The 72089-nt window shown below is 39.1% G+C and overlaps 2 protein-coding genes across 2 annotated transcripts in view; both read right to left on the bottom strand.

Moving 5' to 3' along the window:
• The window catches only part of pcloa (piccolo presynaptic cytomatrix protein a), a 60940-nt gene extending 54693 nt beyond the window's left edge, over positions 1 to 6247 (bottom strand). The window contains exons 1-3 of the mRNA XM_053688375.1: positions 5905 to 6247; positions 1946 to 2642; positions 1 to 310 (exon numbers count right to left, since the gene is read on the bottom strand). The exon at positions 1 to 310 is cut by the window's left edge and continues 746 nt beyond it. Coding sequence (XP_053544350.1) covers positions 1 to 310; positions 1946 to 2642; positions 5905 to 6041 — 1144 coding nt within the window. The 5' untranslated portion in view covers positions 6042 to 6247. The remainder of the gene's footprint in view (positions 311 to 1945; positions 2643 to 5904) is intronic.
• An 18540-nt stretch (positions 6248 to 24787) lies between these two features.
• Positions 24788 to 67919, bottom strand: sema3aa (sema domain, immunoglobulin domain (Ig), short basic domain, secreted, (semaphorin) 3Aa). The gene is made up of 17 exons (XM_017494724.3): positions 67382 to 67919; positions 52151 to 52311; positions 47961 to 48023; positions 41259 to 41378; positions 39708 to 39801; positions 39482 to 39601; positions 37914 to 38056; positions 37308 to 37422; positions 37140 to 37209; positions 36141 to 36285; positions 35445 to 35664; positions 34605 to 34696; positions 34462 to 34503; positions 34206 to 34363; positions 30511 to 30578; positions 30204 to 30349; positions 24788 to 27408 (listed from the first exon to the last, which is right to left on the bottom strand). Exons 1-17 carry the CDS (start codon positions 67491 to 67493, stop codon positions 26716 to 26718), a joined length of 2562 nt encoding a protein of 853 aa, XP_017350213.1. The 5' UTR covers positions 67494 to 67919; the 3' UTR covers positions 24788 to 26715.
• Positions 67920 to 72089: the final 4170 nt, after the last annotated feature.

The raw sequence follows: 72089 nt of genomic DNA, 5'->3' as shown, positions 1-72089 counted from the left end.
GTCCAGGTTGAGCTTCCTCCAGCCCTTTAGGGGTTTTCTGCTGTGCCGCTGGACCAGGAGTTGTCTGTTTGGGAGTCGGCGGAGGAGTGGCTCCTTTTCCTTTATCTGACATGCTTTGCTGCTTGGTCAGCATTGGAGGCTTCTTCCGGGGTTCATCCTTTGAGGGCAACCCAGCTGGTTGTTCCTTCCTTTGTGGGGATGGAGGGGCCGAGCCTTGCTTGGGAGGCTGCTTCATCATTGGAGGGCCAGGAGGTTCCATGCCCCCCATTGCCCGTTGCATTTGGCAGTTTAGACATAGCCACTCTTTCCCCTTGAGGAAAAAAAAAACAGAAACAGTAACAGATAAGGAAAACTGAAAACATACAAGAAATAAAACACATACACTACAACCATAAGCAATTTTATGAACAGAGCCTGTTTAAATTTCCCCTCATTAAAATATAATGCACAGAAGATTGCATTTCCAATTGGTGGATTGGAGCTCATAAGTCCAGGGGTCAGGTATTCATAGAGCTAATAGTGTGTCATTCTAGATGAGGTGCAATATAACAGTGTAAACGTATTAACATTATCAAGATCCTACTTGTATGGATTCAAAATGTCACGGTATACATGACGTGTTATAATATCTGCTTAAAATAACATCATGCATACTAAAGTTCTAATACACAAGGCCTGGTTTAGTATCTGTGCTTCATGTTACGAGGCATCCTGTCATATATGTTTGGTTTCTCAAATGGAATTTCCTTCACATTTAAAAGATGTCTAAATTCTTACATCATTTAAACATGAAATGACCTGACACAGTGCTTTATTATGTGTTATATGCACTAGTAAACACTGGAGTACAAATTGATGCCTTATGATGCATTACAAGCTGCAGTATAGACTCTACTAGAGTCACAAAAATTGGTGACTACAGTGTTCCTTTGAACAGATATTATAATATATGATGTAACCTAAGGTTATGATGTGCTACGGTAATCCATTATTAAGTGTCGTGCACCTGAGTTTTCTTAATATTAATGCTTTATCTTGGAGTTTATGGTTGGCATAATGGAAATAATAATAATAATAATAATAATAATAATAATAATAATAACAATAATAATCATAATAATAATAAATTCTTAAGAAGTCACTTAGTCATTCACTCTTTCAGAAATCACTTCATACTTTATACACTTTATACTGGGAACATCCTGAATCAGACACTGGTTCATGGTATGGTTTATAGAAAGTGATTCAGGCTATTACTCAGTCTTTGAAATATTGAAGTAATATTCATATACATATTCATATATTTATCCAGTCTACAGATGATATACTGTAGACAATGGAATACATCTGTTAATATATATATATATATTGACAATGTTATTTCAGATCACTTGATACAGAATAGATTTCTACCAGTATAAATACAAAACAAATTATTGGAAAATAAATGCTTTAGAATAATTGTCTTAATTGCATACTACATTTCCTGTAAGGATGATGTGAATCACCTCAATAATCTTCCCCCATAGACCGTATGGTCACTTTCACCTGAGGCTAATTGAGAATGATACAGGTTGCAGCTTCACCAAGCCTGGTGAGCATCCTTCATAATCAAACCTACGCTTTAAATATAATAACAGCCAGAGATATATTTGGACATTTGGTTTTTAGTAGAAAACATTTTCCTTTTTATTTAATCATAGTAATGCTCTGCAAATCCATTATCACAAGAGGTAGACATTTACATTATGCCAACCATAAGATAAAGCATTAATATTAAGAAAACTCATGTTTTTATTAGAATAAAGTTCTCAGTGAACATCTTAATATTCTTCCTATTCTTAAAAAAGTCATTATCTAATTATCTCTGCAGTATATTATACTATTAATAATCTCCACCTTGGTGTCTTGATGTATTTATGTGAGTGGTATGGTGAAATCTTACCTCTGAGTCAGGAGGACTAAATCCGCAAAGACTGCACACCTGTTGTTTGCATTGTGTGCAGGTGCTGTAGTTGGGTGGCTGGTTCTTGGCCTGCAAGTTCAGCTCAGTGGATTTACATAGAGGACACAGCAGTCCACCAGGCTTTGCAGTCCCACCAGGCTGAGGTACGGCTTTGGCTGGGCCTTGCTGTGGCCCACTAGGTTTGCCTGATCCTCCTGTATCTGTTTTAGCAGGACCTTGTTGCTGAGGCCCAGAGTCTTTAGGTTTAGGTCCTTGCTGTTGAGGCCCAGGTCCAGGACTAGGCCCAGCAGGCTTTCCTCCAGGCCCTTGTGGTACACCTCCTTGTCTCTGCCCTGGCTGTCCTTGTCCTTTGGATGGACCCTGCTGTGGGCCAGGGGGTTTTGGTCCTTGTTTGGCTGTGTCCTCCTCATCATCACCAAAAAGGCTGAATTTGGGGATGCTGGCAGAGGAGACAGCTGAAGAAACCCCACTTAGAAAGGACGAGGAAAACATGCCGGTGCGAGGCTGCTCAGGGTCTTTGGGTTCTTGCCGAAAGCGGGACTCAAGAAGGCTGAGGGAGGAAGGACTGCGGCCTGGCTTTGGCTTGGGAGGTGGACCTTCTCCGAATGCGTCTACTGTTCGACTCTTACTGAGGCCCCCAGAACCTCTTCCTCCAGATGGCTGTTGGTCTGAATACCTGTAAAGTAAAAAATGAATGGGTGAATTGATCTTCATTAATAAGAATTGAGACTGATGGCAGACCATATGAGCCAATATCTGAATTCAGACACTGCAGGAGAAAGCAAAGTGACATCCACTGAATATAAAAGCTTTGCTTGGTGAAAATATTCAACATTATCAAACCAAACAAACAAAGGCTTAAATCCACATCTAGCAATTACTTAAATTTAACCAACTTCAGAGAAACCCAAGGCTCTCATAACACATCCAGGCACTATCATACTGCAAGTTGTTGTTAGAGTGTACAGTAATTCTGGGCATTATCGTTTCTACAGTAACAACTTACATAGGTACATGTATGGTGAAACAGAACTGCCATAGAAAAAGGAAATAACTTGTTTTGCAGACAATGCACAACATCAAATGTAATCATAAATGGATAACAAGTCATCCATCCATCCATTTTCTGTACCGCTTATCCTGCACAGGGTCACGGAGCCTATTCCAGGGAACTCTGGGCACAAGGCAGGAGGACACCCTGGATTTCTCAGGGCACAATTGCACACACATTAACACACTACGGATAATTTGGACCGTGCCCCCAATAACAATCAACAGCACCTCTGCTGTGCAACATTCCATCATTCCATCATTATTTTCCTATAACAGCACACCCCATAATGGTTTATTCCTTATCTATCATCGGCCCCAATGTATAGCACCATACACTGTAATAAAAACCTTAGCAGGAAGGTTGTATAAAACTACTTAAACATGTGCCTGGTGATTAGATCAGCAGTTGGATAGTCTTAACTGTCACGTCTAATCAATACATACTTTATTCTGATCAATACTTTATTCGAGCACAGTCAGATGCACTCTTAATGCACTTATATGCATCATTTCACCCACCAAGAATGATAGTGTGATCTGAATATACATTGATCTTTGAAAAATATGCTGCATGGCACTGTCTACTGTATGATATCGATGCTTTCTCACTTTGCCAGAAAACCACTCATGGAGATGATTCTGTACCAAAAGTACCTGCAAACAAAATATTGCATTACACCTTGCAATCTACAAATAGATGCTGCAAACACAAACGATACTAAGTCAAACTTATATGCACCTTAAATGTCTAAATGTCCAATGGAATTCAGAGTACGGATGCTAAGAGTGGCTTGGAATGATGGGCTGCTGTTGGAATTGGTGAGATACTTTTAAAGTCAATCTATTGACATATTTATCCTGTAAATGCGTTATGTTGACATGAGACAAATCATGCATATGAACACAAGACAGCACATTTGATAAAACGTGCCACCATCAGAAGCTTAAGAATGTCAGTAACATCCACTTCGCACTGCTTTAGTGGCCATCTTTCAACTGGGAAAGCGTATGTATTATATATTTAATTGCCTTTTAGAGAAAAGCTTTAAAGATGATTCTTGAGCTCCAATTATGTACCTTAATTTTTAATTATTTTTAAAAGGTATAAAAATACACTATATGGCCCAAAGTATGTTGACACCTGACCCTCACACCCATATGTTGGTCTTCCCCAAACTTCCACAAAAATTTGAAAGCACATAAAGGTTTAGAATGTCTTTGAATTCTGTAGCTTACCTTCACTAATTTCTCTTCACTGGAACTAAGAGGCCCAAACCTGTTCCAACATGACAATGTTACTGTGCACAAAACAAGCTCCATAAAAACATTGTTTGCCAAGGTTGGAGTGGAACAACTCGAGTGGCCTGCACACAGCCCCGACCTCAATCCCACTTAACATTTTTGAGATGAACTGGAATGCCGACTTTGCCCCAGGCCTTCTCGCCAAACACCAGTGCCTGACCTCAATAATGCTCTTGTGTCCAAATGGGCACAAATTTGCCCACACAGCCCCAGTCCAAAATCTAGTGAAAAGCCAGAAGATTGGAGACAAGGAAAAGTAGCCTATAGTTTGGAGCAAATGGAAGCGTTTCATTGGCACATTCCTGATTTAAAGGACACTAAAAACAAAATTCTGGAAAAAAAGAATAACAGTAAGATATCACATTGTAAGACCTCACACTGATTATTTGTATTTTATTATTTATTTGTATTGGTCTCTTTTTTATTATTATTTTGAGACCTAACATTGACACAAATTGAATTCCATACGCGTTTTTCTATTTCTCCACACACACACATCATAGGAGAGATTTTCAGCACCATGGAGAGCGGAGAGCGAGTTTACAGCCATCACAGGCTCCTCACGGTGATCATTGCTTCCTTATAACCTTCGATCCTCTCCGCCCTCAGCTGTAACATTACACTATACATCCTCTTTAAGAGAAAGGTAGAGAGACAGAAAGAAAGAGAGAGAGAGAAAGAGAGAGCCATGGCGCGTCATGGCATTCCTGCTCGCGTTGCTATATATAGTGTCCTAACATTTATATCACCTCCCCCTTTTACCCCGCAGATTAAAAACAGTTCTCCAGAAAAGGATCATATTCGTACCAAGCTTCCTATTAAACCACTGGCTTTTGGCGGCATGACGGTTTAAATATTTTCATTATGCATTAGATCTGAATTTGACGCGTTCTCGTTTTGCGTCTTATTCCAAGCCAGTGGTTTCCACAGCAGCGTATGACATCACCCACCCAGCCCGTAAAGAAGGGGGTGTGTGTAACACGGAGAAAGCGAAGGCCAATCACTTATAGACCGGCAAATAATACGAGGGGAAAATTATAAGGACCTTTATTAAAGAGCAGAGAGGAGCCAGACATTTTTACCAGAAACTGCGCCTTTGTGCGATATCAAATGTTTTCACTGCTATTTGATCAGTTCTTGGAAAATGAAGCGTTGTTGTCCAGACAGTTATAGAAATATATTAATCTGTGAAAGGTGTGTTTTTCTTCCTAGGTAGGAAGCAGTGGCACTCCTTCATTGCTATGCTTTCTGTTTGTAGGCAAGATGGTTGGGATCTAATGGCGTAAATTATCCATCAACAGATAATCAGATACATCCGTCGCGTCTGAACAGGTTGGACTCTTGGTGCAGTAGGCTATTAGCTGATTGGGATTATGCATCTTAAGTGGGTGTGTTTTGCTCTGTCGTGAGGTGCCAACCTGCACCAAGACCTTTCAAACCACAACGCAGAAATCACTCTCTCTCTCTCTCTCTCTCTCTCTCTCTCTCTCTCTCACACACACACACACACAAGCTCGCGCGTAGTAGAGCTGCGCATCCCTCCAACACCTAAAATGCGCTCCCACCCGGAACAAACAACTCGCCTGGCCTGCGCCTCTGCCATGGTGCTGATGAGCGTCTTCCGCTCCTCCTCGCTCAGGCGACTGAGCTCCGCCTCTGGTCCTGTGAGCTCCCCGGCAAGCGCGCCGTCACCACCCTCCATGCTCGCCTCGTTCCCCATGATCGAGCCCTCTTTCCCCTTCCTGTAGCTGCCTTCCCCTTCAGAGATACCGATTCACAGGTCGGGAGAAGGCGGTAATGTTGGCGTCCGTCTCCACGGCATGTTACACCGTCTTCACATCCGTATTCGCGCGATTCGCTGTCCGAGATCTCGGGTCAGTAACGCAAATCTCTGTTTTACCGAGAACAGCGTCGATACGCTCTACTCCGCTGGTCCTCACCTCCTTGTGACTGCAGTGCGCATGCGCCGACCGTGACAGGCGATTGCGAGTCAACGCGAAGGAGAAGAAAAATTAAAGGAGACCAACTGCGTTATAACCAGCACCCCCCCCCCCCAAAGCCCACCCCATCCACCCAAACAAGTCGCATACTGTAATCTTCTAAAATACTGTGTCCAGACTGAATAACTAATGTCTTAATTAGCTACTTCCCACCTGGTGTTTTTCTTCATTATAGGGTGTCATCAGTTTAAATCTGGAGACGTGCCTTATTAATTTGCCACTGCTACACCTTATTCAAATAAAAGAATAAACCTGGACAGGATAGGATGTATACTGAACAGACTGAAGAATAAAACCGTGACTGATCTATTTTATTTGTAAATACATCACTAGAGCTATTTGTTTTTCACTTCTAAAGTTTATATTTCGCATTTATGGTGTTGAAAAAAAAATTACTTTAAAAAAAACAATTTTGGTTTAGCTTGCTTTCTTAATTTATTAAATAAAAATGTGAATTTTTAAAGTATTTTTTATTAAAATTTTTTTTTTTTTTTTTATTTGTGGGTTGTGGATGCACTTACATCAATACAGTATCTTATATTTACATAAACAAAATAAAATATTATTTAAACTGAAGCTGTGCTTAAAAAAATTATACCAAGCACTTGAGTTAAAAACATTTTAAGGTGGTTTAATACAGCAAAACAAAATCTTAAAAAGGGGTTAATGCATTGCCTAACTTTGTAAGCCATTTGATTATGTCATGGTCATAAAAATTCCAACATGTTACAAAATATTCCCATTTCAGAATAAACAGAAGATCGTTTCCTTAGAACTATTGGCGTGCATTCTCAAAGCATCAGGATTGAGCTTAGATGTAGCCAGTAAGAAAGTGGGTCATGCAGCAAGACAATGACCCTTAGTACACAAGCCGTTCTGGTTAAAGAAGAATAAAGTTAAAGATTTGGAATGGCCAAGTCTTCATTTGGAGAAAAGCGTCTGCTAAATGAATAAATGTAAATGTAAATGCAAGTCAGAGTCCTGACCTTAATCCAAGAGAAATGTTGTGGAAGGACCTGAAGTAAGCAGTTCATGTGAGGAAACCCACTAACATCCCAGAGCTGAAGCTGTTCTGTACTGAGGAACGGGCTAAAATTCCTCCAAGCTGATGTGCAGGACTGATAAACTGTTACAGCAAATGTTTAGTTACAGTAATTGCTGCACAAGAGGGTCACACCAGATACTGATAGCAAAGGTTCACATACTTTTGCCACTCACAGATATGTAATATTGAATCATTTTCCTCAATAAATAAATGACCAAATATAATATATTTGTTTCATTTAACTGGGTTCTCTTTATCTACTTTTAGGATTTGTGTGAAAATCTGGTGATGTTTTACACCATGTTTATGCAGATATTTAGAAAATTCTGAAGGGTTCAAAAGCTTTCAAGCACCACTGTATATCCTTGATAAAAATGTCAGTCAAATGGGCAAATGTACATTTAGCTGAATGCATCTTAATTAAAGATGCATTCCACACATTGCACACACATTTAGTCATCAGTCATAAGGTTTGGAGACTGAGTCACTTCTCAACAGGTTAAATCATCCTTCAGCCACAGAGATCATATGCTCGTGACTACACCTACACCCAGGCACACAAATCCCACTCAGCATGCTCATCCAGTCCTTGAATCCCATATGGCCACATCCACAAAAGACTGGAGGACATAAAAGAGGATAGACACCAATGATTGTGGTAAATACAACAAAGAGATAATATTGATGGATACTGTGGCGTCTGAATCTGTTTCCTCACCATTTTCTAAGTTTGTATTGTTGTCTTAATTTTTCTTGTCAAAATTGTTTTGTATTTGTATTACCTATAGTCTACTCTGAATCCAGTGGACACTACATGCAGACGTGCTACAATTCACAGCAATTTCATTTAGTTAGAAATTTATATGGGGACATCTGAGCAACCAGCCTCCTATATAAATGCAGGAAAAAAAAAAAGGTTTAATCACAACTAAACCTAACAGTGATTGTTAATGCAAGTGATACATATAAATCGAATATTTAATGCATAAAAGTACATTTAGAACTTCTATATTTAAAATGGTGTCAGTGTGTACGTTTGAAAAAATTGCTTATCTGTCTTACTAAGACATGTGCTAGGTTGCATCCTGATTGTTTAGACCATAGGCAGATCACACTGATGAATTTTCATCCTAATTTAGTCCAGTGTCTCTCTTACAGCTGCCCTGCACTCTTAGAAAAAAGGTTCTTCAAGGTTTCCTCAAGGGTTTATTGGATAATTAAGGACACTTTACATTGTATTTCTGATAGGGAGCCACTCTGCTTTAGAATGCAAAACATTTTCCCTGAGAGGGGCAGCAAAAGATTAGTGTACTGTATATAGTGCTCTATAAAGAACAGTTTACAGCCTGGAACGGAAAGTATTGGAACAGCCAGGCAAAATTTTTTGTTTTTGCTATACACTGGAGACATTTGGGTTTGAGATCAAAAATGAATATGAGACGATAGATCTGAATTACAGCTTTCATTTCCTGAAATGTACATCTAGGTATGTTAAACTACTTAGAACATGGCACCTTTAGTTTGAACACACACATTCTTCAAGCGATCAAAAATATTGGAACATGTGACTGACAGGTGTTTCTTGTTGCCCAAGTGTGCCCTCTTAGATCGATGGTTCAAACAATTAATAGCTCTGAATGTCTACTTTTGGTTTGAGCCCTGGGTTTTAGCGGTGAAGGAAGTGTTTGTATTAAAAAGGATAAACCAAAATGAAGACCAGAGAGCTGTCTATGTGAAAAAGGAAAGATATTTTTAAGCCGAGAAAAGAGTGATAATTGATCTGAGCCATTGCACAGATATTGGGCATAGCCAATACAACAGTTTGTAATGTCCTGAAAAAGAAAGAAACCAAAAATGATGAAAGAAATTATCTGCTCATGATCCAAAACATACAAGCTCATCAGTGAAGCATGGTGGGCTTGGATATCTGCTTCTGGGTCAGGATCAGTAATCTTTATTGATGATGTAACTCATGATAGTAGCAACAGAATGTATCCAGAAGTTTAGAGAAGTCTTCTGTCTACTAATTTACACACAAATGCATCCAATTTAATTGTGAGCAACTTCATCATGCAGCAAGACAATGACCCAAAACATGCTGGCACCACAACAAAAGACTTAATCGGGGGGAACGTGGTAGGTTTTAGATGGTCCAAGTCAATCACCAGACTTTAACCCTGAGCATGCATTTGACATCCCGAAGAGGAGACTGATGGGAGAAACCCCCTACAAAAAACAACTGAAACCACTGTACAAGTCTGGAGAAGCATCTCAAAAGAAGAATGCTTGGTGAGGTCAGTGGGTTGCTGGCTTGATTGAGTTACTGAAAGCAAGGGATATGCAATTAAATATTTTGCTATTACACTTACTTTTAGTCTATCTGTTCCAATACTTTTAAATATTTAGCATTATTTACTTTGTCTATCTGTTCCAATACTTTTGCTAACCTAAAATTGGGTGGTCTGCCACAAAAGATGTCATGTTCTAGATGTCACATCTATATATATATATATATATATATATATATATATATATATATATATATATATATACACACACACACACACACACACACACACACACATATATATATATATATATATATATATATATATATATATATATATATATATATATATATATATATATATATATATATATATATATATATATAGGAAATGAAAGCTCATTTAACAGTCAGTCCGCCTAATGATGATAAGTCGTGACATTCACTGTATGTGGAAATCACACTAGAATCTTTAAACGCAGCCATCTCCTTTTTGATTTTTGGCAGTGTACAGAATTTAAAATGCTAGAAATGTACTAGTAGTTGGGATACATACAAAAGAGAAACATATTTCAGTTCAGGAACCTGTGTAGTAATAGAAGTAGAAAATGTCAATATTTCACCATGTAAAGGGTTTTTCCCAGGATGCCACACATACTATCCTAAATAATAAAGGAGTGCGTGAGTTTATGATTTCAGACAGAGCTTGGACTTGATGCTGGATGCTGGAACTGAATATAAATCTATCAAATCTATCAAAAAAAAACTATATAAATACACATGCTGGTAAGCAGCTACACCCTGGAAAATATCCACTAACATGACTGACTTTCTCAAGGTCTGAAGAATCTTTAGGTATAACGATGTAAAGTCTCAGCTGCTCATTGATCTCCACTGCAGAACAGATTGTGTCTATGGAGGAGCCAAAGAGTCTACACAACCCCAGTGAACTTACCTCTCAATGACCATAGAACTGCAGTCTACTATAATGGCTGTGGGATATTTTCTAACCAAGTGCTATCAGTACATACAGGCACTCTATTGTTGTATACTGCATCGAAACTGTGTGCCTATGTATCAAGTACTGTAATAAAACCTCAGACAAGCCTGAGCGAATTTAAAATGATGATGGAAGTCAACTCCCACTTGAAGTAAGAAGTTCTATTATCCTCCACTGTATGTACATAGAGAAAAAGATGGGTTGTGCTTTACTTAACGGCAGTGTTCATAGAGCTACATAACAGTGTCAGCTACAGATCAGTGGTGGATAGGCACAATCTATTACCACCTCAAAGTTGTTTATTTTCTAATAACAGCACATCACAATGTGTTTTAATCCTCTTACACTACCGTACAGCAATTTTCCAATGTTTTTTTTTTTTTTTTTAAATAATAAAGAATGACATCATAGGTTTTTATCCATTTATAGTTATGTTTAATGGTAAGGAACGTCTGCAAAACAGGTTAGTTCCTGTTATAACTTATACATTCTAGCAGCTATAATGTATAACACTAAGACTGGAGACTCCTTACAAAAATGTGAAATGTCACCTCACATGAAAGGTCACCATACCAACAATTACACACATTATTTTAATGTTTATGTAGAGCATCAACTACACAAGTTGCTGTGTAAGATGTTACTATAGAAACAACAACATATCAAAACAAGCACTTAATATAAACCTGGGATTTGCATAGCAGCTGGGACTACTGTCTGAGCTGCTCCTATATAAAATAAATTTAATCAACAAATTTTGACCAATCAAAATCAAGAATTCAATGGTTGTTGTATAAACTGTATTATTTATTAAATTATAATGAACGCTCATGTCAGTGAGAGTGTGCCGTTGATTCTCTTTAGAGTTTGATTTTGATGTTTGACCAGAAGTCCACTGATCCTCAAAGTTGCTATAACAGTCTAACACAGGTCAGGCAGGAAAATTTCATGAAGCAGCCTTGTCTCAACAGAAGAGCCATATCCCTTGATGATCTATGCAGTCTTTATGACAGCTGACATCTACTGGAATAATCTTTTATCAGTATTTATGAAGGTATTTCAGTTGTCATGAAGAAAAGGCGTGTGTAGGTGTCATATAGGTGACATAGGTGCCCTGATTAGTTAAACATTATCCTTATGTAACGTTATAACATGTTATAATGTTTTCGCATCTGCAAAAAGTTCATGACCACAGCAGCTTTATTTGAGAACCCATAACTAGACAACATATCTCTAGGAAGAATATATTTTTCTCTAAAAGGATTTCATTTCCTCATGACGCATCATCGTTGGTGATATGCAGACTCATTCAGTGTCATCTGCACATTCGAGCATGAACACACACCTTACAAACCTACTGAAAACACCAGATGCATTTCAATCACATAAAAGTAGCCCTCCTTTGACACTATTTATCACCAAAAGTGAATCTAACTCACGTATCAGATGGATAATTGAGGACATTTTTCAAAGCTCAACAGTTAACTTGTTCTTTCTGTGTCCAGGTTGAGAACATCCCACTGGCCCTTATCGGTGTTAGAGAGCAAGAATGACCTTAGCCCATCAGTTAAAGAGGTCTAACCGTATTAACGTCAGGCTAAGCTGCCCATTTAGCATTATCTGCTGTTAACACAAGAAATACTATCACAGAAACCACTCCATGGTGTTCTTTCTCTCCAGCTCTCTGTCTGTCTCTTGTCTCTCTCTCGCACTCTCTATCATTCTCTCTCTCTCTTACAATGGTGACTGACAGACTGACAGCTATTCCCAATGATGGCTGAGCAGCGGTACAATCCTATAATGCTTCCAGTGTTCTCAAGTGGAAACATGAACACGAACACTGCACTTCCGTATTCCCTGATAAAAAGGCAACCACATTTACCACAGATATGTGTCTCTGACATATTTGCAGTATATCGTGAGTGCATACAGCTGCACTTCATAAGAAGTGTGTAACCAAAGCCTGACACCTGATCCCACACACCATGACCTTCATTAAAATTTGAATATGCACCTCTATAGCCTGAATATTGTGTGAGGCGGACAATGAAACAGAAATAGTACAATATGGATAAGTGTCAAGTCAATTGTAGAACTCGGACACAAACACAATAACATTAAATATTCTGGTGAATTATACAGTATCTCTGATCATGTTTCAGTGTGTCAGCATAAATACTTACAGTGCATACAAACTGAACATACACCAACACAACGACTCACATATATATCTACAAAAACTATTTATACAGAATATGTTATAAGAAAAAGTACAGAGAGAGAGAAGATAAAGTTCAATACTGTCTGATCACATACCTTCACACTGTTTTATGTCTCTTCCATATAGACATAATTGTGTGTGGACAAGTTTCCATCAGCTTAGTCTTCCTGATCTGGTGTATCATTTGTGGTGTATTAGTCTCTCTGATCCCCGCACACCCCTCTCAACAGTTCCTTGCTCTTGAGTCCACTCTTAACGTCCCGCTCTGCTGTTGATGACAACTGAAAATTGCCTGACTAAACTAATCTCTTAAAGGGACAGCGAGGTGCGTGTCTCTTCTTTCCTGTTGCAGTTCACCTTAGCGATAGGACACACCCCATTTAATTCACCCAGGCCTAATCTGCTTTCTTAAGATCTATCAGCCAATGAGAGAGTTCGAGGGAAGACAGTCATGCTCAGTCTCATGCTCAGTCTCACGCACATGCACACACACGCACACATACACACACACACACACACACACACACACACACACACACATACATGGTGGCCTATGGTTATAGTGAAAATACATACATGTTCTGAGCACACAGTTGATAAACTGGCTGGACAACAAGAGATTTAATCTAACAGGTAAAGAGGAAATGTTAAAAACACTTGATAATTTCTGATGTTCAACAGGTGAAAAATAACATCCCATCCCCACATCATTATATAATACTGCTGTAGTGTTTGTAGGTGGAGTGTTTTTTTTTAACCTGACCGTAGTTCAAGACACACACACACACACGTGCTGTAGATTAATCTGATCTCTCACTTAATCAGGCCAAATATGTTAATGCAAGACAGAGGGGATCACTGTGGCTTTGTGGTTTGCCTCACACCTAGGGGGTTGGGGGTTCGAATCCTGCCTCTGCCTTGTGTGCATGGAGCTGGCATGTTCTCCCCATGCTTCAGGGGTTTCCGCTGGGTACTCTGGTTTCCTTGCCCAGTCCAAAGACATGAGTTGTAGGCTGATTGGCATTTCCAAATTGTCTTCAGTATCTGAATGGGTGTGTGCTTGTGCCCTGTGCACCGAGTTCTCTGAGATAGACTCCGGGCTCCCCCGTGACCTTGTGTAGAATAAGCATGGTATGGAAAATGGATGGGTGAAGAACGCTATGAGTAAGAATTTCCATTTTCTTTGTACTAAGCCTTCTGCATTCTTGGATGAATTAGGCACAAAGCAGCTAAAATGCCCAGCCAACACAATGACACACAATGACACCTTGAAAACATCCCCTGAATCATCTCAAATGATATAACACTATTTTATAGATTCCAGTAAATGCTTCATATAATGTTACTCACATACTGCTGCAGTGGATGGTCCCTTTGAGACAGGTTCCTCACTGTAGGTTTGCTCATTAGGGTTCTAAATCGAAACCCAGATTTCTGTACAGCTGATTTGAGGCAATATCTGTTGTCAAAAAATGCTATGTAAATAAAACTGAATTGAATTAAATGTCCTTTCTGACCTCCTTAGAATATTCCATGAACATTTTGCTATTCTAGACAGGCTTACATTAGATAAGATCAACACAGGACCAAATAAACATGATGTTGAATGTTGTATCATCAATTACATTTGCAACATTATCTGCAAACATATACAGGACTTGTCTGTAACATTCATAAAGTTACCAGAACATCTTTATGTAATGATATCCAGCAGGGTAAAATTGGATGCTCTATGACAAATTGAATAATTCAGTAGCAGAGATTTGTGAGACAGTTCAGGTAACATGGCTTATGCAGGACATAGATGAAGTTGAGTAACTCTGTGCCACCTGTTTTTCCTTGAGTTACATTTCTTTCAGCTGTCTTAATAGCCACATTCTTTGAAGGTACAGAATGTCTTACCATCATTTTAATGGAAAAAGGAACCTTGGCAAACATTGCATTTGGGACACCCTTCAGAGTACATCCAGTGAACTAAAGCTACATATTAGCTAGGTACAGTGCTGTATCTTATGTTTTTGTGTATATCTCATACTAAATAGTTTTAGATCTTCAAATGAAATACAACATAAAACAAAGGCAACTTGAGTAAACACACAATACAGTTTTTATTGAAGCAAAAAAAAAAAAAAAAGTTATCCAACACTTATCACACATGTTAAAAGACTAATTTCCCCATTAAACTTAAAATCTGGTAGTGCCACCTTAGTAGCAATAACTGCAACCAAATGCTTCCAATAACTGAAGATCAGTCTTTCACTTACTTCTACGACTTGGATTTACTCCTATGCTTTGGATCACTGTATTCCTGCATAATCCAGTTGCACTTGAGTTTCAACTGGACGTTGGAGACCGGACATTCTCCTTTAGGATTTTCTGGTAGAGAGCAGAATTCATGTTTCCCTAATTTCTTGCAAGTTGTCCAGGCCCTGAAGCAGCAAAGCATCCCCACACCGTCACACTTCCACCACCATGCTTAACAGTAGATTTTTCTTTTTTGGTGGAATTCTGTGTTTGGTTTAAGCCAGATGTAACGGTTTTAGGATCATCAAGGTGTGTTTCGGCAAAATTTCAGACGAGCGTTAATGTTCTTCTGGGTTAGCAGTGGTTTTCACCTCGTCACTCTTCCATGGATGCAATTTTTGCCCAGTGTCTTTCTGATATTGGAGTCATAAACAGTGACCTTTATTGATGCAAGAGAGGCCTCTAGTTCCTTTGATGTTGTCCTTGGTTCTTTTGTGACTTCCTGGATGAGTCGTTGCTGGGATTAATTTTTGGACGGTCAGCCACTTCTGGGAAGGTTCACTACTGAGTTTTTCCATTTGGAGATTACGGCTTTCTCTGTGATTCTTTCCCACAGCCTTTGAAATAGCTTTATACCCCTTCCTAGACTGATTGTATGTTACTGTATGTTACTGATTGATTTCTGGAATTTCTTTCAACTTTGGCATAGTGTGTTACTGGATAAGACCTTTTAACCAACTTCAACCAATAGATTTGGGGAATTAGTAACCAGAGGGGTCAAATACATTTTCACATAGTCCCAGTTGGTATTGGATAACATTTTTGCTTCAATAAATAACATTATCTTTTAAAAACTGTATTTTGTGTTTACTCAGGTTGCCTTTGCTTTGTCTTAGATTGTATTTTAATTTCTGAAACAATTTAGTATGAGATATACACAAACAGAAGAAATCAGTCAATCAGGCAAATACTTTTTCACAGCATTGTATGTCAGCTGAGAGGTTGTTTGCCTACACTGAGAAAGATACATGCAATGCATTTTGTGAGCAACTTACTTCAGATTGGAACAATCCTTATTTCAGGACTGTGAATATTTGGGCTAAATATGCAGCCTCCCTAGGAAGCTATCTAGCAGTTAGAACACACTGCATCTGATTACAGTTTTTAAAATTACTGAAAAAAAAGTGCATCTTTAAATCGATTCTGTCAAATAGTCATAGTCAAATAGTTGACTATAACAATAAGGAGACAATTAGGCACTACAGGCTACCAACCTCCTACTACTCTCAATACTCTACCTAAAAATAGAATAGAGCTGTTTGTAATATGTGTAAGAAATGTGAGGACAGAGAAATAAGGCAAATAAAACGGGATGTGGGCTTGGACAGAGGAAGGGAGATAATTGTGTTGTGGATTGGGGGTAATATCCATCAATGTATAACACACACACACACACACACACACACACACACACACACACACACACACACACACCCCAGAATTTGAGAAAAAATGTGCTCACAGTGAATTTGACTGTGGTATGGTTGTGCCAGATATCTGAATATTTCATAAACTGCTGATCTCCTGGGATTTTCACACAGAAGCTTATCTAGAGTTTATACAGAAAAGTGAGAAAAAACATCCAGTGAGTGGGGGTCTGCGGCTAGAAATGCCTTATTGATGACAGAGGTCAGAGGAGAATAGCCAGACTGGCTCAAGCTGACAGAAAAGCCTGCGGCAACTCAAATAGCCAAGTGTGGTGTACAGAAAAGGATCTCAGAATGCAGATACTGAACCTTGAGCTGGATGGGCTATAACAGCAGAAGACTGCATTGAGTTCCCCTCACAGCCAAGAACAATCTGAGGCTACAGTGGGTACAGGTTCACCAAAACTGGACAGTTTAATATTGGAAAAAAACCCAGTGCCTGGTCTTCAGTCAGTCCATTTGGCCCGAACAAACATGCCACAGTTACATTTAATGTAAAAATTAACTAAAGCTCTTGACCAGTATTGGCATGATTTTATGCACTGCCCTGCTGCCACATGATTAACTGCACGAATGGACACATGTACAGATGTTCCCATTAAACTGAGTGTATGTAGTTGTGAAAATTCATCTACGAAACTCATTTGCCTGTTTAATCTTCGCTAACTGCTTTATCCTGAGTATCATAGTGATCCACAGTTTATCCCAGGAACATTGGGTGTGAAGCTGGAATACACCCTGCCGCTTGCCAGTTCATCATACACTCACATTCACACATCACTATCTACCGGCATGTTTTTGGGTGGTTAGAGGAAATCCGAAATCCTGGAATAAACCCACAGTTATCGGGGAAAAACGTGAAACGCCACGTTGATTGACTCGAGCTTAGGAAAGAACCCAGGATTTTAGGGCTGTGAAGTGGCCAGCACTCTGCCCCAGTTATGTAGCTGCTTTCCTGAATCCATCCATCAGGCCATCATACTATAACACAGCTCAGTGTTACTATGGTTACTTGGCATTTCCAGCCACCTGGGCTCTGTAATTATGACGTGTTTGACAAGACGTTTTGTGCAATCAGTTGAATGAGTGCGTGAATGTGAGTGTGTGAGGACGCGTGCATGTTTTCAAGTTAGACCAGTCTGTTATTTGGTCAGTGAACACTGTTAAAATAATTGTATGTCAGCAAAAAACATCATCTGGCCTGGTCAGCAATCCATTTGTACTTACTTTAGCTGGAAGCAGAGAGAGAAAGATTGAGAGAGAGAGAGAGAGAGAGAGAGAGAGAGAGAGAGAGAGAGAGAGAGAGAGAGAGAGAGAGAGAGAGGGGCTTGTTTTTCTTCAAGCTGACCTGAATCTACTTGTTTGCCTAGTTTATCCCTGCACTCAGAATCTTCTGGGCTGCAGTCTGAGTCAGAGAGTCTGATGTGTCCTTTGATTCGTGAGTCGACATATTCATATCCACATGTACAACAACACAGGCATGTACTCATGATAGAACCTACATACACATCACACATGACAAATGCACACTTCACACATAAAGAGACTTCACATTAAGAGATATGGACTGGGTTACGGTGGTTTACTGTCTCTGTCATACGCAAGAGCTGTAACTTTTGAGCAAAATCACACATACGTTGCAAACATAACACGCCTCACAGCATTTTAAAACCATGATGTAAACTTGTGATGCATTCCTGTGTGTCACAATATTTGACCAATGTTGTTTTTGCCCTGTAAATTCCACAATATATCAAACCATCGACAGGAAACCTGAAAATGTGAAGTACAATATATTCATCATAGATAAAGAATATAGGGATTTCCTATAGCTATGGTCAGTAGTGCTATATAATAGCACTAATGTAGTGCTACAACCTGGAATTAGAATAAAAAAAAATAAAAAAAATAAAATTATATATATATATATATATATATATATATATATATATATATATATATATATATATATATATATATATATATATATATATATATATACCATTTACCATATCTAACATTTAAATGTTTATTGTGACAAAAGGGTTCATTAAACAAAAAAGCAAACATTTGCTAGTTGCATAAGTATTGACCCCCCTTGAGTCAATACATGGCAGAAATTACAGCTGGGATATCAGTTTTACACATCTGGATTTTGATATTTTTTTTTACCCATTTTTCTTGACAAAATTGTTTAAGCTCTGTCAGATTGGATGTACAGTTGAGCCCTAAACTTTGCATACCCCTTGTAGAATCTGCTAAATCTTAATAATAAAATAATAAAAGCCCATGTTGTTTTTTTATTTAGTACTATCCTGAATAAGCTATTTCACATAACAGATGTGTACATATAGTCCACAAGACAAGATAATTGTTGAATTTATAAAAATTACCTCATTCAAAAGTTGACCTACCCTTGATTCTTAATACTGTGTCTCGTTACCTGGATGATCAGTGACTGTTTTTATGTTTTGTGATTGTTGTTCAAGAGTCCCTTGTTTGTCTTGAGCAGTTAAACTTCCCACTGTTCTTCAGAAAAATCCTCCGGGAACTGCACATTCTTTACTTTTCCAGCATGTTCTGCATATTTGGCCCCTTTCCAACAGCGGCTATATGATGTTGAGATCCATCTTTTCACACTGAGGACAACTGAGGGACTCTACTACATAAGGTTCAAACATTCACTGATTAAGAGCCAAGGGGATGTAAACTTTTGACCAGGATGATCAGTGTAAATTGTTATTATTTTCTTTAAAGATCTTTTTTTTTTCATTTAGTGCTGCCCTTTAGATAGGAAACAAGATAGCAGATTCTGTAAGGGGTATACAGACTTTTGGGCACAACTGTAGACCATTGATAAACAGCAATTTTCAAGTCTTGCCACAGATTCCTTGGGCTTTGACTGTGTTATTCTAACATATTCAGGTTCTTGGTTTTGAATCACTCCAGTGTATGCGATTTCTGATAGGAACTGAACTAATTTAGAATTTTCACAGTAACAGGAGCGCTCAGAAATGCCATCACAACTTTTACATGATTTATTCGTAAAGAATTTTGCAACAAATCGCCCCACTCGAATCTTGAATATTATGGCCAGTTTTGTACAGATTCATGACACATTATCCCTATTAAGTACATTTCAGGAACAGGTTGTAACACTACACAGTGTGGAAATGTACCAGAGAGGTGAATACTTAGGCAAAGCACTATCCCATATTCCAAGTCATTGCCTACCACCTAGTGGTGAAGTCGAGTTACTGCATCAAAACCGAAGAGACATCTTTCTTTTTTCTGTTCTTTAATTAATTATTTATTTATTTTTTTTAAGTAGACCGAATTCAAGCCAGAGTATTGGCCATGTCGCCATGTTTCTGCACTGCACTGGACTGATTTTATTATTATTATTATTATTATTATTTTAAATCAGGAAATATATCAAGTAAATCGAAAAACAGGAAACGAATTTCACGCAGTTCATCTGAGTAGATTCAGCATTCATTACTGGAGCTGATGGAGATTTTACCTTGGAGTCGCTGCAGAGATTTACCTGTACACGCAAAACAGTACTAAAACACTAAATCTGTTGAAGGTCAGATAAACGAGGGGTAAAGTGTTAAAACGTCGCTCTGGGTATAATAACTCCTCCTGAAATTTTAATAATAACCACTAGATGGAAGTATATCTTTATTTACTTTTAATATGAATGTCCCAGTAAGGCTTAGTGGTCAGCAGGTTTACCTCACACCTCCGGGTCGGGGGTTCGATTCCTGCCGCTGCCCTATGTGTGCAGAGTTTGCATGTTCCACCCGTGCTGCGGGGTTTCCTCTGGGTACTCTGGTTTCCTCATGCAGGGTAGGCTGAGTGGCATGTCCAAAGTGTCCGTGGTGTATGAATGGGTGTGTGAATGTGTGTATGAGTGTGCCCTGTGATGGATTGGCACCCTGTCCAGGGTGTACCCCACATTGTGCCCCATGCTCCCTGGGATAAGCTCCAGGTCCTCACGTTCCCTGAAGAATAAACGGTATAGAAGATTGATGGATGGATGAATATCCCAGTTTAGCTCAGTGGCTGTTGCTTGTTACTCAAGTTATTGAAAGATAATGGCTTTGAGGCAAGTTTATTTCTTTTTACTGGTTCCAGAAGCTATGACTAAATCTCAAAAGGTTCTCTCTAAATGTGGCTTGAAATTGCTTTTACAACCATTATAGTGCATGGAGACCCTATAAAGGGTGCAAATGCCATTTCGGACCAACTGTATGTTTGTATGAAGACATTTTATTTACTTTATATATACTTATTATTACTGTACTTATACTTAAGCAATATCGCATGAGCAAGTTTGCAGTTGTACTGAATATCGGCAGGGCTGTGATTCGGCCGTAAGCGCAAAGCCAAAGGCTGAGTGCCGTAAGAAATCATAGCTGTACTGATATTAAGTTTGAACACATGATTGTGAATGTGGTATTGCTTTTACACAACAATTCTGTAAACTAGAAGTTAATATTGGGCAATTGACATTTCGGACACAATATGCAAATGTTTTGCATATTGTGCAATATGCAATATCTCCCCTAACAGAAATAGATCCCGAAGATGCTACACTCACTTTATAGTCCATCGACTAGCTGGCTAACTAGCGCACATTGATTTGTACATTCCCATTAAAAGTGTTTCTGGGGAAATTGGCTTCCCTTCTTCATTTTCATCTTCATCTCACATGCTTCCTTTTTGTTATTATTTTGTCTTCTGGGAAACATGTCAGAAAATATCTTATGTAGCATCTGAAAGGCAGTACTAAATGAAAAACAACAAACAACAATTTACACCGATCATCCTGTTCAAAAGTTTACACCCCCTGGCTCTTAATCAGTGAATGTTTCCACCTTATGTAATAGTTGCATTTGAGTCCCCCAATTGTACTCAGTGTAAAAAGATGGATCTCAACATCATATAGCCGCTGTTGGAAAGGGTTCAAATATGCAGAAGATGCTGGAAAAGTAAAGAACGTGTAGGACCTGGAGGATTTTTCTGAAGAACAGTGGACAGTTTAACTGCTGCGGACAAACAATGGACTCATGAACAGCTATCACAAAACATTAACACAGTCACTGATCATCCAGGTAAAGACACACAGTATTAAGAATTGAGCGTATGTAAACTTTTGAACTGGTTCATTTGTGTAAATTCTGTTATTATTGTGTCTTGTGGACTACACATAAACATCTGTTATGTGAAATAGTTTATTCAGGGCAGTACTATACAAAAAACATCTTATTTAAATTAAACTACTAAATATAAGCAGTCTTGAAACGCTGCTTGACCTATCAAATTAGTGGGCTGGAACTAACTGTTGTATAATATGATATATTTTAGAGATTCCTTGATGATTTATTTTTTCTGAAGCCACAGCTTGTGGGACAGAAGCCCTATTCAATTGGACGAGATGCCTCAAGAAGCAACTTATTTTGTACCTATAGTGTCTTAAATATAGTCTACAATTGTGACTTGCTGATAGGAATTTATTGTGCTTATTTCATTGCTGTGCACAAATAACAAAGTTACCTCATGACTGTGACCTTGTGCTCCCTGCTACATCGTGTTTGTCTTTTTCACCATCATCTTGCCAGGAATTGAGAAAGTGAATTCAATGACAGGAAAATACTAGCTCTCTAATAATTTGTGTATGTTACTGATTGTGTTACTGTTAAATTTGCACCATTGGATGAGTGTTTGGGGTAGCCGAACAGCCGCCTCACATTTGCGAACACTGATCTTATCTCAGTGACTCTGAACTTGATTAATGAGCTCACCCTGGTGGAGAGTGTTGATAGCCCATTGTTAGAACATTGTGGCAGCCAGAATGTAATCCACCAGTTTCATTAAACACCTCTTGTGCATGTCTAAAAGTGCATTAAATTTATGACCCAATAAAATGACAGACATGCTAGAGGCATTAGTAAATGTGGTAGAGACACTGATGGCCTCACTGGTTGTCTAGGCTGATAAAACTCTGCACATAAACCCATGCTGCCTACAGCCTGAACATAAGAGAGCTGATATGGTTCATTCATCTGATCCTCTAACAAATGTGCATTGTATCCTTAACAGAGTGTCACAGTAGCTCCTGACTTCTAATGAAATAATGCCCATAATGGTAGTCACAATATGTACAGACATCCTACAGGGTCTTACAGTCTTCTGAGCAATGAACGCTATAGCCATGGATTGTGGTATGTTAACACAGAGGAGAAGGCAAGAATGGCTGAGGTCTCGTCACAATCAGTAAAAGGGCCTCAGAAAAAGAGTTGTTGATGCTCATAGGCTGGAAAAGTTTACAAAGCCATCTTTAAAGAGTTTGGACTCTACCAATCCAGAGTCAGATTGATTGTGTACAAATTGAGGAAATTTAAGACCACTATTACCCTCCACAGGAGTGCCGACTAACAATGATCGCTCCAAGAACAAGATGTGTAATAGTCTGAGAGGTCACAAAAGAACCCAGGGTGACTTCTAAGGAACTAAAGGCCTCTTTCACATTGTCTAATGTTAATTTTCTTGAGTACACCATCAGGAGAACACTGAACAACACTCAACACTGGTGTGCATGGTGGAGTTGCAAGGAGAAAGCCACTGCTCTCCAAAAAGAACGTTGCTGTCTGTCTGCAGTTTACTAAAAATCACGTGGACAAGTCAGAAGACTACCGGAACAGTATTTTGTGGATTGATGAGACCAAAATAAAATTTTTGGTTTAAATCAGAAGGGATATACTTGGAGAAAAGAAAACACTGCATTCCAGCATAAGAACCTTATCCCATCTGTGAAACATGGTGGTGGTAGTATCGTGGTTTGGGCCTGTTTTGCTGCACCTGGGCCAGGACGGCTTGCCATCATTGATGGAACAATGAATCTCAAGAGAACGTGGGGCATGCAGGAAGATTAAAACCCTAAACACACAAGTTATTCTACCAAAGAATGGTTAAAGAAGAATAAACTTAATGTTTTGGAATGGCCAAGTCAAAGTCCTGACATTAATCCAAAAGAAATGCTGAAGGACCTGAAGCAAGCAGTTCATGTGAGGAAACCCACCAACATCCCAGAGTTGAAGCTGTTCTGTACTGAGGAACGGGCTAAAATTCCTCCAAGCCGGTGTGCAGGACTGATCAACACTTACTGGAAAGCAGTAGTTACTAGTTACTAGTTGCAGTAATTGCTGCACAAGAGGGTCACACCAGATACTGAAAGCAAAGGTTCACATACTTTTGCCACTCACAGATATGTAATATTGGCTCATTTTCCTCAATAAATAAATGACCAAATATAATATTTTTATCTCGTTTGTTAACTGGGTTCTCTTTATCTACTTCTAGGACTTGTGTGAAAATCTGATGATGTTTTTGGGCATATTTATGCAGACATATAAACAATTCTAAAGGGGTCACAAACTTTCAAGCACCACTGTAACCAGTGTTGATGATAGCCCCACTCTGGCTGAACTTGCCACTGTTCCATCGGTTATTGATGGGCCCTCCATGCTCTCAATCCAACAATTTGGATCTGGCTCCTGGAAGTGACCCCAGCTTACTGGTACAATTCGAACACACTCTTATTGGTGGTGGTCATATTCTACATATGCATTGATTTTATGCAAGCATGTAAAAAGTTTTCTCACCACAGTGCATATGTGACAGCAGGGTCTGCACAGTGGGGATGGACAGCAGGCTTATAACTATTCTCTTTGACCTCCATGCAAAACAATGATCCTACAGTAGGCTCTAGACTATGCAGTGCTATGCAGATTGTGCAGGTTTCCATTTGAATCAAGATAGCCTTTTTTTTTTTGCCGGCCACCATTATAGCTACATGAGTCAGTGCATGCAGTATCTGTGTCCAAACCCAGCATTCATTTAAAAGGTACTGTTACCACAGCATATTATTAAACCTTCAGGCTATCTGCTGTTGCAGAAGAGAAAGTGCTCAGGTCAGTCCTGTGTCCAGTATGGGCTATCAAGCTTTATATGGAAGTGACTCCCAGCTGATGGGTCACTGACCAGCTATTTGTGTATTACACTATAGTTTGTCTGACAGACAGACAGTCAGATGTGTGTCTTTCCTAACCACAGACAGGCCTTCGGGATCAAAGGCAAGAAACCTGGGAACATAGAAACATTAAAGACCAACATATAACGATAGACGAAATATTTATTTAGACAACCGAAAACATGCCAGAAACACCCAGTGACAGATGTAAGAGCTCCTGTCTCCCTTAGATTCCCCACCTCCACCAGACAAAACATGTCTGGAGCAAGAAACACTGGGAGTGCTCTGTACTGCATTGAAACATCATACAGTTCTGGGAGGAGTGGAGGGGAGGGGGGATGGTATTTATACAAAAGATTACAGCTTTATAATGCACAAAAGGGGGTGGGTATTTTTATTGTCTTATTAAAATGGAAAAAAAAAATTCACATCTTTTATATTCATGGAAAGGAAGTTATCACACACAAAACACTGACAGTAAAGGAGATACACTAGGGTTCGAATGCACATGCGGTTCGTACTCAGTGGCTGTCAGTCAAATGTTAAGCCTACACATTTTTACAGGAGTCTCACATCTAAAGGCATTCTTACAAATTTGTTCATAGCTCCATACTATTTTGCAATTTCATGAATGAGTCATTCATACAAATACAGAAATATAGACAGATTCATTTGGGGGCATTACAGAGAAAATGTGAAGAGTAAAGAGAGACAGAGGGAAAAAAAGCTATTTAAAAATGAAACACAATTTTTGCATGTTTCTGGGTTCTGGGTAATGTGTTAACAATATGATCAACTTAAAAAAAAAAAAAAAAAAGGCAAAGATTATTGGTCCATCCATGTGCTTTGTCATATTTCAGTCACTTTTGTTTACATATGAGCTCAAAACATTACAATATCAAAAATAACTGTAACCCTTTAAAAATCAGCAATAAATAGTCATGTGGTGTCTGACTGTATATATTTACACTTTCAGCCTAAGCTACAACATAGACTGCAAGAGCACATTTGTATGAGGCATAAAAATAACTTAAAAAATAAAAAACTTTTTTCTGATGATGTGGCAATAACCAAACATAGCACCTTCGATGCAACGGTTGGCACAAGACATTTCTTTATTTTATTTTCAATGAAATCAAAAAGTCAAATTCTTAAGACCCCCTGTAATTTAAAACTCCGTGTTGAATAGTTTCGCTATGCAACTTAATTTAAAAAAAAAAAAAAAAAAGATTTCTTATTCAATTAAACATCATGCACAACATATTTGAATTCTGTACTTTAGGGCAAATAGTTTTACTTCTTAGTCCATTTGGGTGAGTCGTTTATTATGAATATACAACAAATAATTAGACTAACATTTAAGTCAAAGGGTTACAAGGGTCAGACGGGCTGGTAGCAACACATGCCTACGTTTTGGCCAACCACGTCTTGTATGCATGGATACTCAGTTATTTTCCTATACAGTGTCCACTATAGTTACTCCTATAACACTGTCATTATGAATCGGAGCGTCGAGGCTCCAGTTCTGTAGTACTTTTTTATTTTTATTTTTATAATGATCTTTTAGGCTGGAAGGCAGTCCACATCGTCTGATCCAGAACCATAGTAACTGGTACAATCCTCCAGGAAGAATTTGAGTAAATAGTCAACATTCTGGTTTAATTCCTGAATAAATCATCTTAGTTTCCATGGAAGCTATTCGACCACTTTGCAACAGATGTTTCAGCAGAGGAAGCAGTCTTAGAAAAGGCAATTCCCCCTCTCTCGATCCAGGAGTAAAGAGTCTTAGAGGACTCGCATACTCTAGAAACATTTCTATGTACAGGAAGGTGTATCAGTCCACAACTATACACATTACTGATAAATGTTTTCGCCGTTATGCCACTGTAATTGTGCTTCCTCTGGTAAAGCAGAGACAAATTTCTCCAACTAGTACAACTAGTATTTTTGTGCTTTTTAAAAAAAAATGTTTGCAACATACACATGTATGAGGGCTGCTAAATCGATGTCTGCATGTGTGAATGGATGTGTCTGATGTATACGTGTGTATGCGTATGTGTGTATCCCTTGTCTCACACACTGCGAGGTGGTCTCTGTTGCTCATGGGTACGCCGGTTGCGCCCCCTCTTATTCTCCTGGAGCTGTTTCCACTTGGCTGTGCTGGCTGGTGTTCTTCGGGCTGGTGAGTTCCCCCTCTTTCCCTGACTCTGGTTCTGGTTTGCCTGAGCATTTGGGAATTTCGAAGTGGTGCTTGGACTCGGCTTGGGGCTCTGGCTGTCCATGCTGGTGGTCCCCTGTGGGACTTGGCTTCTCTGTATTTTGGGCAGATTTGGAACATTTGTTGCTTTTGGGCCATCATTCTGAATCTGGGCTGAAGTCTGTAAATTCTGGCTGCTCTTTTGTGCTTGAGCCTGAGCGAGCCCAAGCCCTGCTTTTGGAGCTTTCTTGCCACGTTGCTTGCGTTCCTTTTTCCAGACGTGCTCACAGAACTCATCCACACTGTTGAGATCCGGGTGCTCCAACAGACTAAGGAAGTCTCGGTACCAAATCTTTTGTTTGGCAGGCGAGTCTTGATCGGCAGCACTGGTCCGCAGGAGCAGCTCCCCCACACGTTGAGATGGGATGACCTGCAGAGTGATGCGCAGGAGTGGCTGGATGAAGCCGTGCTCCACAGCATGGCAGTGATATACTCCAGTGTCAGCTTGTGTCAGGCTGCGGATCAACAAGCCACGCTCGGTGTGACTGAGCCTCTCATCCAACTTAATCTGAAACAGACAGTTGAAACATAAAGAGGGTCTGAAGTTCATAAAAGAAAAAAATATGAAACACTGCTGCTTACAGTGTCGTCTTTACATTGATCTATAAGTGTTGTATACAAATCTTTATTTCGAGTCCTGTTGTATTATCGTTAATAATTATTGTAAGCTAATTACTGTAAATAGAACTGCTTCTGCCTGCTAGGTAGAGGGGTTTAGGGTCATTCATAGAGGAAAGGGTGTTTGAAAGTTTAGTGAGAAGGGTTTCTTCCACAGTGGGAGGGATGTAAATGGAGAGTTATTATTATCATCATTGCTATTTCAGGGTGAGGGGTCACTTCAGCACTGTTTAAGATTACTATCTGGAAGAGCAATACAGCTGTGTGTGTGTGTGTGTGTGTGTGTGTGTGTGTGTGTGTGTGTGTGTGTGGGTAGATCCTTATATCAGCCATATTAAAATCTTCACTAAGACAAGAACTGCACCGCTCTCTAGTTATGGAGTGAATTACAAAGCTATAGCATCTACTAAGAGCAATACAGTCTTCTTCTTCCTAGCATTATGCTCGCACTATGGCAGGGTCTGCTTAGATTTGATTTGGTACAGGTTTTATGCCAGATGCCCTTCCTGACACAACCCTCCAAATTTATCCAGGCTTGGGACCGGCACTGAGTACAGCCCCCAGTACAACCGGGGCCGCGGCAGTAAGAGCGTGCGATCCTTAGCCACTGGACCACCAGAGAACATACTAAGAGCAAAACTTGACAGGGAGCCAAAACTAGGAGAGATGTGATCACCTGTCCTGGTCCTGGTCAAGATTCTAGTGGCAGAGTTTTGCACATACTGCAACTTAATCAATTCAGGAGAATACAAAAGTATCGATCAGTTTTTCAGCCACAAAGATAACATGGGGCGCAGTCTTACAATGTTTCTGAGATGAAAGAATGTTTTAACTAAATTCTTGGCATGAGGATCAAATGTTAAATTTGTATCAAAGATCACTAATAAATTCTTCAATTTAAGTTTGAAATTCCAGAGCAGAGCCATCCATATTCAAGATTAATGGACGTGCTTTACACTGCTGGTCAGGTGAACCAATGATCATGTTTGTCTCAGTTTTGTCACTGTTAAGACAAAGAACATTTAGAGACATCCATTCCTTTATCTCAGTAATACACTGTGCAAGAAAGACAACAGCCACACAATCACCAGGTTTTGAATGGATATAAATCTGGGTATCATCTGCGTAATAATGATAATTAAGCCCAAGAGATCTTAAGAGCTGACATGTAGAAACATAGAAACATGTAAATGCTAAAAAATAAAGGGCCCAAAATCGATCCTTGAGGAACACTACATTTAAACATACCAACGTTGGACCTATATCCACCCAAGGAAACAAACTGCTGACGATCAGAGAGATAGGACTTGAACCAGTTTAACACAGTATCATTAACACCAAATGCCATTTCAAGACGAGTGAATAGGAGAGAATTATCTACAGTGTCAAAAGTGGCACTGAGATCAAGAACAATCAGATTTGAAAGTCTGAGGCCATTAACAAGTCATTTGTGACTTTAACTAATGCCGTTTCAGTGCTATGGAGTTTGCGAAAAACAGATTCAAAGGGCTCAAAAAGATTGTTTACAGTGAGGTGAGTGTATAGTTGAGAGGGCCACACTAAGTTCCAGAATTTTTGCAAGGAAGGGAATATTAAAAATGGGACGAAAGGTAAGATTGTCCAATTTATCTTCATAGGTACAGGGTTTATAGCAGCAGTTTTAAACGCTGCTGGCACAACACCAGTACACAGGTAGTCATTTATTATACTCAGGACAACAGGACACAATGAAGCAAAACATGACTTGAACAAACAGATTGGGATAGGATCAACTATGCAAGTGGCAGCTTTCATTTGTGAGTATTAAGAACAGATTTACGAGCGTTGCCAACCTTTGCGCTGAAGAAATCAAGAAATCTGTTACAAAGGTGAGCGGAAGCAGGTGCGGTAGTAGAACTGTTACATTTAAGCAATTTGTTCATGGTATGAATAATTCTTTGATTATTGACAATGATCTGAGAGAAAAAAACAGAACTAATTTCAGCCTAGAGCTGAACTAGAGATGATCTCACTCCGAGCTGTTTTTGTAATCCAAAACTCAGTCTAACAGGACAAATCTTTTTCAGTCTAATAGCTAACCATAGCACTTTTGGCTGTTCATATGAGTATGCTTTCACTCTCTGGTCCCGCTCTAATTATATCACGTTTATTTTTATTTTCATACTTTTACTGTAACTGTAAGAATGTGATGGAGGATCTGATGATAGTGACATTTGATGATCCATGGACTAGTGTGTCATGTTTTAGCCTTTATATGCCAAGCTTATATGTCAAATCAGTAAGTTCCATTTGAAAGCAAATACACCACTAATATACACTCAACATAACATCTGCAGAGCTGCTTATTCCTGCAGCCAATCATGTGGCAGTAGCACAAGCAATAAAATTGTGTAGTTACTGTCCTGAGATGCTTTTCTACTCACCACAGTTGTAAAGAGTGGTTATTTAATATACTGTAGCCTTCCTGCCAGCTCTAGGCATTCGGGCCATTCTCCTCTGACTTCCATTACAGCGTTCTGTGTGAACTAAAAACTGTTGTACTTGAAAATCTCAGGAGATCAGTAGTTTCTGAGTTACTCAAACCAGTTTGTCTAGCACCAATAACAAAATTCTGGATATAGTGAACCTTTAAAAAGATTTAATGCACATAATTGGTCCAACTGCAAATGTGTGTGCATGTGTTACCTCAAGCTTTCGCTCATCATTGGGCTTCTCTAGCTGCCAGTAGATGAGAGCTCTCTGAGATTTAGAGCTGCACTCCAGGAACATACTGCTGTTCTCCACCCCATACACATTCCTCTCTTCTACACTGCTGTAGCCCTCCAGATCATCTACAACAGACAGACCAGTCACACATCTGCATTCAGTCACCTATAGTACATTTTCTTTTGATTTTTTTTTTTCGTGTGAGCACTTCATGTTGTGTGTGTGTGTGTGTGTGTGTGTGTGTGTGTGTGTGTGTGTGTGTGTGTGTGTGTGTGTGAATGATTACCATTGTGTTGCAGATCGGAGCACTGGGACAGAGGATCTCCATTTCTGATGTCTTGACGCCTTGTTCTCCTGCAGAAGAAAATTATTTATGAAATTTACATTAAAAGCTTGCTCTCTACATATCTTTTCTATTAGTTTAACTGTAACTACTGAGTAATTTATAGTAGTTACTAAATAACCAAATAACCAAACTCTTAGACTACAGAAAATTGCCAAAGGCAATACCTTATTTTTAATTTATTACGGAATAATTCACCGCACCTTTTATACATTTATATTCACAATTATTGGGGAATTTCCACAAAACAAGTTTGCTCCTGTCATCCCTTATGTTATAGCAGCTATAAGCAGTCATTCCCTCATCAACCTCTATTTTTTTTCTTAATAAGGATAATAAGTCTTTATTGGTCACGTATACATTACAGCACAGTGAATTTCTTTTCTTCACATACCCCAGCATGCCAGGAAGTTGGGGTCAGAGTTTAGTGTCAGCCATGATACAGCACCCCTGGAGCAGAGAGGGTTAAGGGCCTTGCTCAAGGGTGGCAGCTTGGCAGCGCCGGGGCTTGAACCCCCAACCTTCTGATCAGTAACCCAGAGCATTAACAGCTAAGCCACCAATGCCCCAATTAATAGTTAACAAGTTAATAAGGCAAACAAAAAGCAAAACAAACAAGCACAGCTTTTAATGTAACTGAGAAACCATAACCTGCTTTCCAATGTTGGAAAACGTAAAGTTACAGTTTTACCTTTGAAGGTTACAAAGCACTGACACTGGAGACTACTTCCAAAACTGCTAAATAAACATCTCCACAAAGAAAACTTCGCCGTGCAGTGTCTGCCATACAAGTCTATGACAAGTATATTAATGCAGCCGGAATTTCTTTCAGAGCTGCTCTTATAGAAAACAAAACAATACCTTCTGACCAACCAGAACAGAGAATTCAGCAGCGCTGTGGTTAATGCACAGGAATCCAGTTCACAGATCACATTTTCCAGTTTGGATAAATAGACCACACAACACCACTAGAGTGCACTGTTGCTCTAATATTAAAAAAATCAACTTTAGCAACATAAATTACTTCTCAGCCAGGGAAAGAAAAGACACTGGCGCACACACACTGAATGCTGGGAGGCCAGTTGGTGCACACAGCAAAATGACTCATGGCTGGGAGACTTTCCATTGATTCATTATGGGCCTCCATACTGCAGTCCCTTCTGATGTCCAGTTAAAATGGGAGTCTGCAATCCTGGAAGCCTTTTTCAGTCTTGTGCCTGGTCCAGGCTGAAGTTATGCTGCCTTTTATTGCAGCTTTGTGCTATCTTTGTGCTGCCACATGTTGGGGAACAAGTCTCATATCCCTTCATATTTTACAAATGCTTAAAAATAATTATGAGGATCTCCTGCACTAAATTAAAAAACTGGAGAGTTGCTGGAGCCCAGGCTTTATTGTGTGTGACAGATAATAAAGAATGCAAGGGAGAGTCATGTCACGGTTCTTAAACAGGAGTTTAGGGGAAAATCCAGAGCTTAGACCAGTGGCATAACCAGGAATTAATTATAGGGGGATGAGGATATAGGCTAAATAAAATCACATCATGATCTGTAGAATTAAATTGAAAAGTGTCACAGGCACATGCAGTTTGGTGATGATATTCATTATTTCTAATTTTAATTATTTAAGGCAACAGTTCTCAGAGTGGGGTCCGTGAAGCATGGCCAGGAGGTATGGGATTCCCCCCCCCCTCCCTTTTTTTTTACAATATTGTTACAGTAGTGGAAATCACAACCCACCATTATCAAAGTTGTATTAATTATTAAGTTCTTATAGTTATTAGCCTGTTTGACTGATGACTTGAATTAAACAGGCTTAATTCAGTCCTCAATAACACAATGACAAGTGAATGAGATTAATATTTGAATAGTTCATGAATCTCTGATGAGAGGTCTTGTGGATTTCTTAGAGCTACAGGGGCCCCTGGTTGCAATAATAATAATAATAATAATAATAATAATAATAATAATAATATACCATTAACCAAGGTTACCATATATGTTAACATATGTAGGAACTCTTTATGATAGTTCCACTGAAACAGGTTCAAATAACAAGCTAGTAAGAGGGGAACAGTGACATCTAATGAAGAACCAGATCTTCCAATGTTTCACTCGTCCTTCAGTAAACCTCCAGCACTTCATTATCTGTAACCTTCTTATACCCAAACACAGAGTGTAGCTAATTGATGCGTATCTTTCAAACATAAATGGGAAAATTGATGGATTCTGATTGGTTAATCCTGTTTCTCACCATTGCCAATCAAATGTTATTAAACAAACTAAGGGACATGTTCATGTGGTTCCTAATGATGACTTTGTTGACCATTTATGATTATATTCAGCACATCCATCCATCCATCTTCTATACCGCTTATCGTACAGGGTCACAGGGAACCTGGAGCCTATCCCAGCGAGCACTGGCACACGGTGGGGTACACGCTGGACAGGGTGCCAATCCATCACAAGGCACAATCACATACACATTCACACACCCATTCATACACTATGGACAAGCCAATCAGCCTACCATGCATGTCTTTGGACTGGGGGAGGAAACCGGAGTACCCAGAGGAAACCCCCGCAGCACGGGGAGAACATGCAAGCTCCGCATACACAGGGCAGTGGCGGGAATCGCACCCCCAACCGTGGAGGTGTGAGGTGAACGTGCTAACCACTAAGCCACCGTGCACCCTATTCAGCACATTTACTGTGCAAAACATGTGTTTGTGTGTTATGTTAACCACACACTGAGCATTTGGAACTATCAAAATTTTTTCAAGATGGTTCAAACCTGAAATCCCACCAGCTACACCTCTAGATCAGACTCACTTTGCAAGTAAATATATAGGTAATACCTTTAAAATGGTCCGTTTTTGTCATTTTCCCTCTTTTTCGGAATTTCTTGCTTCCCTGATCGGAATATATCACTTTTTAAATCTCTCATCCTCTTACACTCCTTCTCACTCTGTCTTGATGTGTCACACCCTGTAATTCCATCCATCCATCCAACACACACACACACCCTTGTCCTAGGTGATCAGGGGATGACTGTGAAGAGTGAGAAGTCTGTAATTCATTGCTGGACTGGTGGAATGAAATATTTCTTCAGTATTTGATGAGGAGGGCGTCGCCATGCCCACATTTGCCAAAGAGGAAATGCCTTAATATCATGGCTGCATATGGTATCCCCAGTACAGGATGGAAAGAGGTGTATACTTTACAGCAGAGAAGATATGTGCTTGTGGTAAAGAGCTGAGAGAGCTCTGTGTGTGTCTTTTATATGTGTGGAACTCCCATCCTGTGGTGTAAGCAACGTAGGTGGTAGATTATATTTATATTTACAGAAATGGACTCTATGGGGCATAAATATGTATATTTAGGGGTAGAGTTTGTACTGCTTGGCTTATGAGTACTTGTGGAATGATATGTGGCGGTCAGAGTCGGGAAGTCTGAATTAATGCTTTAAAGGTTGATATATTTGCAAACGGGCTGATTGGCTGGATGGTACAAAGGAGTGCACAAGGGTTTTGGATGATATAATGAAAATCTTCTTGTTACAAAGCATTTTTGCCTTATTTATTTTACCCTATGCAGTGCTTTACACTGAACTGTAAATAGGTCTGAATGCAAGTCCTGACCTCTTAGCAGTAGGGAAGTATCTGGAGCACTCAGTGCCGTCCCAGGCGCAATATGGATCTCTGGCCAAACAGCATTCAGCACACGCTTTGCCGTACACTTCACAACGATGCAGTGGCATCTGCGATATTCCCATTGCTGAACCCAGGTACAGCTGTTGCTGTTGGAAGCAAACACAAAAAAGTGAGTTTGGACCAACATTAAATTTTATGAGCCACACACTGAGTCCTAACCTCCAGCTATCATTTGTAGACTTACTTGTTTAGTGGAGAGTTCCATAGCAGTGATCGGGGTGGGTTCCTACAGAGGAAAAACATCTCTGAGTTATTGATATTATTCACTTGCTGTTTTGATTATTGAGGATTATGGAAATATAACTGTGCTGTTGTTGAGGAGCATACCATAAAGACGGTCATCTCTTCCAGCACCACCTCTTCCAAGTCGTGCCAACTCTCTCTGGGGATGGTCACCACTTTAAGCACTGTCCCCATATCTGTACATATATATACATATATACATGCACAAAGTAAACTCCTTGGCCATTTTAATGGAATGTGGCAACCTTCAACCACCACTGACCTAATGTTATTTAGTGGTGACTTATCAGAACAGCTGAGAATACCATCCACTCAGTAAAGCATGGTGTTGGTAGCATTCTGTGGAGGCCTCTCGGTTGCTTGGCCTCCTGGTTGCTTCTCTAATCCCCTCTTCACCTGAGTTTTAGTGTTTCTTTTTTTATAACTAAACCCTGATTGATACATTTCCAGAGACTTTGTAACAGATTTATTTACAAAGCTCCTTGGTCTTTATGATGCCCTTTTGTATAAGTATGTTCTCAAATAAAATCTGCAGTCTTCAAGGAACAGGATCATTTAACACTAAAATCGTGCAACTCTTTAATTGCATACAGGTGGACTCCATTCTATTAATGGTTGTACCAGAACTAATTGGGGATTTAGAGGAATAGGGTCATGATTTATAATTCCAACTAAGTATAATTTATTTTCAGATTGTAACAATACAAAAATGTAGAAAAGTTCAAGAAGCGTGAACACTTATGTAAGCCATTGTAGTACTGTCTTAATGTCTGAAACACCTGAACAAGCACCTTGCCACTATCATGTTGGTGTTGCTATGCTTAGAAATGTCCATCAACTCCATCAATGCCCATAATAATATCTGGTCAGTGGTGGTCATAAACCATGTCTTATTCTTCAGTGTCATGATGAATAGCTACTAGCCTGTGCCGATGAACATGACATCATACTGCCCGTCCTCAGCCTCCACACGGTCCACCACCAGCTGGGTGAACTGGTACTCTGCATCTGTGCGCACCACTATGGGTCGTCCACCAACCGGTTGCACTGGGTTATACATGGCAGGGTGCAAACGGGCAAATGTAATAACATCATCTGGGAGGTCTTTGGTGGTGTCAAAACCACCAAAGGTTTTACTGGGGCACTGTGGAAGGTGGAGAAGAAGACAAGATTACTTTAGCTGGGGATGCTCTGGTCTAGCCTTTGTGTGACAATGAAATAAAACACATCATGATGTAGTGCTCTTTCCCTCAGCTTTTTTTCTCACTCTTGAAGTTAAAAAGACAAAAAGAATGCAGCTTGTCATGTTACTGAGAAACCGGAAAGTGCAAAGTCTTCTGTAATGACTTTTCAATGCGAGAAAACCTAAAGCTACAGCTTTTCTTCAGAAAACTTGACCATATCAATGATTACACAATTTTTAAAATCTATTTGTGGATCATCTGCCGTACAAGTCCCTGTTCGGACAAATGTCCGAACACCTCCTGACCAATCAGAATGGAGCATTCAACAGCACTATGGTAGAAGTTCATATAACCAACGTAATTGCACAGTGGGTTTTTATACTGTTTTATACTAAAGTGCAAATTTAGTAAAGCACATTCTGAGGCAGGAACTCACTGTGCCAGGGCGGGGGTATGGGACCCTGCCTTGAAAGGGTACCCACTGGTAATTTGGACCATCTCTATGGGCATAGGGGCCCAGAAACACCCTCCTGATGTCAGCCATGCTGTACATGCAGATCGCTGACCCACGAAAGATGTTACTGTGCAGAAGAACAGGAAGAAAATTCAGTTCATTTGAAAGAATAAAAAAAGTAATAAAAGACATGTCTGTCTGCATGTGATGGGAGTAATCAGAAATTGAAGGACGTTGAATGCATTTGTAAAATGTTAATTAGTGAAAATCAATTTGGCACAGGGGAAATGATCGCACTGATTCTTTTCTACGCGGTCAAGGTCGTAGACGCATATACACACATAACGCCCAGACACACTCAGATAAAACATTGATCCAGTGCTGTAGCCTCGGCGGTTCATTAAATGGTAATATTAAATGCCAGTCCCCAGAATGCACTTCTATTCATCTCTAGAACAGAGCACTTAGAAAGCCAATTAAAGCGGTCTAATTCCTCAAAGCTGGTAATTGAATTTTTGAGGGCTGTGTTCTTTGCATACATTAGATATGCAGCGAGGCAGGAGTGCTGAGTTCGCTCTGGCCAACCGCACTGCTTTTCTCGCTGCTTGACAGTAATTAATCATGATGTGCTTGCTCTCTTCCTCATATCTCGCTTGCATAAACACGCACCCAGGCAATATGTGTGAAAGCACTGCATGCTCATCCATTATCCTCAAAGTCTGGCTCTCTCATGTAACTAGTTTGTCTGCTTTTGTTCCACTTGGCTTCCCGTTTTAATCGCATTTCCTCCAGACTGGGCTGAGATGCTGCTGATCAGGCAGCAGGTACAGTAAATAGGAGCTTGAATGTGGGATAAAGGGGGCTTTCCCTAGGTCTGATGGATTACAGGTTGGAGGGATGTCTGAAGAGCTGAGCACATCTAACATGCATGTACTTAGTGAGGTAAACGAAGAAGAGAGAAAGAAGAGTGATTGCTTTTACCTGGAGGTAGTGAAGACCGCATAGATCACTGGGTTCTTTGGGTCTTTGGCACTCATTAAAAACACGTCCTCTGAAAGGGCAGAACATTGCAAAATTCATTCCTCTTGGACATCGAATAGTTTTTATATAGTGTAGCTGTTTTGAATGTAAAAATGAACACCCACTTACGGAGCTCATCGAAGTGCGTGTCGATGCCGTTGAGCCCTGGGACGGAACAGGTCAGTTTAGCTTTTAGGAACGTAGTCCATTTGTTCACCAGACTCCTGTGTCCTCCCTCATCATTCTAGTTAACAAACACAGACACATCATATACAGATACAGTTCATAGTTTTTCCATTTTTTCCCCAATTTGGTCTTAACAATTCCCACCCATTAGCTATTATCATGCAACAACTACTAACTGGGGAGGGTGAAGGCATACATATGCTTCCTCCAAACCAACATTCACATCACAGGGTGAAGGTTGCATCACAGGGCACTTAACACACTTAGAGGAACGTGCTATCTGCCCTCTTCCGCATACATGAACTTACCCACAATTGGATAGTGTTGCTGTGATTAACGGGAGAGATTATGCCATTCCTCCCACCCACCCAGAGAGCACTGGAGCATTGTGCTCTTTATCCCCAGCCATGGATGGCAATGACATTGTTGGGATTCAAACTCATGATCTCCCGACGATACAGTGAACGTTTTGCTGTTGAGCCAAAAGTTAGCATAGATTTGTCAAGAGGTTCTACTTGTGTCAAGGTGTGGAGGTATGTGTATTGTTACCTTACACAGTTGTGCTATTCTGGAGATGGTGGCTTTGCCTGTGTGTTCTCCATCCATGGCGTTCTCTTTGAAGAACAGGAAGATTTTGTCGTCCTCTGGGTTATCGCTCTCAGGGATGAGGTGAATGCCAACAAACTTGGGATCTGGCAAGCATATACCAAGAAATATTGGATATAATTGAAGATTTCTATTACTTCAATTAAATTCAGTTCAATTTTATTTGTATAGCGCATTTTACAATGGTCATTGTCTCAAAGCAGCATTACAGACACATATAAACACAGGATACAGATTTTAAATGTGTGAATTTATCCCTGTTGAGCAAGCCAGTGGAGACGGTGGCGAGGAAAAACTCCCTAAGATGTTAAGAGGAAGAAACCTTGAGAGGTACCAGACTCAGAAGGGAAACCATCCTCATCTGGGTAACACCGGATAGAGTGAAAGTAAAGGAACATTCATTATGGTTTTATATGAAGTCTGTTTGTTGATCTAGTCCACTGTTCAAAGGAGACCCGAGTGCAAAAATGCATGTTGTAATTGCAGTCCCAGGGCCATAGTAGCAACCGCATTACTAAATTTCAACTCACTGAGTCTTCAGAGATGCTTGGACCACACAATGACAACACATTTAAACTGAAATGTAATGTACTGAAATGGAATGGAATGAAATGTAAGTGACCCTTGTCCATGATGGAAGTCATGCACATGGACAAGTGATGCTATTTAACATCACACACTCATTCAAATGATGTGAAATGGACACCTCATATGCATATTATCATACAATATGTGTTTGTCTGGATGTGTATCTGTAAATGTATGAAAAGGGAAGGTAGATCGACCCAGCCTTTCCAACCTCATTAGAATCCAATTCTTCTTCTAAAATTGATTATTAACGTACAACATAGAAATGTATTACAAATGTATTAAAACAGTGTAGAAATGTGAATCCTGAACGCACAGTCAAGAGTTTATTGTTAAAAAAACAAACAAAAAAAAAATAGACAAAAAGCTTCTTTGATGCACAAAGTTAATAGCTCCTGAATGCAGTGCATTAGTTTTGTGAAAAGACCATGTGTCTGTTGATAAGGGCTTGACAGAATGGCCATTGGACTGATCCTGTGAATGGCACTGGTTCTTTTGTGATGTCGAGACAGCATTCAGAGAGGCACAATGAAGGTGAGATCTGACGTATCCGTAGCAACAGATGATGGGAATTAAGGTGCGAAGAATACCTTCACAAAAGCATCTTTTCTAATGACAATATGGCAGTGTTTATGGTAGTGATGCTGACCCAGGGTCTGGGTGTTTGATGGCTGAAATAAGAACCGATAACAGGGCCAGATGAGAGGGGGATTAGCATCCTGGGAAAATACGATGCCGCCTCTTAAAGATGAAATTGACCTTTTGTGTCTTGTAAATCCCTACTAATTCAGACAACTCTGTCAGAGGAAACATTCAGCAGCAGTTAATCTCCTCTGCAGACATTCTTGCATAGACACACACTCACCTACTTGCTTTTCTCCTCTCAATCATCAGCTGTCTTTTAAACACATGGTCTGCCTTACCGTTCAGCCATCTGGAATCGTGCTGCTCTGTCCGGACTGGGTGATGAGCTCCAAGGGTTCGGAAAATGGCAAAGTCTCGTCCCATGAAGTCTGCCGAAGTTCCAGAATATAATTCCCCATCTATCAATTAGGAAATTAAAGAGTGTTGGTTGTCCTACAAATTCATTTAGAGCAAAGACAATCTATCAGTCATCAAGAATATTAAAAGCATTATGCAGAAACCCACCAATTAGCAGAGAGGATGACAGCATCTTTGGGTCATAGGGGCTTTTCCCACGGCCATTCTCAAAGTAGGATGTGTCCAGCCTGAAAATACTGTCCTGTGAAAGAGGATATATACATTTAGGAATAAAATATACAGTTGCACTGTGTATTTATTTATTTATTTGCCATTTATACATTTGTAACATATACAAAATTGTAACATCGATCTTATTATCTGTGGTTCTCATTTCTAAATTATACTAGGCTATTCTATGAGTAATATTCAAAACTACTTGTTATCCAAGAAAGAAAAACATATAATCATTGATCTGGTGGAGATTTCATTTAGGAGATGTTTATTTAACATCCTTTGGAAGGAGTCTCCATTGTCAGCGCTTTGTAACAGTCAGTAATTTCTACGGAACAGGAGAGTCTTCAGGACGGAGGAGAATGTGGTTTTGACTTAATAATACAAAAAGTTGCAATTTCTTTTGTTTTATAAACTTCATGAGAGAGAGAAAAAAATGACTGGTGAGGGAAGGACTGTTTATAGCGTGTTATAAAGCAAGTGATAACAGCAACAAACTTGTTTTGCGGGTGTTGAACAGCATTAAATGGTTAAAAAGGATGACATTTTGTGTGTTGGTAAATGAAAATAATTGTTGCTGTTGTGTAAGAGGAATAAAACACTTCGGGATGTGCCGCTAGCTTTGGGGTGGTAGCAGTCACTCGGCTTCGTGTCGGATCACATTGTACCACCTAATCGCAGATTATTTTTCTATAACAGCATACCACATTGTGTTTTATTCCTTAATTCTGATTTTTTTTCCATGGATAGAATAAACATTGATTATTTGGTTTAAGACTTGACACATAGTTATAAACTAACTTAAACTAAATCTAAATCTTATTGAATTCTTCTGTTTATAGTAAATTGCTAATGCTTTTTAATCTCTTGGTTAGTGATTCCAATCTGGCAATGTATGTTGTATTCATGCTAAATTTAATACTAATAATGTTCATACTAATTCTATAAATAAATGTTAAGAGAAACTAAAATGTTGCCAAATGAAATTCATTTACGAAATAAACTGCAAGTTTCTGTATATGCTTTATTTCCAGCAATCCAAATATCCAGTTGTATAATACTGTATATTGACCATAATCTCGAGCAAAATGACTCCAACCCCTAAAAGTCAAGCAGAAATACCAAATATCAGGCAGAAGCACAGCAATTTCCCATTGGAGAAAGTCCAGCTTACTCTCCACATATGAATCACCCTTTCTCAACAAATGTGCTTCTCTCTCCCGCTCTCATTTTGCACTTCTCTGCTGAAATCATTCACGAGGCGTCAGCGGAAGTCTTAGTCTGAGATTATATCCTCTAAATAATTAATCTCGCTATGCTTATAGAGGCAGCGTGTAAATGTGTCTGGGAGATGTGTTACATGAGAGGCAGCGAGGATAAAATATCTTATTAAATTGATAAGTGATAAAATATCGCAGCTCTGCAGTATATGTGTGTGTGTGTGTGTGTGTGTGTGTGTGTGTGTGTGTGTGTGTGTATATATACCTCTGCTCTTTTGCCTATTTCCAGGTAGGCACATATAGGGTGAAACGCTCCTGTCCCACACACATATAGGTGTGTTTGGTTGTAGGATTGCAGCACCCGCACAAAGTTGGAGCACTCTTTCTGAAAAAGACATACGACACAGATTGTGAACATTCTGTGAATGATTTAACATCATTTCACGTTATGATTTCACGTTATTTCACATGATTTTATATCATGTTTTGTATTGTTGTCTGTTTGCAGGACACACACACACACACACACACACACACACACTACATTTCATTTTATTTGCAGATATATTAATGTAGATCAGTGGTCACAAATCCTGTTCCTGAAGATCTACCTTCCTGAACCATAATTGTGCCCCCCCCGACCATCTAATCGTTGCCTTAAGAAGTTCTTGATGAACTAAAACAGGTGTGTTAGATTCTGGTTGGAGATGAAACCTGCAGGAAGGTAGATCTCCAGGAACAGGGTTGGTGATCACTGATATACAGTAGACCTACATTTGGCTTTCCTCCATTAAAAACAAAACAAAAGAGAGTGGCACGCATACTTTTGCACTCAACTATATATTATTCATTCTCGATGAGTGGCTGATCTATTCGTATATTATGAGAACATGTGTACATTAATAAACACACTGTAATTTATACAGAAACGACTTTTAAATGCGTCCTAACCCTAATATTTTAGCTTAAAGTGTCACTGAAATGCCTGTGAATTCTCACAGACGAACTGATTACAGCTCAACACGCTCTATCCATCTTAGTCTCTCAGCTCACTCACATTAGAGTGAATCTGGATTTGATGAGACTTAAATCGACAGCACATGTGGCTAATCCCATTGCGGTATACACGAGTCGGAGAGGAAACTGATGTGTGCGTGTGATTGTTTAGTCCATGAACGACTTCAAGGTTCGCTTAATTTAGAGATACATGAAGGATGGATTCCTCAAAAATAAACACACATTATGTAGTGCAAACATCCATTTAACACAGGAAACACACAAACCTGATGATTATGCATATAATGATCTGTGCTTAACACACATGACCATACACATAGGTATAAATTCTTTCGTGTGCATGTTCAAGGACACATACCCCCCCCCCCCCCCCCCCCCCCCACACACACACCCTTCTTGTTAAATAAAAGAGAGTAACTCATCTGTATAAACAGTGATAATTCAGGCTGCTGTGGTGTGTGGTGTGTGTTGTCTGTGGAGGGAAGTGACAGAAATATCAGTTATATATGTTACTATATGTTTTTTTTTTTTTTTTTAACTTCTCTTTTATTTTTTTTACTTTCTTCTTTCTGTGTTTTATATGGGAGGAGAAAAAGAATGGATACGGAAAGTAAAAGTAGTCGTTATGGGCAAAATCATACCAGAAGCTGAAACATAGACAACACATCTACAAAGCAGTATGGAAAAGTAAATATATTTTTAAAAACCTATAAAATGTTAACTGGTGAAGAATTCACTAACACACTAACAATGTTAATAGGGTTTTTGGCACTCACCATATGTACACACACACACACACACACACACACACACACACACACACACACACACACACACACACACACACACACACACACACACACTAGCTGCTTTATGATAAACAACACCAACAACAATAACAATAATAGCATGCATTTCTAACACCCAATCAGCTACTTGCTACTCTGTGGTTCACAGTACAGAAGTTTGCAAACCATTCGTTCAAAATGATGAATCTAATAAGACATTTAACGTGAGTCAGATTTCACACGTCTTCTTTCATTTTCTCAGGTACAAAATAACACATGTTTTTAAAAAAAAAAAAAAAAAGAAAAAAAAAAGACTTTGTCAGGTCTCCTTGCTGTTAGTTTTGGATTTTTCTGAAGCTCTAGAGCAGCTTGTGTTTGTTATTGTGTATGCATGTGTATATGTATGTAATATATGTAAGTAGTAATATGTATGTATTTAATATATGTAAGTATGTAACATGTATGTATGTAATATATTTAAGTATGTGGTATGTATGTATGTAGTAATATTTAAGTAGTAATATGTACGTATTTAATATATGTATGTATGTAATATGTATATAGGTAATATGTGTAAGTAGTAATATGTATGTATGCAAGTAATATGCACGTATGTAATATATGTAAGTATGTAATATGTATGCATGTATGTATGTATGTACAACTCCAATTCCGAAAAACTTGGGACAGTATGGAAAATGCTAATAAAACAAAGAGAAAACAAAAAAATGTATAAAGACAACATATTTGATGTTTTACCTAATCAACTGCATAGTATTTTGAAAATTACGGTTTATTTTGAAATTGATGATGCATGCAACACGTTCCAAAAAAGTTGGGACAGGGGCAATTTAGGACTAATAGCAGTGTGACAAGTTGAAATAAGAAGGTGATGTGAAACAGGTGAGGCAATCGTCTAATCATTGTATATAAGGAAGCCCCCAAAAAGGCCTAGTCCTTCAAGAGCAAGGATGGGTCGAGGCTCGCCAATCTGCCAACAGATGCATCAGCGAGTAATCCAACACTTTGAGAACAACATTTGCCAAAGACAAAATAGTAGGATGTTTTGCATTTCACCTTTTACAGTGCACAAAATAATTAAAAGATTCAAAGAATCCGGTCAAATCTGGATGCGCAAAGTGGCAGGCTGAAAACCACTTCTGAATGCGCGTGATTGCTGATCCCTCAGACGTTACTGTCTTAAAAACCGGCATGAGTCTGTAATGGATATCCTGATATGGGCTCGGGAATACTTTGGTAAACCTTTGTCATGCAACACCATTTGCCGCTGCATCCACAGATGCAAATTAAGGCTTTACTTGTGTGTATGTATGTATGTATGCATACATGTATGTATGTGTGTATGCAAGTATGTATGTAAGTATGCAATATGTGTGTATGTATGTATGTATGTATGTATGCATGTATGCATGTATATGTGTATATATGTATGTATGTATGTATGTGTGTAAGTATGCAATAAGTTTGTATGTATGTACTTCTAATTTATGTTGCACTTTTAAAGTTTTCGTTTGACTCATTCTTGTCTAGAAAGCATAATGTATAAGAATGAGCGCATCACTATAAACCTGTAATTTGAATTACAGCTGAATTTACAGTCAATGCTGCTGTTACTGAATATGAAAAAACACCTATTGACCAATCAGATGTGAAAATTTAAGACACAGGAACTGACTATAAAAATCATGTAAAAAAAAAAAAAGAGAGAGAGAGAGAGATTATTAGGACATACATTTCCACTGTTTTTTTTTTTTTAAATAGCTCTTAGATTAAATAGTCTAGATGCACTGTAAATTATACCATTTGAATAAAGCCAGACAAACCACAGACCATCAGACATTTATTTATGCTACTTAACCATGACTTTAACCTCTCTGCCAACTGCATTTAACCAAACCAGGTATTAGCAATGTTCATTAGTGTGCCTTTTGCAATATATACAGTTACAGCTGGAGTATACTTAGCTCTAAACCTCCTGATTTTGCTTCATCAATTTGGCAAATACAACATAGCATCATAAAACCCCTGTATATGTTGAACTCTGTTTCACTAAATGATACAAATATGTGTATACATTCCGAACACATTCATTCTGGACACGACTTCTCTCAGTGTTGACTGACGTGTTTGAAATTTCCCGTAGCAGTTATTGTGTGAAAGGCTCGGCCCATCGGCCCATCGGCCCATACTCAGGCTCAGTGAGCTGTTCTACTGGAGCTCCCTGCTGCTCTCTAAACACACAAAACCGCACAAAACACACACTGAAAACCGCCTAGTGGGGCTTTTAACTAATTACTGTATAATTACAAATACACAATACGCCCGCTATGTTAATGTGGGGAAACACGGCATTGAAGAGAAAAGACTTTTACAAGTATGCCCTGATTTATATTACAAAATAAAAATTAGTATACCTGTTGAATTCTCAAATCTGATTAGTCAGAAGGTGTTGATTCATTTTCTATAACAACAGCTCTGACAGTAAATCACAGGCTCTCATTCAATTTATTTCTAAAGTCATTTACAACTTACACAACTTATCCACGATCACAAAAACCTGCCTTGTAGAGTTATCACACTGAGCTCTGTTTGGTTTCGTTTAGCTTTTACTTGCTAGCTTGATCAGAGATGAAGTGACTAAATAAGCAGGGGGTAAACAGCATCAGCCTTGTGATTGATAAGGGTAAAGCTTACACTCTTAGAAAAATGGCCCTTGTATAGTTATTGGTTCTAAATGTTGTAAAATGGTTCTTCTTGTAATCTGTTAAAACAGGGAGACTCTCTGTTGTAAATAAAAGGTTCATTTAAGGTTCATAAAAGGTTCATTCAGAAAGACAACGTATTTTTTAAACTTGCTCTTAATATCAAGCAACTGTGGTGGTTGAAGGAAAACACATGCTTCCTGTGAGATATGTGAAGCCACTCTGCAACCACAGAGCAGCATAACTCACTCTGAAGAAGGTGCTATCAGCCCTCTTCCACATACATACACTCACAAATGAAAGAGCGTGCCATCTCTCACACTCAGAGTGCATGGCCCATTCTACTTCTATTGTACTCCTGGCCACGGATGGCTGTGGCATCATCTGCAACCTCGGGATCTCTGTAAGCAACAGTATTTGTGACTAAATATAAGGTCGCAAACGTCAAATAATTTTATCATTCATCAACATAAAGAGTGCCGATAATCCTGGAGCTGAATGTACATAATATACACTACCAGTCAAAAGCTTAGACACACTCATTCTTTATTTTTATTATTGTCTTGCACAGTTTAAAATAATAATTAAGTCATCAAAACTCTGGAGTAACACAAATAGAATGATGGGAATTATGCTGTTATAAAAAATCCCAAATAAATCAAAATAATTTAGTATTTTAGCATCTTCAAAGTAATTGACACCCTGTCCAGGGTGTACCCCGCCTTGTGCCCGATGCTCCCTGGGATAGGCTCCAGGTTCCCCCGTGAACCTGAAGAAGGATAAGTGGTATAGAAGATAGATGAATGGATGGATCTTCAAAGTAGACACGCTTTTTACCTAGAACTGATTTCTTGAGAAATTTCCCTGAGATGCTTTTTAAACAGTATTAAAGGAGTTCACACCTACGCTGGACTCTTATCAGCTGCTTTTCAGAATATTTCACTCCGAGTCGTCCGTTTGCAAAAATATTTTTTTGTAAATAAAATGTTAGTTTTTTAATGAAAGAAATGAACATGTTAGCACGATTATATTTTTGTCTACAACACTGATTTCAAACATTAATCATGATTAATCATGATTAATCATACACATTCAGATCAAAAGATTTTTAAGATCATGAGAAACATTGAAGTCAAGTGTCCCAAAACTTTTGACCGGTAGTGTAGGATGTTCGAAAGTCTCACTTTTTTCATACATTGTACATTGTGTGCCTGCAGGACCAACATTAAATAAATTAGTATCTGGGAATGGTCCACAATGATAAGAACTGAGTGTCAAAGATTATTTTGACTACAGATGTCACAGTGTGGGGTAGAGTGGAATTAACAATCCAGTCACCCTAAATGGAAGGGGACTTCAAGGGGAACTCCATCCATTTTCTGTACCACTTATCCTACACAGGGTTGCCAAAAGCAAGGTGAGGAACACTAACCACTAAGCCACTGTGGCCCCCCTCAAAGGGAACTCCTACACTAAAAAAGAGATGGGAAGCCAGAATGAAAGCAACTACATTTGTACATGGAGTAGACGTTCGTGGAACTGCCCTTTCCTGGTATTTTTGAATCTCACACACACAAGTGTGGAGTTTTGAACAGGAAAAAGGACAGATAGACCGACCGTGTCTTGCCTTGAGCCAAACAGGAGAATCGAGAGACTCCTGACTACAGAAAAGGAAATAGCTTAGTAATGTCCTAATCAAGCGTTCTCACTTACTCACAACATACTTCTTTCCAGAATATTTTCACTGCATGCATTCGCCTTAATGTGGCCTGTCTGGAATTTAGGGCTACAGTGTGTGTTTACCGTATGCATATCTGAGGAAAGCATGTAAAAACATTTTCTCATTAGGTGCATGATTAACTTGTGAATGTGTGTGAGTGTGTGTGTGTGTGTGTGTGTGTGTGTGTGTGTGTGTGTGGAGCAGGTGGTACGTGTTATCTCTGACGATTATGCCCCCCTGGTGCCCCTCATTTCACTACAAAAGAACTCATGCATGAAATTGGCATTAGATACTACACACCACACACACAGACACACACACACACACACACAAATGGATACACACACAAAAATAAAGCAAGAGAATGCTCGATTTGCTGGTTGAGTAAATAAACTCTCTGTGATCAAGGCTGGGCCCCAAGAGTTCTGGCTCGGCTGCCAAGCACCGCACTCTGGGTAAATAAACGTCCAGCAGGAACGACGGAGCAGACACACACAACAAAGACAGTAAGAGTTCCCATTACCGTGCACTCTTTCTTGTGTAAAACACAAGAACACACAGCATAGCATACACATCACACACACGCAGGCATACACATACAATAAATATGATGTTAATGCACAATGATGTCATTGTTGTAAATCACAGGCTCCACACATGTCTGCCTGTGGTTTTCTTTTGTATACACCACACAGCATACTGAAAGTGGAGTTACTTACTCCGAGGTCTTTTCCTGCCCACTTGCACTCGTCTCGTTTTGAAGGTGTGGCCGGCCAGGCGATCTGCAAGACAGAGTGTGTTAATGTGTGAACACCTACCACAAAGAACTGCAAATGACTGACTACTGCATGATGCAGGCTGTAAAATAATTAAAGATTAGTATCTGCCATCCTTCTGCTGCCACCATCTGTGGCAAATAAACCAAAGATCCAGCGGGACCTACCACTGAACAAATCATAAACACACACACACACACACACACACACACACACACACACACACACACACACACACACACACACACACACACACACACACACGCACAAACCTGCAGAGCTGTGATATTTTATCATTTATCATTTTAACAAGATATTTTATCCTTGAGCATAATTACTTAGCAAATTTACAACACTAATCTATTGCTATAATTCTTATGGGTATGTACAGAAAAAAAATCTCCTCCAGTCGACTACACTTTGACATATTTTCTAACATAAATAAAGATATTGATGTTACAGAATTCTCTAAATCAATGAAGAAACTGGATGACAGGATATATTATTCAGAAATTTCACAATTTTAAATAGCCATTGTATAAATAACACTTTATGAACTGTTCAGTTCCACAGCTTATGCACAACAGATCTAAAGCCCCTATTTTATCTCACAGAAAAGCACTTAATAGCTATTTGGGTCTGGGAAAATAAATTATGTGATAATTAAATGCACAGTGAAATACAGTGTGCTCTTTAAAAATCTCATCTCATGTGTATTTACAGCCAAAAGCATTTGTCTTAATAGGTCAGTGTGAAAACTAGCATGAACGAATACTCCAAGATTTTATTTATTTATTTATTTATTTATTTATTTATTTGACCGTAAACTCTATCTACAGTATCAGTAGTGTAGGTATGATTACAACAGACAAGAATTTTAACATGTTTCCCTATAATATGAGAAGAACAGAAAACCTCTTGACTGGAAACTCACTTGTAATGGAAGTCTAAGGGCAGCTTTTTGGGTAACACTTTACAATAACAGTACATGATTAATCATGCAGTACCTGAATTAATCCTTACTTAAATAGGAACTAATGATGAGTTAAGGTATGCACTAATCACGAACTAATGAAGCGCTAACCTTAACCACGACATAAGTCTTATGAATTCATGCGAGAATAACGTCCACCTTAAGTACCTGCTAGTACATATTTATTAGTTAATCAACACGTAGGGGCAAACTAAATCAAACATGCTGTTTAATAAAGAATATGAATTAAATGTGCATAATTTCAAATTGTTTATATCATTTGCTGTACAGTATGCAGCTGCGTACACAAACATCATTGGATGGCGCTTTACATTGATCCTCCTTATCGAATGTAGAACACCAATCATTTCATCTCAATCCGTTTTGCTTCATTCTCCATCCATTTCTCTTTAAATCCCACTGCTCCTTTGCCCACAAGGGTGAAATGAATACAGTAATACAGTATTTGTTCATTTAGCAGAAACGATTATCTATTAACATTTAAAAATAGTGTTCTATAAAATTATTTTCCTGTGCTTTAGTCTCATTTCTCACTCATTTCTTTCGTGTGCAATTGCTCAAGTCTTGGATCACTGCCCCTCAAAATGTGTGTGCACTGGTTGAGATGAAATTATTGATGTTTATTATTAATGCGTCTTTCTACGTTCGATAATAAACAATTTGAAACGATGCATGTTTGATTCACATTCGTTCTTAAAGAGCTCTTTTTTTTAATTAATGCTTTAACTAATAAACATGTACTAACGTATTTAAGGTGATCGTTATTCACACATGAATACTTAAGACTCATGTCGTAGTTAAGGTTAGGTCTTCATTAGTTTGTGATTAGTACATGCCTTAACTCATCATTAGTTCATATTTAAGTAAGTATTAATTCAGGTATTAGTGCATGATTATTCATGTACTGTTACTGTAATGTGTTACCATGTTTTGTTTCCTTTCCTCTCCCAAAAACATGCTAGTAGGTGAATTGGCTATACTAAACCGGCCCTAGATGTGTATACCATGCCTAGTGTTCCCTGGATAAGGCTCCGGATTCATCCTGATGTCGACCAGGATAAAGCTTACAGAGGATAAATGAATAGATTATAATTGGTCCTTTCAGAGATGGGCCTACTTTTTCAAAGGGACAAATATGTACAATGCACTCTATGGATACAACAAAAACAGATAACACAAAAGCATAAGCTATTTAGATTTCCAAGTGCTTTTGGCTTACTCTATATATTTATCAGTACAGAGAGAGGTTAAAATGTGTCTTGGTGATGGTGATCATGGTGATCACCTGTAAACTACAGACTAGGTTAAAAAAACAACAACAACACTGAAGTATTCCTTTAACCCTCTCTATGTCAACTAATTGATTTGTGATGCAGACTAACAGCCTCTCAAGACTCAGAGAGAAGAAATAAGAGACAGAAATAATGTGAGAATGTTAAAGTAATAGAACCCAAAGAAATGGAAAGGAGGGAAGGAGAGAGAGAACGATAGCTTTACTGGAATGTAGATCTCACTGAGTACAGATGGGAAAATGTTGAACAGAAGAGAGGCTGAAGGAAAACATGGGGGAAAAAAGAGCTGGACTACTGTGGTAATCCTTGGTTTAAACTCATGACATGAATGTCTTTTGATCACTTCCTGCTCTTTTCTTTTAAACTCACCTGAATTCTGCTTCAGGATCATTAAAACAAATCTAATAGTTTAGTCAACATTATAGTGTCTTCACACTGATTCCCCTACCCATATTCCCAAGGCTTGGTTGGTGTCAGATATTTGCTTCTTCAGCAAAAGAAGTATAAGGAAAGCGTTGCACAACCCAAATGTCTACATCATCACACACTCACTTTGAATGGAGTTGTGTTTTTCAGCATCTTAAACATACTTTATGTATTTTTTTTTCACTGTATGATCTGAAATTGTATCACATAGCTAAACAGTAGTAGCAGGAGGTGCCATCTTGAAGTTTGAGCTGACTCAGCACATGATCTGGTAGGAAATTTGGCCAAAATTGTATATTAGAACTGATTTGGATGATAATATACCTTAGACCACAGTGCTGTTGAATTCTTGATTCTGATTTGATAGAATTTTCTACATCAGCTCGGACAATAGTGCTTGCTGTATTTCAAATCACAGGTTTATATTAATGCACTGATTCTGATATGTTATTGTTTCTATAGTAACAACTCACACAGGGGGGGACTTGTTTAACTCTCAATATAATATAAGACTAATAATAAACATAAAAAATGTCTTCTAATTGGACAAAGAAACACATATCGTTTATATGGTGAAGTTTCCTGTAACATTTATGGAAGGAGTCTTCAGTGTCAGTGCGCTGTAATGGTCAGTAAGTTTTCCGAAAGGGAAAATATTCAGGACAAAATGGAATTTATTAACTGCATGAGAGAGAAGAAAGAGACGCTGGTGAGGAAATGACCATTTATAGCTGCTATAATGTAAGTGATTACAGGAACTAACTTGTTTCTCAGATATTCCTTGCCTAATACCATTTTTTTTATTCTACTTTTTTATTCTACTATTTTATGAAACTAAACTGGTAGCATTTTTGGCAACAGAAACATTAGCTTTGAAGCTTGACTGCAAACCTTTTGGACTTTCAGATCCCAATCACGTCCTGGCTGATTAACTACATATGGCATAAAGTTCCAACTGTGTTAATTTCATTCCCCCTCTTTAATCAGCTCCTATGAACTCTCCTTGCCCTGCTTTGGGTTTTACCAATGCCACTTATATGATTTGCTACAATGAAATGACAGGCTTGTATTTGAAATGCCATACTGCCCTCTACAAAGTGGTGGACTCATGCCAGTATGGTGGTGTGGTACAATTCTTTGGCAATAATAACTATATCCTAGTACACACAAACGAAAGGTTGCATACACAGCTTTTGCATGACTTTGGAGGATGAACATTTTTTTCAAAAGTAATATATAATTAAGCATTCTTCACTGAGGTTTTGGAATATATAATGCTCATTTGCTTGAATGCAATACAATCCATTGGAAATGAAACCAAAACACTCAATGCCAATACTATTATTTTAAAAGTGGTAAGCCAAAGAGAGAAGTATTTCTGTGTGTGCATGCGCGTGTGCATGTGAGTGTGTAATTATTACCTGTTTGAGGTCTCTGTTAATGTTGACGAGGTCTAAAGAGAAAATATGGTCCTCTGCTCCTACTAGTAACCTCCCTCGCTCCTCATCCATTAGAAATGTGTCGTAACCTGAACTGTTTGTTATTCCAGTGAAAGTCACTAGATTACTGGAGTCCAGCATTTCTGAGACAGAGAGAGAGAAAAAAGAGAAAGACAAATGAGTCTATGGACAGTATTATTGGCTCCTTGATAAGAACACAAGATGCTTGACTACAGTTCCATATCTTCATCTTGTTTCTGCAGCATTTCTGTTTTTATCTGTGGAAGCAATTTGTGAGAGTTCCTGACAGTATTTCTTTAATGAGTGATTAGGTCAGATTCTGAAATATCACACTATAGTCACTTATAATTAGGCATTGTGGGAAAACTGCAGGATTCTGAATGTGGCCTTGCACGCCACTGGCTGAATCTCATAATCATTTACATTTACATTTATTCATTTAGCAGACGCTTTATCCAAAGTGACTTACAAATGATTAAATACAAGCAAGTAATCATTTATAATCATTATTATAAACTTGAGACATGGATGGAGTATGGACTTGGACTTTGAACATACACTGTTGCACAATGACTTGTATGAATAAAATCTTCAGTCACTTCCTAACACCATCCTCACTTAGCAAAACTGGAAAGTTCTTCAAATAAACAGTTCTAATCTTATGAATGTCAGGCATCAAATTGACCCATAGACTAAAATTGCACGAACACATCATTAATGTGATAAATATGAAAAGAATTTATTTAAATGTTTGCATGACACATAGATAGCTGGTCTTGTACAGTGTGTAAACTTACATTTGTTTGTGTTTTCTACAACAATCAAGCATTTACCAATGACCATTTATTTGTCTAACACATGCCCCAATGACCTGTATACATATACATGATATACATATACATATATTCATTTATAAATTTGTAAACATGGGCCTCACACTTGCAAATTTGCATTATTCGAAATTTGTCAGAAAAGATATAAAAGTTAAAGTTAGAGTTTGGGGCAGAAAAATAATATTTTAGTGAAACTATGAATTTTAAGAAATTTTACACATTACGTAAATGAAAGTTAAAAAATGTTTTCACCTAAACGTACACAAGTATGTAAAGTAAAAATATGTATTTTAACTAAGACAATGACAATTCACATGCCCTCGATTGTTTGAATTCATACTCAATTTTTGCGTTCAGGTAACTTTAATGTGTGAAGAATAAGTGAGACTACTTGTGCAAAGCTCATAGTATACAATGATACAGACTGTCATAAATTTCATTGGATGCTGTAAATATAAATAAAAAAAAAGTTAAAATGCAGAAATATGATTGTCTAGTAACTGGGGAAAATAAAAACATATTATGATTTTTGAGATTTGTTACAATGTACTTAAATATAGTAACAAAGTACAGAAAGTCATTTTGGTAATACATTCTGTGTAGCCTACATGTATAATGACTTTTGAATAACACATTATAAATATATATGAAAAGGCATTATAGTTTATAGCAATGTTTGTAATGTATATATTTTTTAATTTCTAATATTTGAACTGAACGCATTATAAACAGTGTTTATAACACTTTAAATTGCCAGTACCAAATAAATTCAGTTACAGTTTGCTAGTGGATTATGTGCAGTCATAGGCACATGATTTCCTGATAATCTCCCTGGTATAGATCATATGTTAAGGGGGAAAAACACACATCAGGTCTCATAAGGCATTATAGAAAAGTAGGCTTGGTTTATTGGGTATTGGTGATATAATGTGTTATGAACACTACTTATAAAAAATCATGTTCATTCACATATAAACTCAGCAAAAAAAGAAACATCCCTCTTTCAGGAGACTGTATTTTAAAGACAATTTTGTAAAATCCAAATAAGCTTTACAGATCTTTATTGGAAAGGGTTTAAACAAAGTTTTTCATACTTGTTCAATGAACTATAAACAGTTATAGCACATGCACCTGTGGAACAGTCCTTAAGACACGAACGGTTTACAGGCGGTAGACAATTATGGTCACATTTACAATAACTTGGGACACTAAAGAGACCTTTCGACTGACTCTGAAAAACACCAGAAGAAAGATGTCTAGGGTTCCTGCTCACCTGCGTGAACATGCCATAGGCCTGCTGCAGGGAGGCATGAGGACTGCAGATGTGTCCAGAGCAATAAACTGCAATGTCTGTAATGTAAGACACCTAAGACAGGAAGGACAGCTGATCTTCCTTGCAGTGGCAAACCACATGTAACCATGTGTCCCCCCAGACGTGATTGAGAACTTGCAAATGTCTTGGTGGAAGAGTGGAGTAACATCTCACAGCAAGAAATCTGAGAAATCTGGTGCAGTCCATGAGGATGAGATGCACTGTGGTAATTAAAACAGCTGGAGGCTTCCACATACTGACTGTTACTTTTAATATTGACCCCCACTTTGTTCAGGGACTCATTATTCCATTTCTGTTCATCAAATGTCTGTGAAACTTGTTCAGTTTATGTCTCAGTTGTTGAATGTTTTTACGTTAATACAAATATTTACACATGTTATGAAATTTGCTGGAAATAGAAGCAGTCGAATGTGAGAGGACGTTTCTTTGTTTGCTTAGTATATTTATACACTACCGGTCAAAAGTTTGGAGACACTCGACTGAAATGTCTCTCATGATCCTAAAAACCTTTTGAACTGAAGTTATATGATTAAATGTTTGAAATCGGTGTTTCATTGTGCCAACGTATTAATTTCATTCATTAGAAAACTAACATTTTATTTACATTTTTTTTTAAACGGATGATTTGGAGTGAAATATTCCAAAAAGCAGTCGATAAGAATCCAGCGTAGGTGTGAACTCCTTTAATACTGTTTAAAAAGCATCTCAGGGAGATTCCTCAAGAAATTAGTTGAGAAAATTCCAAAAATACATTTCTGGAAATTGTAGGTGAAAATGGTGTCTAAATATTATATTATTTTTGAATTATTTTGGATTTTTTATCATGACATAATTCACATTTGTGTTACTCTAGAGTTTTGATGACTTTATTATTATTCTAAAATGTGGATAATAAAATAAAAATAAAGAATGCGTGTTTCGGACCAATTTTTGACCTCTGTATATATATATATATATATATATATATATATATATATATATATATATATATATATATATATATATATATATATATTGGTTATCTATCTTTCTGCAAAGATCATGTTGGGTAAAGAGCCAGTTCAACAAACCCAGTGGTAAAAACAGTCAGTCTGCCTAAAATCGTCTAAAACCTAGCTAGCTAAGTGTGATTTCCTCACACAGTGAATGTCATGTTTTGATCATGTTGTTGAAAAGCTGTGTTCTGCAGAGAAATTGACATTGACATGAGCTTAATTCAGTACACATTGTAATCAGATACCGGCCATCAAAATGCCTGTGATGCTTCTGAACTGCAGTTGCAATGAAATAAGATTGAAAATGCAACAACTTTGCTTGTAGTTGAAATACACGCACAAGAGAAACATTTCTCAGTTCTGTAGCTCTCAGAACTATATATATATATATATATATATATATATATATATATATATATATATATATATATATATATATATATATATACAAAGTTTCACAATGTGAAAAAGCTGCAACACTGAAATTAGTCATAGCAAATGTTGCTCTGCTTTCCACCTCTGGTTAGGGGCAGAGTTAGTGTTTATACTTTTTCTTACAACTTCATACAACCAGTCATATCATTGGGATTTTAATGAGAACAGGTTTAACTAGTAAAACTACAGTAAACTGCTGTTATAGACAGTAATGTTACCAAAGTGTAAAGACAGAGAAGGCAGAGCAGGAGATGTGGAGATGTAGGAGTGTAGAAGAGGTAAATGAGGTGAAGTTAAGGAAAGCCAGGCTCTCTGTAATCATTGCCAGACTGTGAAAAATCCCCACTCAGTCCATTCCCGGCACCTCTGCCTATTCCGGCGGAGAAGCGAACATTTCTGCAATGCTTGGACAGCGCTCAGCACAGACTGTCTATGAATCATAATGATCAGTGACACGTAGAGGCTGCAGTGAGTCTCTAGAGCTCAGATCGACGTGCTGCTGTAGTAGCCATCTGCATTTGATTCTGGACATCTGTGAGCTTGGAGAAAAGGAGAGAGAGGGAGAGAGTGATTGAGAGAGAATGAGAGAGAGAGAGAGAAAATGAGAGCTCATCTATCACTGGTTAAGTAAATGCCCCCATAGGGAATACAGGACAATTGTGCGTACATCACAGAACAGAGGCTGGAATAAGGAGCAGCTTTTTGACTACCTTGTGTATGTGGCAACAGCCATTAAGCACGTAGTACAGAAACGTCCCAAATGGATCTCATGCCGTTAGAAAGCTGGAATACATTTGTAAAGGCCCCAAATGATCCATCTCACAGTGAACAAACATTTGTTCAAATGCTCTTGAGTAAATAGAAACCACGATGATCTCCCAAATTGAACTCAACTGGTGGGGTACACAGGGATTATAAACATTACAGGGAATAAAAATATGTAATCCAAACCATGAACAAAAGTATTGAACTGGTTAATAACATTATTTTTATGTTCCAGTGTGATTTAAAGAAAAAAAGTATAGATTAAGATTTTCCCAACAGGCCTTAATTTCTGTCTAGAATTGATCACTTCCTGTATGTATGGCTACAGGAAGATATGACATTAGATGTCATAGGCAGGTTTTCAAAGATAGCAGAAAAATCTGTGTAGAAAGTATTCTGCAAGCAACAAATTACATGTCAAAGTTGAAAGGGGAGGGGGGATAAAATGCTGGAGCAGGAATATAAAAAATATTGTTTCTATTATTATTATTATTCAAATTAACAGAGAGGTGGGGCAAGTAACACTTTATAATACTGTCCCAGAATTCATAGGTAACTATGCAGGAACTAACCAGGAATGAAGGAGTACTTCTTCATTCACATTTACGTCATTCCTATAAACTACTAAAAACTAGTGTATTATGCAAGAATTGTGTTTGGAGGAACAATTAACTGTGTTCCTATTAACAAAGCAGTAAATACTAAGTTTTAGATTTCTCCTGTAGAGAAAACGATGACTGTTTTATAATAAGTACTGATCACATCAACATTAATTGTCAGTAGTTTCCTCAAGTAGTCCAAACTAAACATTGCTTTAGTGAGCTCCAAAATAAAACCACATTTCTACCATACTAACAAAAAATCACAAAAAATGTTTCCCCCCAATTTCACACACACACACACACACACACACACACACACACACACACACACACACACACACACACACACACACACACACACACATACAAAAATGCTTTTATCAGTAGAGCCCTTACTCCATAAAGCACATGCAGACCAGATGCTGTGCAAAGCATTATTCAAATTAAAAATATTAATTTGCACAGTTATTGTGCATGTTTTTTTGTTGTTGACATTTTCAAATGACATTTTTAATAAAAGAAAATCCTCCAGGAAAATCACACAAGCATTATAATGAAACGCCACTTAAAAGACCCGAGTGTGAACAGCAGCAGCACTTTTTTCCCAGCTTCTAACAGAATCTAACAACATGTCCAGTAAACTTCTCTGATCTTCCTGGAATGTAACAAAACCAAATACTAGAGTAACTCTGATAAATTGTAATTAGGTGACTATCATTCTCAAATGTAAACAACAGTTCCCTGATGTGGGAAAGGCATTGTTTTGAAAGAGACTGTAGTTCCCTATAGAGATGCACCGATGTAAGGGCCGATAAAGGCTATTTTTCCCGCTAAATCGATAATCCGATGATCAGGGCCGATTATATCCTGTCAATCAAAAGAGGGCGGGAAAACACATCGATTTCATGCTGTGTGTAAACATGATGTCTCTTGTGTGGAATGACAACAAAACTGCAGTTTGAATTATTATTAATTTATAAGAAGGTATAAAAGGCAGAAATATCGGACTCGGCCGATATCACTCTGAATAATCGGTTATCGGTATCGGCTGAGAAATTTAATATCGGTGCATCTCTAGTTCCCTAGCTCACTCAGTCACATTAGATAGCAATGTTGCCAGAAAGGTCCAACAACAAAACAAACCTTCTGGTCTAGACCATGCCAAGTTCTGGTTCAAATCTGAATACAGACATTTTGTTGCTTGGAGAAACAGAGCTGGTAGCCAGAGAAGTCATTAACTAAAATCTTTCTCGCACAGATTTAGAAAATATATGCAAATGCAAAAAAAAAAAGTATATTTATATGCACAGAGATTTTTCTCTCTCTTTTTCTCTTTCTTTTAAGACCTTAGCCATTTTCATTTCTATTCTTTTACCTAAGATTTGTACTGTAATTTGCTTCCTCTTTTTCTCATTCACATTCCCTCTGCCCCATCTGCCTCGCACCTTTCACTCCTGCCGTTCTGGCACAAGATCTGTCAGCTCGGTGAGTTTCTGCCTTCTCTAAGCTTAAAGAGTGTGAGAGTGTGACTGCTGCTTGAACTTCAGAAAGAAGACATTCTTTCACAAAGGTCATCACAAGAGGTAGCCTGCAAATGGGTTGTGATTAAACAGTCTCTCTCTCTCTCTCTCTCTCTCTCTCTCTCTCTCACACACACACACACACACTCACAAAACACAATGTGTCTGTGCTTATATATCTTATCTTGGCAAACATCTTTATGAGTATGATATGATTTTTAAAGGAATTGTTCATTCAAAAAGGACATTATCACAATGATGAAAGTCGATCAGCTAAGAAATGTCTGGTGTCTGATAGACTCATTAGCTAGACTTCTAGCTTTTGCAATAAAGTCTGGTAGGTTTTGTTATCAAGTGCAGCCAATAACCGCCTACTTTCATGTTTACTCACCACTGACCAATTCAAGCAGACTCTTGTATAACTTTTACAGATGGCATGCCGTGAACTTTTGTCAATAATTATATATTTTGCTCCAAAAAGCTCATTGTGTCACAGGGGTTAAAAGAAATGCAAGTGTGGAAAGCCAGTCAATTAGTCTGAAGCTTGATTTGCAGTAGTGTTACCACAAAGATTACTGGGTGATAAAGATTTGTTATTAGTTTTCTTGCAGATACAATGCAAAATTAAAAGAAGCAACCGATTAAACCCAAACTTGTCTTGGCTGATTGATTAGATTTGAAACCAAATAGAGGTTAAGTTCTGCATTTAAGCTGAAGAAATGCAAAGCACACAATCTCTCTGTCTGTCTCACTTGCTTTCATACAAACCTACAACAACACATCTGCCAGAGAACATGATGAGAACATTCAATAAGCATTCAACAGGGTCTAAGATGGTTAGGATATAATATTAATATTATAATATTATGTTCCTTTTACATTTTAAAAACATCCGCTCAAATATTGGCTTGCTTCACAGTGTTACTAGAATGTTGCACACACAAAGTTCCTACGTCCCAGATGTTCATTCCTTTAACTATAAATATATATAAATCAACGGACCTCCTCAGTACAAATTTATTTTATGACCATAATCCAACTATTCTAATATTAGGTTCATTACTTAAATATGATCAATAATCAGTATTAGAAGCTATGTATTTATTATTAACACACTTTGATTAAAAGTAGTGACCAGGGTCACCTGAGCAATAGGGGCTTGCTGGCATTTGACCCGGCACTTTTCAAACTACTTATTGCACTTCAGGCAATAACAGACAGTTCTGACTCAGTTGAAAAACCAGTCAATACTTCCAGTTCAGCTGGGGGGGAGGGAGAGGGGGTGGTTAGTAGGGGGTTGACAATTCTTCTGAAGGTGATCTCCTATGGGCGACAAAGGGTTAACCATGTTTTGGCGCTCACTGGAGCTTAATAATCATGTGACATATGCACTTAATCTGCTTTCTTAATCAATTACAGGAACATTCTTCACATGGCATTCTATGAATAAAGTAAGCAAGGCTTGCTGGAAAAATGTTTAGCAAAACAGACAGTTACTTCAGTGAGAAACCTCTATTAAAAGGTGTGTTGTGCCCTGTTGTTGTATTATAATCAGATCCTGGCTCCATATAGAACTAAAAGCAAAATACATAGGTAATCTGTATGTTTTTATAGACAAATGACAGATGTACTTCTCCTCTCAGACAAAAATTCCTCCCCACCACTTGAGCAGTGGTGCCACCCCTGGTAGTGACATTTAAGTTGACATTATTTACAGGCCTAATTGACTTTGAGTTAGCAAGGCTTGCATTAAAACCATACCGTTCAGTAAACCACTCAGTTGAGCAAATAACTATGAGAACTCAATCATAAATATAACAACTTTGCTGTGATTTTCACCAGTGTAACAAAATTAAGCCATTACAGACCCCCTGTATGTGCTTCGTGGATGCCTGGGTCCATGGCTCTCAGTTTGCTTTAAACATAAAGTTCCTACAACTGTAAAATTCTTTTCAGTGGGATGCAGTGGGATTGATCTGCTAAGATTGTTCAGTGGGAAAACAGACAAGAGTTATTACACACAAGATTATTGTAAGACACTTTCAATCAGTCAAAACAGCCCATTTGCAGTTGTGTGTTCTGTGTGTTTTAGGGCTCCTCTATGTCTGCGCAGTCTGCCACTCGGCATTCAGCAACGAGAGAGAGAGAGAGAGAGAGAGAGAGAGAGAGGATGAAAAAAAAGAATAAAAAGCAAAGCCGATGGTTTTGGGCGCTACCTATTTATTTGAGTAAGAACAATGGCGCACTTCAAACCACGCGTCAGCCCCTGACCCGGTTTTGGCCCCAGTTTCACTGCCAGACAGCTCACTCACATCCTCTCCAGTGCTTAGCAGGCAAAGTGTGTGGTGCGGTTTTGTTCAGTGTTTGTTCAATGCCAGAGTTCACTAAGCTTTTGGAAACTTGGACCATCGCTTAACATGCTGGTTTGTATGTCTCTCTGAGACTCTAGTTTTGCTTCACTATGCTTGGCTTAAGCTCTCTTTTGCTTAAACCTCTCTTCATATATCATGCTCTGGCTGCAGGTTTGTGTCAGTAACCTCGGTAACGGAGCTGTGCGCCAGGCTATGAAGGCGTTTTGATTGACAGCTCAGGACAGGCGGTTGAGCGGAAGCAGACACCCGCAGAGTCATTCGACTCCCAACGACACCAACAGGAAACATAATCAGCGTAGCAGATAGCCCCCAAAAGACAGTGTGTATGAGTTGGAGTGATTTATGGCTTAGAAAGATTACTCGAGGCAACAGTGCAATCAGTGAGGTGAAGCCTAGCATCTATTTACCTGGAGATAAATACAGCTGAGTGCAAAAGTTTACATCCCCCATGGATTCTGGGTGAAATTTTTACAGAAATGTCACATGAAATCCACATGTGCATAATAACCCTTTTTTTTTCACATGATTAAAATTTTTCTCGTTATTTCATTTTCCATGTGATTTTTTTTTACACATGCTTCATTTACTTTTAAATGAGATTATTATTATTATTATTATTATTATTATTATTATTATTATTATTATTATTATTACAAATTAATCATTTCACACGTGAAACAAGAGAAGAAATATATAGCTCTATTTTACAATTTATCTACAAAGTATGGACAGTTAAAAATTGTATAGTTTTATAAAGTTTATAGAAAGTATAGTAAAGTTAAAAATGAAATGGGGCTGCGTCCTGAAACAAGACAACAATCTCAAATAATGCGAACTTGACAGAAGATCCAAAAGCTGTTCAGAAATTAGTCTCTATGTGTATATGCATTCTTCTGCTTGCATACACATTCATTAGTATGTCTAAAAATTCCCAATTCCTTGCTGAACTCCTCTCTTTAAGGCTGTGAAACAGTACTGGCATGTTATCATGAAGCGGTGCTGCTTGGAGAGTGTGCGGAAGTGTTTAATTACTCCTGAATGTGCCCTGGACATGCCAGGCAAACCACAGAGACTGCTCGAAGCACGCCTCTGGCCACAGAGCATGCAGCCAGACACTGCTGAGACAGAACTTAACTCTCCTCCCTAGCGTCCTAGATTACACACTGACTCACACACACACACACACACAGAGCGAGAGAACGAGAGAGAGAACGAGAGAGAGAGAGAGCGAGAGAAAGAGAGAGAGAAAGAAAGAGAGAGAGAGTAGGACATCATTAATATCACTAATATCCTGGACGCTACAGGGAGAAAGTCTGTGGTTGGAGAAGAATGAGGGAAAGGCCATGGGTTTTCTCATAGCACCATTGGGATAGATCTAAAATGTTCTTACTTGGGACATATTCACACAAACACACACAGACACACAAGCCTTGTGACATTCAATACTCCCAAAGTGCTTTTCTATGGTTACTGATATTCTGAGACAGGTGCACGCTTTCCTGCCACACTGCACCCAATGTTCAGTCTGTAACCGGATCTACAACTCATGAGACACAGGTGTACATACTAATGCACGTTACCATCTATATATCTAGGTCTACCTCATAGAGGAAATTATATAATTATGCCAAATTGGGGCTGATAAGATTTAATTGAACCCAAGACAGTTCAGTAAAAAGGTCAAGCCTGAAGATCTTTCAGCAAAGAAAGCTAATTCTCAGCCCAGATACACACAACACATACACTTAACTTCAATCCACTTTCTAATCCAAGAGAAGTATCCTTGGATGTATACAGGTACAGAAGAGGAAGAAAGAGAAGATGATGCAGAGAGGAAAAAGATGAAAAAATTTCAAAATTTTGACAAATCCTCCACCAATGTACAAAATATTTGTCATTTTTCTGTTAATTTAAATTTCTTTCTTTCTAATCATAGTAAAGATAATAAATTCATAAATATGTACTGCATTTCTTTAACTTTGTCATTAGTCTGCCATTTAGGATGTATGTAATTACATTTTAGAGTTTACTGGTCAGCTTTCAGCCGTCGCCCCGTGTGTGTGTGGAGTTAGCATGTTCTCCCCATGCGCCATCCTCCCCCTGTCCAAAGAAAAGCATTGTAGATTGTGCCCTGCTATGGATCGTTACCCCATTCAGGGTGTCCCCCGCATCGTACCCTGAGTCCCCTGGGATAGGCTCCAGGCTCCCCCATGGCCCTGTGTAGGATAAGCGGTACAGAAAATGGATGGACGGATGGTCAGCTTTAATAATGCCTACGTCCTATTAGTGCTGATTCACCATTCTCTTTTTTCTTACTTTTGAAGGTGCACCCAAAGAATGGAAACTAAATTTAGAATCTATAGATACTATCTATCTATCTATCTATCTATCTATCTATCTATCTATCTATCTATCTATCTATCTATCTATCTATCCATCCATCCATCCATTCATCCATTCATCCATTCACCTATCTATCTATCTATCTATCTATCTATCTATCTATCTATCTATCTATCTATCTATCTATCTATTTGCATAATGCTGCGTTTTAATTAAAGGAGCAATTTGAAAGTTGTCTGCTGTCTGCCTGAGGTGAATTGTGATTGCAGTAAAAACAAATTTGACCAGTCTTTCAAGTTCCCCCTCACCAAACCTACCCCGTCTGGGTGTCATCAAATGTCTTTAAAAGAAAAGGAGAGATGATTTAAGAGATTAACTTGTTGGATCAGATACAAAGCTCACAGGACACCACATTCATTCATGCATCCATTCATTTATCTTCAGAAACTACCTACTTTAATATATAGATTTTTTTCAAAATAACTATAAAAAATAAATGGAACATGCATGATTGGTCAAACTTTCTGTGGAAGCAGACAGGATTGGTCAGAATTCCTTGGGGAGTGTGGAATTCTTTGCACTGTGATATTATAATTCATTCATTCATCTTCAGTAACCGCAGTGGATCCAGTAGTCACCAATCCACCTACCAGTATGTTTATGGGAAGTAGGAGGAAACCACAGAAATGCCACACAGACTCTAAACCAGGATTGAACCAGAGACCCTGGAGCTGTGAGGCAGCAACATCCCACTCATGGAACAATGAATTACAAAGTGGATGGTGGGATATCTAGAGATTTCTTTTCCTATTATGAGCCAGACAATGCAGAACAAACAAATACCCTTAAACAGATAAAATGAGAGAGAGAGAGAGAGAGAGAGAGAGAGAGAGGGAGAGAGAGAGAGTCAGAAAGGAAGACAGACTGAACTGATATTGTTAACTGCTGTGGCTTGGTGGTGAAGGCTGGGACAGAGTGAACAGTTCAGAAAGAGTGTTTGTGAGAGAGTGAACTGGGAGACATAGAGAACAACGCAAATGCCTTCTTGTATAATAGCTTCCATCCCTGAAGTCTGGGCTGGTGCCATCCGGCACTTCCTTTGTCAACAAGCGAGCAGTCGCTATTACAGACCTCGTCCAGACTGCACCCAGTGTCTATTTCGGAAGATTTCGGCTGAATTCTGATGACTCACAGTGGCTCCCCGTTCCAGCGCCATCCCAATCAATCCCAGGATGGTTCTGGCCAGGGTAATGAGATGGGAGGCCCTGCATAATTACTCTGCAGTGAGTAATTATCAGGTTGTTTCACAAGCTCTTTAAACTCCTCCGCGCATGCTAGTTGGCCAGGACTCGGCGACGGGGTTGCCCTGTTAAATAAACCTACGTCTCAGTGGGATGCACACACATGCTGCTGCCTGCAGGGGGCACTGTTTTCATTTCCACTAAGTAGGAGCCAGACAGGGAGAGAAGAGCAGAAGAGAGGAGTTGCTCTACTTATGTGATGGCATCACAAGGTGGATGGGCAAACCTTTCACCTGAGTGAAGTACTGAAGCACAAAACCCGGGTTTTAATTTAGGAGTGTGAGGGAGCACCATGCATAACGTGTGATACAATGCAACGATAATGTTGACAGTAGCAATTTTCAGCCCCAGCCAACAGCAACAACAGGGTGAAAAAGAAAAGGCTGCTGGGATAATTACAGGGCCAGCATACAGAGAAGAGTATCCATCACGTGGCCATCGCTCAACAACTGCGATCTCAGAGATTGTTTGACAGGCCTTCCCCTAGGGAACACTGCCGTTACTGGCTGTCACGGATGATACAAGCCATGATAAATCTGCATAGTTTGTATGTGTCTGTGAAGAAAAAGAGACCAGCCCTCCCTAGAGAGTGGGTTCTCCTCACGCTTGTTTAAGAGCGCGTCCCTTGAGAGTGGCTCGGCAAATTTATTTGGCTTAATTACTATGCTGTATTCACAGGGGGGAGTGCGAATGAATGACACTTCACTTAACGACCAGCCTCGTCTGGCCAGCTACTGTCTGCCGGCTCCTTTCATTAAGCCACTCTCTCTTTCCCTCTCCATCCCTCTGTCCGTCTCTCTTGCTGGCACTTAAACAACGTGTGGGTGTGAACGCCGATCTGTCACTCTGCAAGGCATCAAAAGAGCCATCAAACACCTGTGGACCACTCAATAACACACACACACACACACACACACACACACACACACACACACACACACATACAGTAACTCTATCACCATGGCCAGGTGTCTAATTATCTTAGCCTGGCTCTATCTTCACATCTCGCTCACCAAAAGCACATCCAGATCCACTCTCTTTCTCTTTCTCTCTCATTCAGACACAGGGTCTCTCGTCCATTCTCTCACACAAACTGGGTATCTTTGTACCAAGCATGGCACTGAAGTGGGGTTTTTTTCTCATTACATCAGTCTCATCTCCATTAAGTCCTTTTGGAATCCTAATGTGTGAAGTTATCTGTCAATTATTCATACTCTACCACTCCCTCTGTGTCATATCAATGATGAATAACAAATAAGGTAGCAGACAAGGGTTATTTATTTCTCTCTCTTTTTTTGTGTTCATTAGAAAGCAGCCGCTTTGATGTCAAAACGCATTTCCCACAATCCTTTGGGCCATCCCAGCAGTGGTATTAGTTCTAAGAGGCATATGATTGGCTACAGGTGGACATGCACCTTTTTCATATTAAAGCCTTGCGGCTATTTTTTTTTCTTCTCTGAAAAACACATGCTGAAGTACAGATCCCAAGCACATTCCAGTCTGGTACACTAAAGTTTTTATGTATATTTGCTCTCAAGGCATTCTTTCTGTGAATTTGAACCGAAAAAATCTGTGCGCATTTGTGTGATTTCTCACACCATCACATTTTCAGAGCACTTCAGATGTAGGCTCGGGGATCGAAATAACTCGCGCCATCTATAAAAGTAATGAAAGGGTGTTTTAATGGCTGCACTGGAGTAAATCTCTAAATGCTTCACACTAACCTTACAATCAACACCAATGCTGGAAGGAGTATACGCACTAACGTAAGCTTTTAAAAAATAACTGAGAGAGGAAAAAAAATAGAGAGAGTGAGAGAAAGAGAGATTGCCACCCTATGTGGAGTCATATACTTTTGGCCGTGTGTCTGGACAAAGAACCGCAGCGGCTTGCCTAGCTGACAATAAAAGAGAAACGGCCAAAAATATGGCAAAAATGCTTGTGCCTATTTCCATTTGAGAGGAAAGGGGCTGGCTTGCAAAAGATGTTGAGCTAGTTTTTGGTTCTCCACAGTCTCCATGCAAAATAGCACTCTGTCCCAAGAATAATGTTCCCCACCACCGCTACCATTCACGTCAGTTTACTCACACAACATCACATTAACAGTAATGCATAAGGGATTATGAGGGTATCAGGGCACTTCCACAATAGCTATATGAACATGTATGCACTTGAATCTGTGTGAGGGTTTTTTTTTTTTTTTTTTTTTACACATACAGCATAGGATCACTGATCGCCTATTCGGGATCGTTACAGCAAGAGACATCTCTTGGTTATGCATGGCAGCTATAAAACAGGGGACCGGGCACAGAGTTCAAACCTGAGGAGAAATCCCAACATGGGCCAACACATACAACTACGATTCCCTGAGACCTCCCGGAACATATGGAAACAATCTGTCAGAGCGAAATGAGAATAGACGCTCGTACGCCAGGGAGAGAGTGAAAGAGAGAGAGAGACGGACGGAGAGAAAATAGACAGAAATGAAAGAGTAGAGAGACAGAGTGGAGCTGGTTAAATCAGAGAGGTAAAAATATACAGAACGGATGAGTTGTATAGACAGCAGACAGAGAGAAAGATGTATACAGATAGATAGATAGATAGATAGATAGATAGATAGATAGATAGATAGATAGATCGGTCAGAATTTCTTAAGTTCTAATAGACACACATTAAATTCACCAAAAACTCACCCTTGTAGGAGAGCCGTAGCCGCGGAACGTTCCTCTTGGGGTTCTGCAGGGCCACTCTTCCGGGCAGAGCCGCCATGCCCAGCAGGACTACAACCCCAAGCAGGTAATCCATGGTGCTGGAGCGCCGGTCTCCAGCCCACGGGGGGCTCCCGGCCCACAGCGCCCAGAGAACAGTACTTCCCTTCAATGTGAAGATCTCTGCAGTTGCTCCTCTCCTCTCTCTGCGCTCCGAGGCAGATCCAGAGCTGTGAGCGTCTCTACAGGAGGCAATCCGAGTCAGATTCCCGGTGAGGCAGGCAGGAGCTCACATGGCTCCATGTGGTTGGGAATGTGGAGGGGGGTGTGAGGTGTGTTAGGGTTTAAGGTGTACTCCTCTTAGGCTCTCACTCGCTGTAAGGCGCTGAGTGTGAATCTGTGTCCAGGGACTGAAGACTTTGTCAGGGATCCCGTAACATCCACGTTTCACACTCACTCACTCACACTCTAACACACACTTCTGGTCCTGTCCACTGCACGGGCAGACTGAGAGGGAAAGACAGAGCACTACACCATCCACAAGAGCGGAGGGGAGGGGAAGGGAGGGGAGGGGAGGAGAGAAGGGAGGGAGTGAGGGAGCGCAGATGAAGGTGGAGGAGGGGGGTGAACGAGGGAAGAAAAGACACCCCTCTGAACAGGTCTGACGCTGTCTCAGTCTCAGATACTTCTACTGGGTTACTGTGACTCTGAGTGTGCCTGTTTATTCTGAAGATTGTTTCAAATTTTGTTTATTAAGTACACTTTATTCATTACATTTCATTCCTGATATAATTGATTTTGTTTAGTTCCTTTTAAAAAACATAGAAAGGCTTTATTACATTTTTTAACATGTATATTTTTTCTTACTTTCTTTCTTCCTTTTTTCATTAAAATTTTTGACTTCTGTAGTTTATTTCTTATTTTTTTTCTTTCTTCCTGCTTTCTTCAGTTCTTGACATTTCTTTTTGTCTTATCATTCATTTGTGACTTATTACATTTTTGCTTTTCTTTCTTTTTTCATGCTTGAATGATTAAGTTTTGCTGTTATTAATGAAATACTAACAGTATTTCTTTCTTCCTTTCTTTTAACTAATTTTTCTTTCTTGAATTTCTGTTATTTCTGAGGTACTTGACTTCCTTCCTTCCTCCCTCCTTCCTTCTTTCCTTCCTTCCTCCCTCATTCCTTCCTTTCTCCCTCCCTCCTTCCTTCCACCCTCCTTCCTTCCTTCCTTCCTTTCTCCCTCCCTCCTTCCTTCCACCCTCCTTCCTTCCTTCCTTCCTTCCTTTCTCCCTCCCTCCTTCCTTCCACCCTCCTTCCTTCATTCCCTCTTCCCTCCCTCCCTCTCTCTTTCCTTCCTCCTTCCTTCCTTCCTTCCTTCCTCCCTCCCTCCTTCCTCCCTCCTTCCTTCCTCCCTCCCTCCCTCCTTCCTTCCTTCCTCCCTCCTTCCTACTTGCCTGCCTCCTTCCTTCCTCCCTCCTTCCTTCCTTCCTTATTTTCTCCCTCCCTCCCTCTTTCCTTCCTCCCTCCTTTCCTTCCTTCTTCCCTCCTTCCTTCCTCCCTCCTTCCTTCCTCCTTCCTCCCTCCTTCCTTCCTCACTCCCTCCTGCCTCCCTCCTCCATTCCTCCCTCCTTCCTTCCTCCCTTCCTCCCTACCTCCCTCCTTCCTTCCTTTCTTTCTCCCTTGCTCCTTCCTCCTTTCTTCCTTCGTCCTTCCATCCTTCCTTCCTTCCTTCCTTCCTCCCTTCCTCCCTCCTTCCTTCCTTTCTCCCTCCCTTCCACCTTCCTTCCTTCCTTCCTCCCTTCTTCCTTCCTCCCTCCCTTCTTCCTTCCTCTCTCCCTTCATCCTTCCTTCCTTCCTTCAAATGTGTCGCACACTGTTGTATATACAGACTAAAAAGACAGAACCACAGAGGAACACTTGACAGATAAAATCAGTCATCATATGGATAATATTATACTGTAGGTGTTTGCTGCAGCTGTGCTAAACATCATCTATAACTGTAAAATGGCTGAAAATGCAGTGAGCTGTAGTCAAACCTTATCTACTGTACAAGCTAAAAGCACAGACTCACACAATACCATCTCCCTCTTTCTCACTCTGTTCCATGTCACTCACACACACACACACACACACACACACACACACACACACACACACACACACACACACACACACCTTGAAGACAGTGTTATTGTAAGGTGTTAATGTGTCATTTTACAGCCCATGTGCTAAGTAAGGAATAAAACAGGAAGGCGCATACATTATAGGAACGCAATTACTGATGGGATGATGTGATGAAGCTCCACGTGAAGCAGAGTTACTGTTAAACCATGAAGCTAATTATTTTTCAATAACAGCACACCCTGATGTGTTTTATTCCTCTTATACCTTTGCAATTTTCTTTCTTTCTTTCTTTCTTTCTTTCTTTCTTTCTTTCTTTCTTTCTTTCTTTCTTTCTTTCTTTCTTTTTATTGAATTCTTAGATTTCTTTCTTGACTTTGTTCCTTTCAGTCTTTCTTTCCATGCATGAATTCTTATTCTTTTGTTATAATTTTTTGACTTCTTAACTTCATTTAATTTTTTTTATTATTTCTTTCTGTCTTAACTTATATATCCTTTTCCCTTTTCCCTTGACTATGTAATTTTTTTTTTTACATCTTTCTTACTTGTTAATTTCTTCTGTAGTGTTTATAATTTAATTGTTTGTTTGTTTCTTTCTTTTATGGTTGTAATTTATTGTTAATTTGCACACACACACAGAGTTGCAGAGAAAACAAATACTACCAGCATGGCGACATGTCAGTAAACAATTGTTTGACTTCTTTGGTGATTATTAATTTTGTCCTTGTTTCTATCATGCCTTAAATTTCTTTCTTGACTTTGTTAATTTCAGCTTTTCTTTCTTTCCCTACTTGAATTATTATTTATTTTTCTTTCTTTCTTTCTTTCTTTCTTTTTTTCTTTCTTTCTTTCTTTCTTTCTTTCTTTCTTTCTTTCTTTCTTTCTTCATTCCTTCTGTAGTGTTCATCATTGAATTGTTTGTTTGTTTGTTTCTTTCTTTCTTTCTTTTTTCATTCCTTCTGTAGTGTTTATCATTGAATTGTTTGTTTGTGTCTTTTTTTCTTCCCTTCTTTCTTTCTTCTTCATTCCTTCTGTAGTCTTTATCATTGAATTGTCTGTTTCGTTTGTTCTTTCCTTTCTTTCTTTCTGTTTTTCTTTCCATTTTTTTCCATTTCTTTCTTGCTTTTTATCCCACCCCTTTACTGTAACTGACTAGATCCTCTTCATGGGCGCACATATGTATGCCTCCTGCTTGCGTGAGCATGTCCGCAAACATCTGATCACCCCCGGCTCCAAACACTCTCTTTGGTTGTTTACACCAAATCCAAATGAAGTGTCGGGGGAGATGAGAGACAGGCCGTATACATCAACACCTCCAAAAACCCACAGCAATCTCTTCCCCTGCCAAACATCCTGGAACATTAGTGAGGTTAAGAGCAGCCTGAACTGCATCGATCAAACAGAGCTGAGGCTTTCGGCTGGGTACGAGCTCTGTGTTCCTGAGTAACTGTTTGTGGAGGTTGGTCCAGGATCAGTGCTTCGAGTAATGAATGATGTCTTAATAAATAACAACATGGCAGCGTGGGACTAAAAGGAGTGAGGATACTGACACACTGATTCTTGAGGCCTTTCAGAGGCCGCACAGTAAAAATAGAGCCGAAACAAGATCCAGACAGGAGCTGTCGCTGTGGAAATCTCTGTCCGTCAGAACTGTGCCAGTAGAGCTGTGTGACTGACAATGTGTGTGTCTGTGTGTGTTGGAGCATAGCAAATATAACAACTTCTTACTAGGCATTTATTCATACCCAATCACACATACACTTAAATGTCATATATTACTCAAAATGGCCTGAACATTATAGACAATTATATGCAGCCATGTTTTAAGAACAATTCACACACACACACACACACACACACACACACACACACACACACACACACACACACACATCACAGGAGATACAGAAATCCACCCTTCCTCTCTTCTCGTAAGAGCTAAAACTGCACTCTAACATCCTCTTAGCTGTTCGTCACATCCTCAAACTCTGATACACCCTGTATACCATGATATATGTGTGTGTGTGTGTGTGTGTGTGTGTGTGTGTGTGTGTGTGTGTGTGTGTGTGTGTGTGTGTGTGTGTGTGTGTGTGTGTGTGTGTGTGTGTGTCAGTAGGGGGGCAGGTTGTTTGCATGTGAATGATGCCTCATTCTCATCATTATCATCAGGACCGCCTTGGTCAAGGTTCTCCATTATCCATTTCCTGTTTGTAGAGGGGGGCACAGTTCCTGTCCTGGTTGGACGTCATTGTTATATCTAATCGCCCCCACAGGTCAGTCCACCCTGCTCACTGATTCAGCAGGTATCAGCACACACACACACTGTGTGTGTGGGGCTGTGTAATGGGAAAAAGACAACAAGAGGAATGACAAGTGGAAAAAAAAGACAAAAGGGAGAAGAGAGAGGTGTGATATTTGGTTGGCACCAGACTACACACTTGTCTCTGCTCACATCCTCTTTACATGGTGTTGAGAGCTCTGCCATTACAGCCTGCTCACTCGACAAATACTCCAGCTTAATGTGTGTGTGAGTGTCAGTGAGGAGGAAGAGCACAGAAACTTGTTAAAATC

The sequence above is a fragment of the Ictalurus punctatus genome, chromosome 19, assembly GCF_001660625.3.
Source record: "Ictalurus punctatus breed USDA103 chromosome 19, Coco_2.0, whole genome shotgun sequence".
Classification (NCBI taxonomy): Eukaryota; Metazoa; Chordata; class Actinopteri; order Siluriformes; family Ictaluridae; genus Ictalurus; species Ictalurus punctatus.
The sequence above is the reverse complement of the archived record's forward strand: the minus strand, read 5'-3'. Positions and strand labels throughout refer to the sequence as shown.

Coding starts and splice junctions, on each gene's coding strand:
- sema3aa (XM_017494724.3), bottom strand. CDS start 67,493: ATGGATTACCTGCTTGGGGTTGTAGTCCTGCTGGGCATGGCGGCTCTG. Junction 35,665..36,140: donor CATACCCCCGCCCTGGCACA/GTGAGTTCCTGC, acceptor CACCTTCCACAG/TGCCCCAGTAAAACCTTTGG. Junction 27,409..30,203: donor ATGATGAGCGAAAGCTTGAG/GTAACACATGCA, acceptor TGTCTGTTTCAG/ATTAAGTTGGATGAGAGGCT.